General features: G+C 42.2%; 9 protein-coding genes across 10 annotated transcripts in view; 7 read left to right on the top strand and 2 right to left on the bottom strand.

Annotated features, from left to right (window-relative positions):
• The window catches only part of LOC130490729 (olfactory receptor 6N1-like), a 12,338-nt gene extending 11,635 nt beyond the window's left edge, over positions 1 to 703 (top strand). Inside the window, exon 4 of the mRNA XM_056864538.1 lies at positions 1 to 703. This exon is cut by the window's left edge and continues 205 nt beyond it. Coding sequence (XP_056720516.1) covers positions 1 to 703 — 703 coding nt within the window.
• Positions 704 to 13,812: 13,109 nt separating this feature from the next.
• On the bottom strand, positions 13,813 to 14,805 carry LOC130490728 (olfactory receptor 10C1-like). The gene has a single exon (XM_056864537.1). The coding sequence runs from the start codon at positions 14,803 to 14,805 to the stop codon at positions 13,813 to 13,815; it is 993 nt and encodes a 330-aa protein (XP_056720515.1).
• Positions 14,806 to 19,563: 4,758 nt separating this feature from the next.
• Positions 19,564 to 20,556, bottom strand: LOC130490727 (olfactory receptor 10A2-like). Its single transcript, XM_056864536.1, has one exon. It carries the CDS (start codon positions 20,554 to 20,556, stop codon positions 19,564 to 19,566), a length of 993 nt encoding a protein of 330 aa, XP_056720514.1.
• A 7,304-nt stretch (positions 20,557 to 27,860) lies between these two features.
• On the top strand, positions 27,861 to 28,820 carry LOC130490726 (olfactory receptor 6B1-like). Its single transcript, XM_056864535.1, has one exon. The coding sequence runs from the start codon at positions 27,864 to 27,866 to the stop codon at positions 28,818 to 28,820; it is 957 nt and encodes a 318-aa protein (XP_056720513.1). The 5' UTR covers positions 27,861 to 27,863.
• A 4,577-nt stretch (positions 28,821 to 33,397) lies between these two features.
• On the top strand, positions 33,398 to 34,180 carry LOC130489650 (olfactory receptor 6B1-like). Its single transcript, XM_056863422.1, has one exon. It carries the CDS (start codon positions 33,398 to 33,400, stop codon positions 34,178 to 34,180), a length of 783 nt encoding a protein of 260 aa, XP_056719400.1.
• A 5,252-nt stretch (positions 34,181 to 39,432) lies between these two features.
• LOC130490725 (olfactory receptor 6B1-like) lies at positions 39,433 to 46,319 on the top strand. The gene is made up of 2 exons (XM_056864534.1): positions 39,433 to 40,021; positions 45,349 to 46,319. Exons 1-2 carry the CDS (start codon positions 39,433 to 39,435, stop codon positions 46,317 to 46,319), a joined length of 1,560 nt encoding a protein of 519 aa, XP_056720512.1.
• Positions 46,320 to 53,351: 7,032 nt separating this feature from the next.
• On the top strand, positions 53,352 to 54,323 carry LOC130490724 (olfactory receptor 226-like). The gene has a single exon (XM_056864533.1). The coding sequence runs from the start codon at positions 53,352 to 53,354 to the stop codon at positions 54,321 to 54,323; it is 972 nt and encodes a 323-aa protein (XP_056720511.1).
• Positions 54,324 to 59,293: 4,970 nt separating this feature from the next.
• Positions 59,294 to 60,226, top strand: LOC130490723 (olfactory receptor 12-like). The gene has a single exon (XM_056864531.1). The coding sequence runs from the start codon at positions 59,294 to 59,296 to the stop codon at positions 60,224 to 60,226; it is 933 nt and encodes a 310-aa protein (XP_056720509.1).
• A 5,145-nt stretch (positions 60,227 to 65,371) lies between these two features.
• On the top strand, positions 65,372 to 68,676 carry LOC130489968 (olfactory receptor 12-like). 2 transcript variants are annotated; one of them, XM_056863752.1, is made up of 2 exons: positions 65,378 to 66,271; positions 68,650 to 68,676. In XM_056863752.1, exons 1-2 carry the CDS (start codon positions 65,378 to 65,380, stop codon positions 68,674 to 68,676), a joined length of 921 nt encoding a protein of 306 aa, XP_056719730.1. The 2 variants fall into 2 exon arrangements, with proteins under 2 accessions (XP_056719731.1, XP_056719730.1); XM_056863753.1 differs by lacking the exon at positions 68,650 to 68,676 and having other exon boundaries at positions 65,372 to 66,310.
• Positions 68,677 to 70,860: the final 2,184 nt, after the last annotated feature.

Here is a 70,860-nt window from a genome sequence, read left to right as displayed (position 1 = left end):
CTTGGGGAACCTCTCCTTCATGGATGTCTGTTATAGCACCACTATATTTCCGAAGATGCTTTCAGCTCTCCTGACTGGGGACAAACTGATTTCCTTCAGCAGCTGCCTCACTCAGTGGTATCTCTGTGATTCTTTGATAGCAACAGAATGTTGCTTGCTCTGCATGATGTATTATGACAGGTATCTCGCAGTCTGCAAACCATTACATTATGAAACTGTCATGAAGACCCAGACTTGCATCCAATTAGCAGTTGCATCCTGGATCAATGGATTTTTAGCTTTTTTTATATTATTCCTTTTGCTGTTGCGGTTATCATTTTGTGGCCCCAATGAAATGGATCATTATTTTTGTGACTACTACCCACTCCTAAAACTCACTTGCAGCGACACAACCTTGACAGAAATCATGGGCTTTGTTGTGGCTGTCCTGTTTACACTTTGTCCTTTTCTTCTAACCTTGACATCCTACATATATATTTTAGTGGCGGTGTTGAAAATTCCTTCTGTGTGTGGCAGACAAAAGGCCTTTTTGACCTGCTCATCTCACTTGCTAGTGGTTTGTATTTTCTATGGGTCTCTAGTGATGGTATATATGTTGCCAAAGACTGAAGGAAAGCGAGATCTGCAGAAATTTTCCTCTCTCCTCTATGTAGTGTTGCCTCCTCTGATCAACCCATTCATATACAGCCTGAGAAACAAATAAGTCAAAGAAGCTTTAAGAAATATGATTGGGAAGATTGTGCCATAAAGTTAATCAATGTGATCCATTTATAACCAAAGTGGGTAGAAAAGAAGAGCTGGTTTTTATACCTTGATTTTCTCTACCTTTCAGGAGTCTCAAACCAGCTTACAATTGCCTTCCCTTCCTCTCCCCACATCAGACAACTTGTGAGGTAGGTGGGGCTGAGAGAGTTCAGAGAAAAGTGTGACTAGCACAAAATCACCCAGCAGGCTTCATGTGGAGGAGTGGGGAAACTAATCCAGTTCACCAGATTAGAGTCTGCCACTCATGTGGAGGAGTGGGGAATCCATCCCGGTTCTCCAGATTGGAGTCCACTGCTCTTAACCACTATACCACACTGGCTCTGGTTATTGTTATTTATACCCAGAAATTTAATCTTAGGGGGAGGGTTTTTTTTTTTTTAAAAAAAGGGGAAAAAATAGACATAGGGTAGGATTCAACCAGCTATTCTCCTTGAGAAAAGAGGAGAAGGGATCCCTTTTGACTACCAAAAGCTCTATGCTTGAGCTCATGGGTCCTGCAAAATAGCTGTGTGGGATAGCAACTATAATAAACAAGGGAATTGGACTCTCTGAATTCAATCCACAGTTGTCCTGAATGACATATCAAAGATATTTAATTGACTGTGATTTTCACTCAAATCTCTTTTTTCCAACTATGGTCAAAAACGCATGGTCACTTTATTCAGTTTCAGCCATGATTCAGCCAGGATCGAACGCACGTTCGGCAAAGACGCATGTGTTCGATCCTGGCTGAATCCTGGCTGAAACAGGAAATAAACAAGGCTAAAGCGCTATACGTTTTCGCCCTATGTTTCTTTATAGTTACTCTTGTTAAGAAGGAAGGCACCTCTAAATAAGCAAAGCTATTTGCAAAAGCAAGATTCAATAGTTAAATGGCATATTATGCTTATAGAATCACAGATTCACAATGAGCCAATGTTCCATAAAATTAAGGGTCTGTCACAGAAAGTGCTAAATCAGTCCCTTTTCCCCCTTTTATTCACCATTCCCCTTTTACCTGTATTGGAGAAGACAGAAGTGATCAATCAGGTCCCTTGGAATCCAGAGAGGAATATGGGAGGGAAAGTGTGTAGTGTAAAAATGAATAGTTTAACTGCCCCTTCTTCAGATAGGGTTTAGAAGTCCTACAGGCAGGTTGGGAATAACTCTGTCTCATAGTCTCTTCTTTCAGAAGCCGATTGGTTTATGGTATTGGCAGAAGAGGCACACGTTTGTGGTTAAGCTCTAAAACGATGTCTTCTTAGCCATAGGCAGACTGAGATCTGTGTGGTATAAACTCCAGTATAAACTAAGATTTAGAAAAAAATTTTTTGGATGGGGGACTTGTTTATTCCACTTTCATAAGCTGGTGTTTCTCTCTCTCTCTCTCTCTCTCTCTCTCTCTCTCTCTCTCTCTCTCTCTCTCTCTCTCTCTCTCTCTCTCTCTCTCTCTCTCTCTCTTTTTCTGGGCGAAAACGCATGGTCCCTTTAACCTCCTTTATGCCCTGTTTCAGCCAGGATTCAGCCAGGATCGAATGCATGTGTTTTGCTGAACGTGTGTTCGATCCTGGCTGAATCCTGGCTGAAACAGGGAATAAAGGAGGCTAAAGTGATCATGCGTTTTCACCCCCCTCTCTCTCTGTGAAACATTATATTGCATAGTGAAACTGTATATCCAAGATAAGTCTCTCATATGGACCCAAATGTATGTAGTTTAATCTTGAACACCAAAAGCATTCTTTGCCATTCCAGGAAAATAAAGTACTTGTATTTTGTTACTTTTGGTCTCCTGCAGAGAATATGCAAAGCATTTCTAGGCCACTTCCTAAATAATTATCTGGCCACTTGGTTACTCCTGTATTTGCTAAAGGGGGAGTAACTTGCCACTACGGATGACTCTTTAAACAGAGTACCTCATAGACTTCCAACTAGGGGCTATATTTCCAATAATTTATACAGTTGGAAAATGTCTAGGCTATTTTAAATTTAAAAAAATCTCAAGGCATATTTACGAGGTAAACAAAAACATCTCAGACAACGCAACATTTTTTTAAAAAAAGATACTAAAAACAACAAGTGAAATCCTAGGGAACATCAATTTTACTCACAGATTTTCCAAAAGAGGTTAAGTTTTGACTGACACCAGGTTCACAGAATGAACATATCATTTATAACTTCTGGGTGAGTTTAGGGTTGCCTCTAAGACATTTAACACTTCAAAAAGCCTACACTAGGGTTCAAAAAGCCTACACTAGGGTTGCCAGCTCAGACTTGGGAAATACCTGGAGATTGAGGGGGGGGAGGTGTAGCGCCTGGAGAGGGTGAGGTTTGGGAAGGGGAAGGATTTCAGTGGGCTATAATGTCATAGAGTCCACCTTCCAAGGCAGCCATTTTCTCCAGGTGAGATGTTCTCTATCTCCTGGAGATCAGTTGTAATCCCAGGAGATCTCCAGATGCCACCTGGAGCTACCATCCTAGGCTACGTACATCCTAGGCTGCATATGCCTATGTTCTCTTTGTGCAATTGGCCATCCTAACAGATTGCACATACAGGATCTACATTCATTGCCCTTTTGCATACAACAAGCATGTTCTTGCTTCTCCTCATCTGCTTAGTATACTTGACTTATGAAAATGTGAAAGGACAAGAGAGCCAGAGTGGTACAATGGCTAGAATGTTGCATTATCATTCAAATCCCCAACTCAGCCCAAAAATTCACTGGGTGACCTTTGGCCAGTGTCATACTATCTCTGTCTCAACGTAGTTTACATCACTGGTATTGCTGTGAGGTAAAATGGAGGAAAAGAGAGTCATTTAAGCCACTCCAAACTCCTTGGATACATACAAGAGATGGATTGACTCTATAAAGGAAGCCATGGCCTTCAATTTGCAAGAGCTGAGCAAGGCAGTTAAGGATAGGACACTTTGGAGGACATTGATTCATAGGGTCACCATGAGTTGGAAACAACTTGACAGCACTTAACACACACACACACACACAATCTCCTTGGAGGAAAACGTGAGAGAAGAATGTAATGGCTATGATAAAACACCTTTGGCACTGTTATCGAGACACAATCCTCTACAGCGGAGGTGCTTAACACTTCCAGGTACTAGCTGGAGATCTCCTGCTATTACAATCCAGCCAATAGAAATCAGTTCACGTGAAGAAAATGGCCGCTTTGACAACTGGAATCTATGGCGTTGAAATCCCTCCCCTTCCAAAACCCCACCCTCCTCAGGCTCTGCCCCAAAATCTCCAGGTAATTCCCAACCCGGAGCTGGCTACCCTATCAACACTGGCCACAAAGCCATTCTATTGGGATCATGGTGCCGCGACCAAATTCTTATTGGGGCATAATGATCACATTTTGTTTCCATCTTATGTCCTAAGCAAATTATAAAATAAAACAAAACAAAATACTTCAGTGTGTGTGAAAGAGAGGAAATGATTTATCGTTAGATTTATTGTTGAGTTTTCTTTTGCATATAATACCTTCGCTATGCCCATGCTCACATGTGCTACAACTTTAATGTATCCAATATTATACAGAGTTGCCGACCTCCAGGTAATGGAAAGAAAAATAGACACCACTGTACTAATATCAAGGAGATTAGGAAGTCAGTACAGGAGCGAAAGAGGGTAACAAGGTGCAACAATTTAATATTAAGGCTACCAACTATTCACATCACAACTATGTACAAAACTAACACATACACACAAACAACAGCAAGTGGAACCTACAAATGACATGAAAAAGTCCTCATTCATAGAGAGAAAGTTCAAGGGAAAATGTGTTGGAAAATCTCCAGTAGTGTATATAGGTCGTTGTTAAGTTGTTATGCTGATATTCTTGTTTAGAAGAGGTGAAGGTTCCAATGAGGATATGGCTGTTTCATATTCTTATATATACATTCTTCATCAGTCCTGCATTGGGTACTCTTCTTACATTTTCACAAAGTGTAGGTTACATACTGCTTCCCACGGAGGGTTGGAGATTTTCCAAGAAATTTCCCCTTGAACTTTCTCTCCATGAATGATGACTTTTTTCATATCATTTGTAGGTTCCACTTGCTGTTGTTTGTGTGTATGTGTTAGTTCTGTACACAGTTGTGATGTAGATAGTTGGTAGCCTTAATATTAAATAGTTGCACCTTGTTACCCTCTTTCGCTCCTGTACTGACTTCCTAACCTCCAGGTAATAGCAGAAGATCTCCTGCTATTACAACTGATCTCCAGCCCATAAAGATCAGTTCACCCAAAGAAAATGGCCGCTTTGGCAATTGGACTCTATAGCATTGAAGTCCCTCCTTTCCCCAAATCCTGCCATCCTTAGCCTCCACCCCCAAAATCTCCCGCCGGTGACAAAGAGGGACCTGGCAACCCTAAATATTTAACTCCCCCCCTTTTTTTTAAGAGCCTGAGAGTGTTTGGCTGTGTGGCAAAATACAGTAGTAGAAATGGGCAAGAGTCCAGTAGCACCTTAAAGACTAACACAAATATTTTCTGGTAGGGTATGAGCTTTCGTGAGCCACAGCTCACTTCTTCAGATACAGCTAGAATGTGAATCCATCTGTCTTTAAGTAGAGGAGAGTGAATTCAGACAAGCATTAGTATGTAAAGGTTAACAGTATGTCAATGTGAATAGCAGGCGTGATGGGATGAGGTGTGGTATGCAGAAGAGTCTGTGATGTCCAGGGGAGAGATGGGTGTGGAGAAATCAGCATTGGTAATGAGCCATGAATACCCTACCAGGAAATATTTGTGTTAGTCTTTAAGGTGCTACTGGACTCTTGCCCTTTTCTACTACTGCAGACAGACTAACATGGCTACCCGCTGTGAATTATCTTCATGGCAAAATACAGTCGGCCATCCTAGCTTTACAGTGAGGTACTTGTGCACTGTGCGTTTGTTTAATAGTTTAACAGTTGCTGTAAATTGGAAATGCATTCTGACTCAGTAACAATGTGTGGAACAAGAGTAGGCCTCCGCCTTGGTTTGCTGGGTGAAGAAGCCACCCACATCAACGATGTCTCCCGCTGTTTCCTGCTCACCTGTCTGTCACTGGTCCCCTTAGGGACTCCCATGCACAGTTCAGCTCCCGAGTTTGTTGCCGAGTTACTTTCTCCGCTCATCAGCAAAGCTAATTAGCAAAGCTAATTGGCAAAGCTAATTAGGCCTTTTGTGTTTGCCTGGGGACCTTGGAGAAGACATCATAACGCTCCCGCCCCGAGGGAGACAGTTATAGATGTTCTTCCCTACAATTACTTCAGGTAACATTTTTTTTAATCATCTGCTCTGCTAACTGCTATGCACAAGGTATCTTGTTAATTAGGATGTGTGTTAATTGCATATGGCTGCTCAGAGAAACCAGAGCAATTTTTTTTTTAAATAGATGTTGCTGATTAAAAAAAATAACATTCTGATTCAGGAAAGGCCCTAATGATTATGTACTAAACAGAGTTTGAAAATAGATTTACTTTTCAGCGAAGAATAAACAGGCTGTTAATGCCAGTACATCTGTTTTTCTAATACACTGAAAATGGGCAAAGTGCATTTTAAGTTCATTTTGAATTACAATACATTTATTGTCGAAGGCTTTCACGGGCAGAGTTCATTAGTTCTTGTAGGTTATCCGGGCTGTGTGACCGTGGTCTTGGTATTTTCTTTCCTGATGTTTCGCCAGCAGCTGTGGCAGGCATCTTCAGAGGAGTAACCCTGAAGGACAGCGTCTTTCAGTGTCAAGTGTGTAGGAAGAGTAATATATAGTCAGAAAGGGGTTGGGTTTGAGCTGAATCATTGTCCTGCAAAAAGTATCAAAGCTAATGTGCTAATCATTGTCCTGTAAGTATTAGCACATTATCTTGATACTTACAGGACAATGATTAGCACATTACCGTTGTTACTTTTTGCAGGACAATGATTCAGCTCAAACCCAACCCCTTTCTGACTATATATTACTCTTCCTACACACTTGACACTGAGAGACACTGTCCTTCAGTTGCCTGCCACAGTTGCTGGCAAAACGTCAGGAAAGAAAATACCAAGACCACGGTTACACAGCCCGGATAACAATACATTTACTTCAACTGCTACATATCAGCCTCTGTTTTTTTGATACCTGTCACTAGAAAAATCACTGTACCTATTGTTTCCTTATTTGAGGGACATGTTAAAAATAAATGTGCATACATACAATTAGAGGGGTTTTTTTTTTTTAGGTTGTATCCCCCTACTCAACAGCTCTATGTGTCAAATATTTAGTATGTGGGTGATGGCTGCATCTTGACATGCATATGTACATAAATTGAGAGCCACAGATGTACATAAATTGGCAGCCACAGATCAACTCTGGTGACCTTTTGATGCCAGCCAGCCCAGTAACATCTACTGAAGAGGCTGGTAGCTGTTTTGTGTTAGAACATCGATGCCTGGTCAGTTGTTTTGCTTGCCTTATGGCATTCCAGACAGACATGCAGCAGGAAGTGCCACCTTGAGAAGGACCACATAAGGGCCCTAGGTAGACTATGGCCACATAGTAAACAGCACACAAGGATGATGAGCTAAGGTTGTCCCTTGGTTGGGTTGCCAGGTCCCCCCTCTCCCAGGAGGTGCAGATCTATTTAAATCCCCCCCCAGCCTTGCTGGGACTCCCGGCAGGGCTGGTGGGGGGCTGGCAAGCCCAGACTCCCCCACACCCCCTTCCAGCCCTGCTGGGACTCCCGGCAGGGCTGGGGGGGGGGGGGCTTCAAACAGATCTGCGCCTCCCGGCCGGGAGGTGCAGATCTGTTTAAAGACCCGCCGCGCGCCTCCAGGGAGCTTCCGGCCAGGAGGCGCAGATCTGTTTGAAGCCCCCCCCCAGCCCTTCCGGGAGTCCCGGCAGGGCTGGAAGGGTGTGTGTGGGGGGGTCTGGTCTTGCCAGCCCCCCGCCAGCCCTGCCAGGAGTCCCGGCAGGGCTGGGGGGGCTTTAAATAGATCTGCGCCTAAATAGATCTGTTTAAAGGGCCCCCGCGCGCCTTCAGGGAATCCCCCTGAAGGCGCGCGGGGGCCGAATTTCCCTCCGAACTCCGGATCCCCCTGAATATCCGGGGATCCGAAGCGAGGGAGTTCGGACTTCGGCACGGTCCGAATTAAAACGGGCCGAATTCAGCCGAATCCGAACTATACCGAATTTTTTTTCCCAACAGCCCTAGGTTCCTCTTTGCCACCGATGGGCAGTTTTTTGGAGTAGAGCCCGAGGAGGGAAGAAGAAGAGTTGGTTTTTATATGCCGACTTTCTCTACCACTTAATCAAACTGGCTAACAATCACTTTCCCTTCCCCTCCCCACAATGGACACCCTTTGAGGTAGGTGGGGCTGAAGGAGCTGTGACTAGCCCAAGGTCACCCAGCTGGATTCATGTGTAGGAGAACCAACCTGATTCTCCAGATTAGCATCTGCCGCTCAAACCCAGTTCTCCAGATCAGAGTCCATCGCTCCAAACCACCGTTCTTAACCACTCCACCATGCTGGTGGGTGTAGGAGGATGGGGTTTGGGGAGGTGGGTGTAGGAGGGTGGGGTTTGGGGGTTCAATGCTATAGAGTCCAACTGCAAAAGCAGCCATTTTCTCCTGGTGAACTGATCTTTATTGGCTGGAGATCGGTTGTAATAGCAGGAGATCTCCAGCTAGTACTTGGAGGTTGACAACCCTATCTCTTCCTCCTAACCAATGTTTTATATTTTATATGTATTTAACTGTCTCATAAGTATTTTAACTCTCTTTTTAAACTCTTTTTCAAGTTGTTGTAATGAGGTATTTTTGTGAGAGAGGTTTATTTTAATGGTTTCATCATGTATTTTTATCATGTATATTTTTAATTGTTAGCTGCTTTGGCGGATAAATTTTGTAAGCAAGCAAGCAAGCAAACAAACAAACCAATAACCCCTTCATAGATCATTTAATTATCATTCGGCAGCTTTAGCAAGTTGTTTCATGCCATAGCATTTCATGCAAGTTGTTTCATGCCATAGCATTTCATGCAAGTTGTTTCATGCGATAGCACTAAACAGCGATCAGGATATATGTTTTATATACAATATGAGTGGGATTTCAGGCATCTATGGTAATTTTTCTCTCTCTTCCAGGTTGTATTAAATCTGGTAAATGAACTACATGGACAAAATTGCCTCTCAAATTAACAGATCTAGATTTCTGCAAAATTCTGAATGTCTCACCAATTTTTGCTTCAAAAGCTGAGTATCTTGCACTATTCCAGGCCTTCCATAGCAGATAAGGATACGATCCATTCCATGCAGTAAGATAGCAGGAGGTAGAGTATATGGCTGTAGTAGGGCTGTTGAATTAAAAAAAATTCGATATAGTTCGGATTCGGCCGAATTCGGCCCGTTTAGATTCGGGATGTGCCGAAGTCTGAACTCCCCCACTTCGGATCCGTTCAATTCGGCGGGAATTCAAAGTTCAGAAAAAAAAAAATTTGGCCGAATAAAGCCATTAAAAACACAATGGCGCCTTTCCGTGGCTCTGGGGGGGGGGCATTTTTGGGGTTAGAGGTTCCAAACTTTCAGCAGAGCTTCAAAGGACGTTTATTGAAAGACTCCCCAAGTTTTGTAAAGATTGGGTCAGGGGGGCTGAGATATGTGCCCTGAAAGGGGTCCCCCCCACCCTTAATGTGCATCTCTCAGCAGAGCTTGCCGCCCACGCACAAAGCTCCCAGCCCCGACAACAATTTGCAAAGCAACTCAACCTTGTAAAACAACACCTTTGCAACAGGGAAAAACCAGAAGACACACAACTGAAACCTCCCCCCTCAAACCAGGGAGCGAGAGACTCGAGGGGGAACACACACCCCAGGCAGAACCGACGACAGCCCCCTTTGGCTTCCCCCCCACCCACAGAAAGTGCTCCCTCCCCACACACACACAGACTCTGCTTCCCCCCCACACACACACACACATACACAGGAGAAAAGTTATAGATTAAAGCCCCCAAAGGGGTCTTACTGTGGCTGTCTTCTGTTCCATCAGGAGGGGCTGGGGAGGACTTGTAATCCAAGATGATTCCAATTAGGCATGGGACGTTTTGCTCTGGAGAAGATGCACACAGGATCAGCTCGCTGATCCATTCATCCCAATAGGGAAAAGGGGAAAGGGGAAAGGGGAAAGGGGAAAGCCCATATCTCGGGACCCCCTGACCCAATGTTCACAAAACTTGGGTGGTCTCTTAAGAACACTGGTCTGAAACTCCGCTCAAAGTTTGGGATCTGCACCCCCAAAAATGCACCCCCTGCAGCCATGGAAAGAGAAAAGGGGGGGAGGCGATATTTCTGCCCCCACTGAACCCATCTTTACAAAACTTGGGTGGTATCTTAAGAATAACTGTCTGAAGCTATGCTAAATGTTTGGGGGCTATATCCCCAAAAAAGCGCCCCCTGCAGCCACATAGATGGAAAAAGGGGGGAGAGAAAAGGGGGAGAGCCCATATCTCGAGACCCCCTGACCCAATGTTTACAAAACTTGGGGGGTATCTTAAGAAGCTTCATCTGAAGCTCCACTAAAAGTTTGGGGTTTGTACCCCCCAAAATGCACCCCCTGCAGCCATGGAAAGAAAAAGGGGGGAGCCCATATCTCGGGACCCCCTGACCCAATGTTTACAAAACTTGGGGGGTATCTTAAGAAGCTTCATCTGAAGCTCCACTAAAGGTTTTGTGTCTGTACCCCCAAAAATACGCCCCCTGCAGCCACAGAAAGGAGCAAATGTGCACAAGCACCCCCCCACACACACACGAGGATTTCGCTCTCTCTCTCTCTCTCCCTGGCCGGGCCGCACATCAGCCGATTCCTCCAGTACTCAATCCTGACTGATTGGCCAGAAGAAGACCCAGCTTGCCCACCGATTGGCCGGGGGAGGAGAATGCTGCTTACTGACGGTTATGCTGCTTACTGATGGCCGAATTTGCTGAATTTATTCGCGAACTCCCGAACTCGCTGAATTCGGCCCCCCCCGGTTGCCCGCCAGTTTTGAGTTCGGTTCCTCCCGAACTAAAAACCACTGAATCAGGGGAAATTCGGCTGATTTTCAGTTCGGGCCGAGGCTGTAGTAAGGTTGCCAGGTCCAGGTTGGGAAATACCTGGATGTTTTGGGGATGGAGCATGAGAAGGGCAGGGTTTGGAGAGAGGGATTTCAATGCCATATTGTCCAGTTGCCAAAGCAGCCATTTTCTCCAGGTGAACTGATCTCTATCAGCTGGAGATCAGTTGCAATAGCAAAAGATCTCCAGCCACCACCTGGAGGTTGGCAATCCTAGGCTGCAGGTATCTTGAGCTCTTAGAGGAGGATATTGGTGAATCATCATTGCAGGTTGTCAGAGTAGGAAGGTTCTGGCCAGCTCTCTTTAAGCGCCTACAGTGAAAACAGCCAGATGGTTTTTAGATCCCATCAGCTCTATAATGGTAGTTCCTAAGTCCTGCCTGTAACCTTTCAAGCACATACTGAATTGTTTTCAGATGGCCTGTGCCCACCTACCTGCTTCCTGGCACATCTAACTGCCAATTTACATGTAGGGAATATGTTTCATTTTCATCTTAATTATGACAATTATGGAACACAGTTTTGTAATTATTGCAATTCATAATGAAAGAAATGCATGAGTCTAATACCAAGCATGATCCTTATCCCTTGCACGTATCTGTCTGTACCCAAATGAGTACCTTAAAAGGGTTAATAGGTTCAAAGGCCATCAGCTGACTGGATGCTTGGAGATTTGCTAAATAACTTCTCAATTCAGGATCCTAATGATATGATATGTAATCTATCTCTCTGTTTTTCCTACTGCAGCTTTTCTCTAAATCCCCAGTCTACTCTTTCATGCATGTTCATGTTGCACAAGAGTGTAGGCATGTGGAATATTTACATTTGCTGTTGATATTCTAGTATCCAGTGCTATTTCATGCTCTTGCTCTATAATGTTCTATTTGAGTGTATTTTATGCCTCACTCAATAAACCCTCTCTCTCTGCATCAATATATCCTGGAGCTTAGTATTCTGTTATTTACTTGTCTACGTGTTTCATCCATTTGTTTAAATAATTCTTCAGAATCTTTATGTGTGTCACCTCCTTCAAACTGGTATGTTTAAACCTAAATAAGCAGCTCCTTCTAGAACAGGAGCAAGAGATTGAAAAAAAAGGTTTATTTCCTACACTCAGGTTTCCCACATATGTGATTGTAGACCAAATGAGAAGATGACCACTTTCTCACAGACACACATTTCTTTTTAAGCACACATTTCTTTTTAACCTCTAAGGGTCCTGGGTTATGCACATGACCTCAATGGAATGGTACAACCTCAGCTTCCATTGCAAATAGAGTGATGGAGGAGGATGGGATTTGCGGATCAGCCAGGCCAGGATGTTCTGGTTCCCTCCATTTTTGGCACCGCAACTCCCATGATCATCCTGACGCTATTGGGAAATTTTAAGGCTCCTAACCTTATTTTCTGATGACCTCTGCTTGCCGCAGACAACCTTTGCTTCCATTGTACATAGCATCAGGGGGCTATTGGAGATAACCTGGGCCAGAATGTCCCCATTCCCTTTATTTTTGGCACTGCAGCTCCCATCATCATTCTGAACTTGGTCTATTTTCAAACATGTACCTTTCTTTTTGGGTGAGTTATGGCTTCCACGAAAAACGTTTGCTTCAATTGACATGGGGGGGGGAGGGTCTGTTGATATTCTGGACAATGAGTTTCATTTGGGGCATTGCTACTTCCACCATCATTCTGAAGCCAGTGACCCATTTTGAGGTTCCTAGCATTAGTTTTGGATGAGTTATGCCTCCCAAAGTAAACCATGCTGAGGGTTTCTGGGGACTTCAGGGTCCAGGATGTTCCATTTCAATTCATGTTTGGCACTGCAACTCCCATGATCATCCTGAAGCTGATTGCCAATGTCGAGACTCCTAGCTTCATTTTCTGATGAGTTAGGCATACCCCAGATGGACAGATCCTTTTATTTATATAGATTGCATACCTCAAAGCCATTTACAACTGAATATAAGTATACAAACATCAGACTATAAAAGCACTTATTGTCCGGAAAATCTATAGAAAGCCATTTAAAACATGAAGGGAGAAAGCCTAAGCAGGTCTACTCAGAAGTAAGTTCCATTTTATTCAATGAGGTTTACTCCCAGAAAAGTGTTTTTAGGATTACAGCCATAATCCACTAAAGGAATACCACCAGCAGTATAAAAATGTCAAACATCAAATGAAATAGTTCCCATATCTAGTTCAGCAGTAGAATACTCATGTTTCAGCAAGTAGTACTTAAAACGATAAAAAGTTAAAGGAAGAAACAGTTCATATACTCTGACTATATATATCTCCATCTACTCAAATACAGTAATTTCTTTTTTCTTTCTTTTAGGGAACAAACGAGGTACCCACAAGGACTTGCAGCAAAGAGGAAATTCCATGTTTCCCATTACTTGTTCCTTCCTGCCACTGGTGCTGCTTCTCCTTCCTTCTGTTTTCTGTTGTTGCCCCTCTCATCAGCATCCTTACCCCCACCTGCTCATGCCTCTCCCACTCAATACTGTCACTATTGTATCCACCTCCTTGTCATCCTGGCTGCCACATCACAAGCTGGGCATTTCCACATGCATTGTGGTGGCTATGGAAACCCAAAATGATGGTTGAGATCAGAATGGCCTTAATTTCTTTGTCATTTGCACAGTCCCAAAATAATGCTTTATTTAGGTTGTTCAGAAGACCCTTGGGGCTACCCAGGTTTTGCAGAATCCTCATAGATAGCTATGGATGGCTCAGTTACATGGATTTAGCTATTCACACAGGAGAGCAACATTTTAGAATCAGATACAGTGATTGCAAAACATCACATTTTCCCTAATCATAGAAAATCCATATATTATATATACATTTCCAGGAATTCATGTATGGGAAGGGAGAAATATCCATGGAAGTAAAATGGTTGTCATAGAGGTAGGCTTTCAGCACGGCCCATGCACATAACGAAACAGTGGACATGGCAATTGTTATATCAGAGCTTACTGAGCAGGAATATGACCAAGTGTTCTATTATTCCCATTCTTTCTGTGTTTATTTGTTTCTTGTAGGTGAAGAAGGAAAAGTACTTTCCCAAGTGCCTCTTTGACCTCCTTGTTCCTCAAAGTGTAAATAAGAGGGTTTATCAATGGTGGCAGGATGCTATAGAAGAGTGACAGGAATTTGTCCATCTCCAGAGAGTGACTTGACTTTGGCTTCAAATACACTGCCATTCCAGAGCCATACAAAAGCACCACCACCATCAGATGTGAGGAGCATGTCGAGAAGGCTTTGTGCCTCCCTTCTACAGATGGTATCTTCAGAATAGTAGAGGCAATGCATATATATGACATGAGGATCAAAGCAAAAGGGATCACGCCAAGTAGTGCAACCTCCACTTGGGCAACCAGTTCATTGATAGAGGTTTCTCCGCAGATAAGGTTGACCATCGCAGGGATGTCACAGAAAAAGTGGTTGATTTCATTGGAGTCACAAAAATCAGAGGTGAAAACCAAGAAAGTTTGGCCAAGTTGCACTGGAACACCAGCCAACCAGGAGGCTGCAACCAGCACATAACATACTCTACTGCTCATAATAAAAGGGTAATGCAGAGGTTGACAAATAGCCACATAGCGGTCATATGCCATGGCAACTAAAATATAACACTCAGCTGCCCCTGTGATGAGGAAGCTGCTCATTTGAAAGGCACAGCCAAGGAATGAAATATTTTTGTCCTCTGACAGGAGATTTTCAAGCATTTGGGGAATAGTAACTGAGGTGTAACCGATCTCCAGAAAGCTCAGATTCCTAAGAAAGAAATACATAGGGCTGTGGAGTGTCTGATCAGTCAGCGTGACAATGAATATTAGACTGTTCCCAGTCAGAGTCAGTAGATAGATGGTGAGGAAAACAGTAAAGAATAAGGCCTCTAGACCTGGCATGTTAGAGAATCCCAGCAACAGGAAGTTATTCACCATGCTCTGGTTTTTTCTCATGTTGGGTTAATCTGTTAGGAGGGAATACACAGAAAAGTCAACAGATCTTTATGCAAGCTCAAAATGAGGGAACCCAGAATTTCTAATAGGACAACCTTTATCCCCACCTAGAGATGGCAACCGTACCTACAAAAACAATTCTCAGCATCAGTATGCTTCAGTTTTATCATGGAGCAGGTGGTTCGGGTGTAAGGCTTTTGGCCTCCATTTGGGGCCTGGAGATCTCCTAGAATCACAACTGCTCTCTAAACTACAAAAATCAGTTCCCCTGGAGAAAATGGCTGCTTTGGAGGGTTGACTGTATGGCATTATGCACTGCTGAGATCATCATCATCATCACCATTATACATCTTAGGGTCCTCTAGCAGGAGGGTAGGAAGGCTGGGAAATACAGTGCCTGTCTCTGAGCATCTGTGGAACGAAAGTCTGACATTTTGTAGAATATCCATGCTGGTCCCTCATTTCTTTGAATTTCTTTGCTGATCAAAACAATTTATTTGAAACAGACTCCAAATTGTGTCTGTGTGTAGGGGGGAGATCTCACCCTTTAGACTCTTATTGAAGCCAGGCCCTTTAGACTCTTTAGACCCTTTAGACTCTTATTGAAGCCGATATACGATTTAGGAAAGCAGCTCTTCAGAAGGAGCACAGTGCTGAAGAAACATGTTCTTAAATCTTCATACATTTTTCCCCTGTCTAAAAAACTACCCCAAGTGGTGACAATCTACGAAGGACTGAAAGCTTACCTGATTATTTGACCAGTATCCACTGAATCTTGCAGCGTTGTTAGTTTGCTCAGGTCCCCCCCTCCCGTTGTTCCTTTTCTTTTGTCCTGTTTTTCCCTGGCATTGAAAAAAAACATGTCATTCGTGACCTCAGGAAGATTAGAGCACCTTCTAGTTCAGAGGTCCATTGTGGAGTGGTTACAGGAGCAGACTAGGATCTGGACTAAAATTCCCCCTCAGACATCAGGTTCTTTGGGCAAGTCACAATCAACTTAATATACCTCAAGCATTTTTGTGATGACCAATTGTGTGGGGGGTGGGGGTGTAGAGTAGTCAGGTATGCAGCCCTGAGCTCCTGGCCAGAATGGTGAGTTTAAAGTTAGACAGACAGACAGACAGTCAGATGAATAGTTATTTCTCCTCAAAAAAAGGTTTGAGGTATATTCAACATGAGGAAAGTGCCTTTGTGCTCACCTTTGTAAAGTTACTTATAGTTAGTGCATTTTATGGTTGATTTCAGTTTAGTGGGATAGAGATAGGGATGCACCATACAAACAACTGAACAGGGGCATGTTTTTGCCCCCCTTTGTTCCTTGCATTGTTTAAGAGAATCATCTTGGGGCTTATATAATACAACAGCCTCACTGTCACAGCAGTTCTCCAGTCAGAAAGCCTGATCCATCATTCTACAGCTCCCCAATGCAAGTAAGAAAGGGAGTGTGAAGAAAGTATCTGTGGTGATCTCAACCCACGTTGCTCTAATCAAGGAAGGCTTTGGAGGGATTGAAAGAGAACTTGCAGTAAGCAGAAGCACTGTGTGGACATTAGAGTACTCATGTCCCAAACAGACACTAGAGCAAGGCTTCTATGTGCATACAAGTATTGTTGTAATGACGGAATAGTTCATTTCTGACCTTGCACAATGGTGGTCTCTTCATAATCCTGTGGCTATATCTCCTCTAATTCTGTGCCTCAAAACACATTTTCTCAATGTTATAGTCTTAGAAAGCAGTCTTAGAAACTGGAACCCCAGTGACCATACAATGTTCAAAGTACTTCATGGCATTAATTGGATTGTAATCCAGGTATCTTAGAAAATGAATTATAACAGCCCAAAGATAATGTGTGAGAAACTGAAAAGAAACTCAGTGATGGACACCATTACAGATGTATCCTGAATTGACCCTAGAAAATGAATCCTCTTACCAACTTTCCCTTGCTTGATTTGCTTGTGAAGCTCTAGTGTTTTCTTCATCCAATTTAACTCCAGTAAATTTCAGGTCACAATAAGAAACAGTGTTTCAGTTGAATTGGTAGAACCACTGTTGTGTGCTCTCCTTTCGTACCCTCCAAATGACAATTCTGATGCTTTTGCATGTTTATTTGAAAGCTGACTCCTGATTCAGTGGATATTATTCCTCAAGGATGCACCATTTTCCAGAAACAACAATCTAACAACGTACATTTGCCCACTGGAAGTATGAAACCATTTCTACATCAGTCTCTAGTGATGTATCTGTTGCATCTTCAAAATGCCTTACCTGCCAACACTGCAATCCTAACGAGAGTTATTCCCATCCAAGCCTATTCATTACAATGGGCTTAGAATGGAGTAGCTCTGTTTAGGATTGCACTGTAAATTCGTCAGCAGAGGTGCATTAGCTCTGTGTGGCTGACATATTTAAGCAAAGGTTTAGAATAACAGAGCCAACTGAGATTCTCTCACCCTTCTTTTTTTTTTTAAAAGTTTTTTGTTCCACAGAGATATTTTTTATAAATTTTAAATGTGACTCCAGAAGTTTAGAGGAATGTCATAACCAGGGTAGCAGATGGTCAATAGTGTTATTTTAATTGTAAGGCTTGACTAGGCTAGGAGAGACCTGGATTCAAACCCCTACTCTGTAATAAGGCTTATTGCGTGATTTGGGGCCAGTCATTTTCAGCCTAGAGTTGAAGAATAAGGGGGATAAAAATCTTAAAAATAGTTGCCTTCAGTGGTTGGCAAGAAGGTTGTAACTCTGCATTAAAGTAGTACCAATAGAAGGGGAGTCTCGTCACCTAATGCAGGGAACTATTATGTTCAATGTAAAAATAATAATAACGTTAAGTCATTATATGTCTGAGAACCTGGGAAAGTAGCCCTTCTCTCAAGCTGAGGAATACAAGAGATTGGTGAGAGATTTTCAAACCTAAATAAGCAGTTCCTTTTAGCATAGGAGAAAGAGATCGAAAAAGAGAGGTTTATTTTCTACACTCAGGTTTCCCACATATGTGATTGTAGACCAAATGAGAAGATGGCCACTTTCTCACAGACACACATTTCTTTTTAACCACACATTTATTTTTAATCACTAAGGGTCCTGGGTTATTACCATGACATCAATGGAATGGTACAACCTCAGCTTCCATTGCAAATAGAGTGATGAAGGGGGGTGGGATTTGGGGATCAGCCAGGCCAGGATGTTCTGGTTCCCTCTATTTTTGGCACTGCAACTCCCATCATCATCCTGAAGCTATTGGGAAATTTTAAGGCTCCTAACCTTATTATCTGATGACCTCTATCTGCCAAGGACACCTTTGCTTCCATTGTACATACCATCAGAGAGATATTGGAGATTACCTGGGCCAGAATGTTCCCAGTCCCTTTATTTTTGGCACTGCAACTCCCATCATCCTCCTGAACTTGGGGGTCTATTTTCAAATGCATAGCTTTGGGGGTGATTTACTGATTCCACAGACAACTTTTGCATCAATTGATGTGGGGGATGGTCTGTTGATAATGTGGACAATGAGATTCATTTGGGGCATTGCTACTCCCACCATCTTTCTAAAGCCAGTGACTAATTTTGAGGTTCCTAGCATTATTTTCAGATGAGTTATGCCTCCCAAAGTAAACCATGCTGAGGGTTTCTGGGGACGTCAGGGTCCAGGATGTTCCATTTCACTACATGTTTGGCACTGCAACTCCCATGATCATCCTGAAGCTGGTTGCCAATGTTGAGACTCCTAGCTTCATTTTCTGATGCCCCAGATGGACAGATCCTTTTATTTATGTAGATTTCATTCCTCAAAGCTGTTTACAATAGAATATACAAATATCAGATTATAAAAGCACTCATTGCCTGGAAAATCAATGGAAAGCCATATAAAACGTGGAGGGAGCAAGCCTAAGTGAATGTACTCAGAAGTTCCATTTTATTCAATGAGGTTTACTCCCAGAAAAGTGTTTTTTAGGATTACAACCATAATCCACTAAAGGAATACAACCACCAGCATAAAACTGTCAACCATCAAATGAGATAGTTCCCATAAGTAGTTCAGCAGTAGAACAAACATGTTTCAGCAAAAAGTACTTAAAATAATAAAAGGTTAATGCAAGAAATAGTGTGTATACTCTGATATTATATATACATATATCCATCCACTCAAATACAGTATTTCTAATGGAACAAATGAGGGACCCACAAGGACTCGCAGCAGAGAGGAAATTCCATGTTTCACGTTACTCGTTCCTTCCTGCTACTGGTGCAGCTTCTCCTTCCTGCTGCTTGCTGTTGCTGCCCCTCTCATCAGCATCCTTACCCACACCTGCTGTTGCCTCTCCCTCTCACCACTTCCACTATTGCATCCTCCTTCTTGTCATCCTGGCTGCCCTATCACAAGGTGGGTGTTTCAACATGTATTATGGTGGCTGTGGGAATTCAGAACAATGGCTCAGATCAGAATAGGCATAATTTTTTGATCCATTTTTGCATTGAAAGATTTAGGTTGTTCAGAAGACCCTTGGGGCTCCCCAGGCCATAGATAGCTATGGATGGCCCAGTTGCATAGATTTAGCTATCCACACAAGCCAGCAACATTTTAGAATTAGATAGAATGACACTAAAACATCACATTACCCCTAATCATCATAAATCCATATATTATATACACATTTCCAAAAATTCATGTTTGGGAAGGGAGAAAGTAAAATGGTTGTCATAGAGCTAGGCACATAATAAAATAGTGGACATGGCAATTGTTATATCAGAGCTTACTGAGCAGGAATATGACCAAGTGTTCTATTATTCCCATTCTTTCTGTGTTTATTTGTTTCTTGTAGGTGAAGAAGGAGAAGTACTTTCCCAAGTGCCTCTTTGACCTCCTTGTTCCTCAGAGTGTAAATAAGAGGGTTTATCAATGGTGGCAGGATGGTATAGAAGAGAGATAGGAATTTGTCCATCTCCAGAGAGTGACTTGACTTTGGTTTCAAATACACTGCCATTCCAGAGCCATAGAAAACCACCACCACCATAAGATGTGAGGAGCATGTCGAGAAGGCTTTGTGCCTCCCTTCTACAGATGGTATCTTCAGAATAGTGCAGGCAATGCATACATATGACATGAGGATCAAAGCAAAAGGGATTACAGCAAGTAGTGCAACCTCCACTTGGGCAAGCAACTCATTTATAGAGGTATCTCCACAGATAAGGTTGACCATTGCAGGGATGTCACAGAAAAAGTGGTTGATTTCCTTGGAGTCACAAAAATCAGAGGTGAAAACCAGGACCGTTTGGCCAAGTTGCACTGGAACACCAGCCAACCAGGAGGCGGCAACAAGCTCATAACACACTTGACTGCTCATAATAAGAGGGTAATGGAGAGGTTGGCAAATAGCCACATAGCGGTCATATGCCATGGCAGCCAAAATGTAACACTCAGCTGCCCCTGTGACAAGGAAGATGCCCATTTGAAAGGCACAGCCAAGGAATGAAATGGTTTTGTTCTCTGACAGGAGATTTTCAAGCATTTGGGGGATAATAACTGAGGTGTAACCGATCTCCAGATAGCTCAGATTCCTAAGAAAGAAATACATGGGGCTGTGGAGTGTCTGATCAGTCAGCGTGACAATGATTATTAGACTGTTCCCAGTCAGAGTCAGTAGATAGATGGTGAGGAAAACAGTAAAGAATAAGGCCTCTAGACCTGGCATGTTAGAGAATCCCAGCAACAGGAAGTTATTCACCATGCTGTGGTTTTTCCTCATGTTGGGTTAATCTGTTAGGAGGGGAAACACAGAAAAGGGGCAACAGATCTTTATGCAAGCTCAAAATGAGGGATCCCAGAATTTCTAATAGGACAACCTTTATCCCCAGCCAGAGTTGGCAACCCTACCTACAAAACAATTCTCAGCATCAGTATTCTACAGATTTATCATGGAGCAGGTGGTTGGGGTGTAGGGTTTTTGGCTTCCAGATGGAGCCTGGAGATCTTCTAAACTTACAACTGCTCTCTAAACTACAATGCTCAGTTCCCCTGGAGAAAATGGCTGCTTTGGAGGGTTGACTGTATGGCATTATGCGCTACTGAGGTCATCATCATCATCACCATTATACATCTTAGGGTCCTCTAGCAGGAGGGTAGGAAGGCTGGGAAAGATAGTGCCTGTCTCTGAGCATCTGTGGAATGAAATTCTGACATTCTGTAGAATATCTGTGCCGGTCCCTCATCTCTTTGAATTTCTTTGCTGATCAAAACAATTCATTTGAAACAGACTCCAAATTGTGTCTGTGTGTAGGGGGGGAATCTCACCCTTTAGACTCTTATTGAAGCCAGGTCCTTGAAGCAGATATACGATTTAGGAAAGCAGCTCTTCAGAAGGAGCACAGTGCTCAAGAAACATGTTTTTAAATCTTCATACGTTTTTTTCCCAGTCCAAAAAGCTGCCCAAATGGTGATACTCTATGAAGGACTGAAAGCTTACCTGATGATTTGACCAGTATCCACTGAATCTTGCAGCGGTGTTAGTTTGCTTGGGTCCTTTTTTTCCTGTTTTCCTTTTTCTTTTTTTCCTGTTTTTCCCTGGCATTGAAAACAAACATGTGATTTATGACCTCAGGAAGATTAGAGTGCCTTCTAGTTCAGAGGTCCATTGTGGGTTGGTTAGAGGAGCAGACTAGGATCTCGACTAAAATTCCCCCTCAGCCATCAGGCTCTTTGTGCCAGTCACACTCAGCTTAACATACGTCATGGGTTTTTGTGATGACAGACAGACAGACAGACAGACAGACAGACAGATAGATAGATAGACGATAGATAGATAGATTTGAGGTATATTCAATTTTGTTCTGTAACATAAGGAAAGTGCCTCTGTTCTCACCTTTATAAAGTTACTTGTAGTTAGTGCACATTATAGATGATTTCAGATTAGTGTGATAGAGATTGGGATACACTGTATAAGCAACTGAACTGGAGCATTCCCCACCACCCCTTTGTTCTTTGCATTGTCTAAGAAAATCCTCTTGTGGCTTATATAATACAACAGCCTCACTGTAACAGTGGATTCTCCAGTCAGAAAGCCTGATCCATCATTCCACAGCTCCCCAATGCAAATAAGAAAGGGAGCACAAAGAAAGTATCTGTGGTGATCTCAACCCACATTGCTCTAATCAAGGAAGGCCTTGGAGGGATTGAAAGAGAACTTGCAGTAAGCAGAAGCACTTTGTGGACATTAGAGCACCCATGTCCCAAACAGACACGGGAGCAAGGCTTCTATGTACATACAAGTATTGTTGTAATGACTAAATAGTTTCTGACCATGCAAAATGGAAGCCCCTTCATAATCCTGTGGAGATATTTCCTCAGATTCTATGCCCCAAAGCACATCTCAACATTGTATGGGTCTTGTAAAAGTATTCTTAAAAACTGAAACCCCAGTTACCATAAAATGTTTAAAGTACTTCATGGCATCCATTGTATGTAATCCAGTTATCTTAGAAAATGAATTATAACATCCCGAAGCTAATGAGTGAGAAACTGGAAAGAAACTCAGCAATGGAAACCATTACCGAAATATTTCAAATCGATCCTAGAAAATGAATCCACTTACCAACTTTCCCTTGCTTGATTTGCTTGTGAAGCACTGGTGTTTTCTTCATCCAATTTAACTCCAGTAAATTTCTGCTCACAATAAGAAATTTCAGCTGAATTGTCAGAGCCACTGTTGCTGTCCTTTTGTACCCTCCAAATTACATTTCTGATGCTTTTGCACGTGTATTTGAAAGCTGACTCTTAATTCAGTGATTATTATTCCTTAAGGATATGCCATTTTCCCAAAACAACAATCTAACAAGGTACGTTTGCCCCCTGGAAGTATGAAACCATTTCTTCATCAGTCTCCTCTCCAGTGATGTATCTGTTGAGTCTTAAAAATAACAGACCCCTACCTGCCTAACAGTGCAATCCTTAGGAGAGTTACTCCAATGGGCTTAGGTAAAGGTAAAGGTCCCCTGTGCAAGCACCGGGTCATTCCTGACCCATGGGGTGACGTCACATCCCGACGTTTCCAAGGCAGACTTTGTTTGCGGGGTGGTTTTGCCAGTGCCTTCCCCAGTCATCTTCCCTTTACCCCCAGCAAGCTGGGTACTCATTTCACCGACCTCGGAAGGATGGAAGGCTGAGTCAACCTTGAGCCGGCTACCTGAAACCAACTTCCGTTGGGATCGACTGGAATAATTCTGCATAGGATTGCACTGAAAGTCCATCAGCATAGGTATATTAACTCTGTGTGACTTTCCTGACATATTTAAGCAAAGTATTTGAATAATAGAACCAACTGGGATTCTCTCACACCACTTTAAAAACAAACAAACAAACATTTATTCCATATGGAATCTGTTAAATGTGACTCCAGAAGTTTAGAGAAATTTCATAACCATGGTAGCAGATGGTCAATAGTGTTATTTTAAATGGAAATCCTGACTAGGCTTGAAGAGACCTGGGTTCAAATCCCTATTGTATAATAAAGCTTATTGTGTGATTTGGGGCCAGTCATTTTCAGCCTAATTAGAGTTGAAGAATAAGGAAGATAAAAATCTTGCCAATACTTGCTTTCAGAGGTTGGTAAGATGGTCATAACTAGGGCTATTGAAAAAAAAACCCAGCAAAAATTTGGATTTGAGGTTATTGGCCTCCCCCATCCCCCGGCAAAACCCAAATTTCCTATACAGGTAAAGGTAGGAATTCGGCTTTAAATTCGGGATTCCTGAAAAATTCGGCCATTTGAACCCATTAAACTCATTTCATGACTTTTTGTGGCTCCTGGGGGGCATTATTGCAGGAAGAAGTCCCATCATTTCAGGGTAGCATGAAGGGACTCTCCTTGCAAGAACCACCAAGTTTGGTAAAGATTGGGTCAGGGGGTCCAGAGTTATGGGGTCTGGAAGGGGTCGCCCCCATCCTCCTCCATTGAAATGCATTGGCAAAGTGGCTGTGTTCAGATACTTTAATGTGATCTTTGCAATGTAACTCAATGGAGAAGCTGGGCTTTAATTGGTGGGAAAGTTTGTCCCATGCCTTCGTAGAGATATAATGTATCTGGATACATTGTATCTCTATGGAGATGCGGGCGAACTTTCCCAGCTTCTCCATTGAGATACATTGCAAATATCATGCTAATGATTCTGAACACTGCCACTTGGCGCAAAAAGGGACATTCCTGGCCCAAAAGGGCTTTGGAAGCTGCCTAAAGGCAGCTCCGCCCCTGGGAATGCCCTCTACGGTGCTGGCATGAGCCTTGTGACAGAAATATGCTGCCTGTGAAGTTGCACTGGTGGCCCTGGCTCATGCTGCTGCACAGTTCTCCTACAGCAGCATAAGTGCCCCTGTGCTGCCATCCATGGGATAGCATAAGTGGCATTTGCACTGCCTTACAGGTCACACTGCCTCCTGACTGTTTTGCCCCCCCCCCTTTTGGATTGCACAGTTAGAGGATATTCTAAGCAACACTTTTATAATACAGTTTTGGCCCAACAGAGATTGCATTGTTTTATTTATGCCTGCCTATCCACTATAAATTACTAGGGGCATGCAAAAAAAAAATCAAAATCAGAAAAAGTCAGATTAAGCTATATTGAGCCCCTCTTATCGAGAATGGGTCCTGACAGGGCAGGAGAAAGGATTGAGATGCTCCTACATGGGGATAATCCTTCAATCACTCTTCAGGTTGTGAAATTTTGCATGGCGGCAATGAAAATTCGACGCCATAAAACAGCCTCTTAGCGCAATTGACAGATGTGTCCCAGCTGTAATTTTCTTTTTAAGTGTTATAAGACTCGGACTGTAATTCTTTGTTTGTAAGAATTTATTAGCCCATATTTTCTGTTTTATCTTGTTTTATCTGGCTAAGGACCATAAATAAATTGTCTGTCTGTCTGTCTGTCTGTCTGTCTGTCTGTCTGTCTGTCCGACCGTCTGTCTGTCTGTCTGTCTGTCTATCTGTCTGTCTGTCTGTCTATCTATCAGCTAAAAAAATCCAGGTTTCCTGAAAATTCCTAATTCCCATACTGGTATAGGCTTTTTTTCCAGTTTTTCTTCTTCTTTTATTTGTTGTTTTTATTGTTTTGCTATGGCTTTGAGCTAATGCAATAAATGATCAAAGGACTACTAAGGATAAGGCTCCTGTTCATTTTGGATGAAAAAAAAGTATATAAAACACAGATACCCCCTTTAATTGTGATTGTTAGTGAGATGAAAGGGAAAAAAGTTAGCTGTAGACAGGTGTTCCATAAAGTGTTCTATAACAGGTGTTTAATAAAGGAGGCTCTAAGGATCATGTCTCTGAAGAGCTTTCAGAGGTTGTCTAGTGAAATTTCTTGAGCTACAACAGGTCAGTTAATTTCTGTGATTTTTTTAAGAATATAAAAGGTGGGTCAGAGAATTATTTACAAGATCCAATCTAGTGGAAAGCTGAAGATAGTTATGTCCTTGTTACAATTTGATCTTCTGCTTTTGCACTCTGAATTTATTTCAGAGACACCTCCAGAAAGAAAAGGAAAAAATGTTTGTAAGTTCTTCGAATTTAAAGTGTCATAAGTTGTTGATATTTGTACAATGTGTTCCTAATTTTTCCTTTACTGTACAGTATTGTATTGGTGTCACTTCCCACACTCAGGCAAACATGATTGTGGGGGCTACATTCAAAAATACCAAGCGAACTTCAGTGGTTCAGATCTTGAATCCTCGGCACATTGTGAGTATCAACTTTTCTTTCGTTAATATGGGGCATTTCATTCATTAGGTTCACTTAAATGTAATGGTTTGTCTGATAGATCTTTTTCTTTATTTGTACTTTAAAATTCTGTTTAAGCCTGGTTATGTAGCAAAATTGGCGAGGCTTACACAAACCACACACATGAGAGAAAGCCAAACATTTTCTATACAATGCTGAGTGCTTTTGGATGCAAGGGCATAATTCAAGCAAACAAGCTTGATTTACATTTATTCTGAACATTCTTTTATATTTAATCATTTTGGGGTTGCATTGCTAGGTTTTATTTGTCAGGTTAGTAGACTTTATTTAATTTTTTTTTTTAAAAAACCACTTATTGGGTTGGTTCCAGCTATTTTTACTTCTGGTGAAAAATAAAGAAGAGATCCTGTAGTAAAGAAAGGAACTGGACACCACTGAATGAAAAAGCTGGCTGGATCCAGCCCATTTTTGGGGGGAAATCAAAATATCAAATGATGGAGCAAAAGGATTTACCTTATTTTCAAGCACATAAATGTGAAGGCCTGGTCCAGACAATGATAAGTGCTCTTACTGGGTTGAATTTCCATTCCAGTAATACTGGAGCCTTCCACCAATACAAGAAGCCATCAATAGTGGGAGGTTTTTGTTTCAGAGAAATCCTCTACCCTTAATGGAATGGAAACTCTGTATTTGATTCCAGTTTGATATTTCAGCATACAATCAAATATTTTTCACAGAAATTCAATGAACGTTTAAAACTATGCTAACAGTTGTATCCAGTCAGCATTTTCTGCTGCTGAAAAAGTGAGGAGGGAGTCCCCTTTAGCTGAAGATCATGGGACATGTAAGGGCAAATGTCATGCATAAAGAAATGTAATTGGTCAAGACTGACCAATCAAGACTGACCAAACCCTACTTTTGGTTTGGTTGTGACCAGAATGATGAATAATCAGTGAAATCCTACTAGCTATTGTACATGTAAAAGAGAGAGCTTGACCACCAAAAAGGCTAAGCTAAGGATCATAAGACCAATCTGGAGGGGGAACTCTGAGCAAAAGCAGTGCTGCAGTGGGGAGGGAATCAAGCAAAACTGAGCAGAAAATGTGGAAGGATCCAATAAAATGGTTTTCAAACCATGCTTGATACACCAGTTTTTATTTATTTTATTGTAAGGTTGCTTGGAACAATCCTGGATTCCAATGAGATCCAAGTGTTGCATAAAGTATAAGCACAGACTCCAAAGGAAAGTAATGTGAGATAATATGGGGTGGCATGAAAATTCTGTCTGTGGTGTTTGATCTGAAATGGGTTATTCATACATGCCAATCATTGGCTGGTCTTACTTGAGGACCATAAATGTGTGAATGTTCCTAGTGACAGTGGCCATCCCAGTGAACAGTTCCAGAACAGATTTTTTTCCCCAGTGTGGGCTGTCTGACAAATGGTAGTCCATTACTTGATTTCTCTACTCAGGCTAAGTGTGTAAACTGACTTCACTACAAGTCAGTGCATAAACAGATTAGCATCTGATGCCTGATGTTTAAGGCAAGTCATCTTTTGGTGCTGCAGTTATCAAGTGGTAGCCATGGTTGTGCGTACCAGCCTTAAAGTGTTGAGATAATTTCTTGGATGTCTTGGAGTAGTAATTCTCATGTGCTGTATGTACTGTTATACCTAGTGTTTCCAGGTCCCTCTTTGCCACCAGAAGGAGGTTTTGTGGGTGGAGACTGAGGAGGGTGGGGTTTGGGGAGGGGAGGGACTTCAATGCCATAGAGTCCAATGGCCAAAGAGGCCATTTTCTCTAGGTGAACTGATCTTCATCGGCAGAGGATCAGTTGTAATATCAGGAGATCTCCAGCCATTACCAGCTATTACCTGGAGGTTGGTAACCCTTGTTATAAATCTAACAACTGCAGAGTGGTGTAGACATGTGAGGTAGTTATCTTGTTTGTTACTTGGAAGAAGTGTTGCACACAACAAAAAATGATATTTTAAACCTACAACAACCTAGTCCAATAGGTTAGGCTGGCTCGCCCAGGGCTGCCTAGTCAAAGAAAGTCACTCAGCTCTGATGTTTGCTAGATGGCCTTGGACTAGTCACCAACTCTTGGCCTAATAACCTGCACACAGTTTATTGTCAGGACACACTGGCCGAGGGAAGAGCCATTATTTGTTTTATTTATTTGGAAAATGTATATTAAGTAAGTACACTTCTATATCATATCATCTTCCAGTATGCACAATATTGGTTTGCTTTGCCAACACCTCCAAATCCTTTCAAATGATTTGATTTTCTCTTGTTCCTTCAGGTCTTTGTGCCAGAAATGGAACTAGGAAACCAGACGAGAATCCAAGAGTTTATCCTCCTGGGATTCCCCACCAACATGGAACTTCAGATATTGCTGTTTGTCCTATTCCTTTTGATCTACATCCTGACGCTCCTGGAAAATATTGTAATCATCATCCTCATTAGGACAAACAGCAAGCTCCACAAACCGATGTACTATTTCCTTAGTCACCTGTCTTTCCTGGAAACTTGGTACATCTCTGTAACTGTCCCAAAACTTCTAGTTAACTTCTTATCAGAGAACAAAAGTATCTCCTTCAATGGCTGTATGGCTCAGCTGTACTTCTTCATAGCTGTGGTCAGTACCGAGTGCGCCCTCTTGGCTGTCATGGCCTATGACCGCTATGTTGCTATTTGCTGCCCATTGCGCTACCCGGTCATTATGACGGCTCGTCTGTGCTTCCAGCTGGCTGTAGGATCTTGGCTGGCTGGCTTCCTCATCTCTATGTTCAAAGTGTCTTTCCTTTCCCGTTTGACCTTCTGTGGACCCAACGTCATCAACCACTTCTTCTGTGACATTTCACCCTTGCTTAATCTTGCTTGCTCAGACCGGACAATAGCTGAGATGGTGGATTTTGTATTTGCTCTTATCATCTTTGTAATTACACTGTCAGTAACAATTGTCTCCTACATGTGCATAATGAAGACCATTTTATGTATCCCCACTGCCCAGGGAAAGAGAAAAGCTTTCTCCACCTGTGCCTCACACTTGTCTGTGGTTGTCATTTATTACTCAGCTACCCTCTTCATGTATGCCCGACCAAGGAGAATCCATTCGTTTAATCTGAATAAGTTTGTGTCGGTTGTGTACGCGATTGTTACTCCTTTGCTGAATCCCTTCATTTACTGTCTACGGAATCAGGAGGTAAAGGAAGCCCTGAAAAAGATTTTTTGTTCCAGCTTGAGTGCTAACTCTATGATGAGTGACCACTAAATCCGTACAAGCTGGATTTATGAGGAGCTCACAATGAATTATGCTGAGATGCGGGGGGATGATCATGGACTTACTCCACACACACCCATACTATATACCTAAATTTCTTTCCCCTTTTTGGCTCAGCTCTCAGCAGCTTGACCAGGCCAATTTAACCTTCATTCACCCCCTTTAACTGACTCTCAACATGCCATGACGCTTACTGCATGCTTAGCATCAGGAAGCCCTGTCCTCTTTTGGTTCATTTGCAAAATACTCAGGGTAGGCAGAAAAATGCAATTTTGAAAATGAACCCAAAGAAGGCAGGACATCCTAATGGTCTCGTGGCTGTCATGATCCACCCAATTTACTACTAGATGGAGGGATGATAACAATGACAAAGGTAAAAGATTGGATACAACCAGCTGTTGGATGAAGAGGAAGTGCCCTCTTTGATTGTACCAGAGGGCTATGCTGCTGATCATGAGACTGGCATATGCAAAAATCCTGTGGGAGGGGGGCTGCAGTAAGGAGAAGAATGGGACAAGATTGACTGGAAAAACGGCTGGATCCAACCCATAGTCCTCGGATTTAATTGTTCACTCATAAGGCTGTTTTCACACAAGCTGAGTAATGCACTCTCAAAGAGTTATGTTAGTTGCTTGCTACTGGATTTTCCCATTTCATACAGGAAAATCCAGTTGCAAATGATTCCTTGAGTGCATTGAGAACACATTGTCCAACATGAGTGAAAAGACTTAGAAACAACCTACAAAGTAGAATTAAACATCTGGCCAAACAATTTGGGGTTAAATGTTATATTCCTTTTTTTTTCCCTCTCGTGGACAACTACTCATACTAAAGCAAGATTCTTTGAAATGCTGCTGTCCATCATAACCACCTTCTCTTTCGTGAGTTTACATGTCTACTCTGCTCAGGTGGCACACACGCTGGTGCCTGGGGGCTACGGAGCTGTGGACTGTACCCAAAACGAACCAAAAACATTGCTGAGATCTACTTCTTGCCAGGGGATTAAGCATCTGATAGAAAAAAGTGGGCAGAGCAATCCTTAAAGTGGGGAGCAAAATGCCTCTGGAGTCAGCGTGACCCCTGTGGTGGCACAGATGCTACTTACACCATCTAAAATTGCACCTATGTTGCAACGGGGTCACTTATAATGGCGGGAGGGAGAAGCATGGTAGTATCTTGTCTGGCTGCTATCGCTGCCACCACAGGAGCATAGCTCCAGCATAATCAACAAACCTCTAATGGTCATGTCTCTGATGAGATTTCAGAGGTTGTCTAGTTAAATGTGCTGAGCTACAACTGAGACAGGTCAATTCCAGGTTGGAAGAATGTGATACAGATGCACTGGAATGATCAGAGTTAATTTTTGTGATTTTTAAAAAGAAAATAAAGGATGGGTCAGAGAACTGTTTACAAGATTTAATCTAGTGGAAAGCCAAAGATATTCATGTCCTTGTAATAATTTGATCTTCTGTCTTTGCACTTTCTGATTTTATTTCAGAGACATATCCAAGAAGAAAAAAAGCAATTGGTTCCTATGTCCTTAGATTTTAAAGTCATAAGTTGTTGGCATTGTTTGTACATTGAGTTCCTGGTGTCTCCCTTTCTGTTCAGCACTGTATTGTTGTCACTTTCCATGCTCAAGCAAACATGATTGTGGAGGCTTCATTCAAAAATACCGTGGAAATTTCAGTAGTTGACATCTCGAAACCCTGGCACGCTGTGAGTATCAACTTTCCTTTCATTAATATGGGGCATTTCATTCATTAGGTTCACTTAAATGTAATGGTTTGTGTGATAGATCTTTTTCTTTATTTGTACTTTAAAATTCTTTTTAAACTTGGTTATGTAGCAAAATTGGTGAGGTTTAGATAAACCACACACATGAGAGAAAGGCAAATAATTCTATACAGTGCTGAGTGCTTTTGGATACAAAGACATAATTCAATCAAGCAAGCTGTTGTAAAGATACTTGGACCAATCCTGGATTCCAATGAGATCCTGTAACAATACCCTTCTATACCCCCTGTAATATGGACATCCTTGGACTCTCATGTCTGTACATTGGGACTGTTGCTGAATGGCAGGGGAGGCATGGAGAGAGACAGCACCACACTCCAAGACACAGGAGCATCCCAGGCACCTCACCGGACTTCGCTGTACGGAGCCAGCAGGGACCTGCGAATGGCACACAGCACCTGGACCCGGAGAAGGGAAGGGGACCTGCACTCCATCTTGGATCTGAATGCAGAGCAGAACAAAGAACTCCAAAATCTGCTCCTGAGCCTCTCTGCCAGAGACTCGCCCCTGGAACAGCTGCCTTCCTGGACACCTTTTGCATAACCAAAGAAACGGCCAGCATATCAAGATCTGCCTGACGACTTCAGACTCAGAACAATAGCGTTTTCCCCTTCCACACCTTACATTCCTTCTCTGGGCAAGCTAATCCCATCTTCTCCTTCCCCTCTCTGCCCCCAGTTCCTGCCGGCTGTCAATAACACAATCACCGAGTGATTGACAGTCATCAATAATCCCCTCATATTCTGATCATCCTGGCTCCCACCTTTTCACCACTCAATCTTTCTCCAATTTTGAAGCAATCTTACCTTTGTGCCCCACTGCTCACATGCCCTGTAAGTCAGTCTGCCCCAGTCTGCCTATAAAACAGAGAGACCTGGCACATGTCAGTGGCTTCTCATTTTGGATCCAGAACACAAGATGTGAGTCCTACACCTGGCATGTAGTCATTTTCCCCCTTCCCTCATGCAGTTGCTATTCTGGAACCTCGCTCTGCAGGAAAGGTGACTATGAACTGCTTGGGAATCTCAGAATCTCTACTTTCTTAGCTCTCTCTGTGTTGTTTGTTTGTGTGTGTGTGTTGTTACCCTGTTTGATTACTTTTAATAAAACCCTTAAAATTCATAAAGGTCTCCTCGTTATTGGGTTGCTCTCCATTTTGGCTTGCTCACCTAGGGGCAGAATTGGTTTAGAAAGATCCCCACGCCAGCCTCTTGCAAAGCTCTATTTAGTCTCCAGCTAATTTCCCCAAATAAAAGGAGACCCCCTCTGTGCTTGGCATAACAATCCAACTGTTGCATAAAGTATAAGCAGAGACCAAAAAAGGGGGCAAACACAAGAATTGCTTATAGCCCAAAGGATGAGCTGTTTATGCAGCTTGACTTGTTTTCTTGAGATAGTTTGAAATATTGACTTTTAATAAATCATTGAAATAAGTTTCATTAGTGATCAGTAGGTTGGATCCAGACAGCTTTTTCACTCAGCCTTGCCCTATACTCTACTTACTATACCTCCCGCCCCACATGGTTTATGTTTAGTAGCCCTAAGCAAAGCCTTTGGGATGATGAAAGGGGATTCCTCTTTCCTTTTTCACCAGCAGAACAGGTGGCTGGATCCAACCCACAATCTGTGACAGTAGTGTATATTCATATGCAATACAGCTGTGTGAACCCTTGAATGCATTATAGCACATAACTCATACATACATTTGTCATGCCCCACAAAAGTGTGGAGTTGTATTTATGTATATATCATGTCATTACTCAGCCCTGACTCCACAGGGAAGTGAGATAATATGTGGCGAGATAATATGTGGTGGCAAGGAAATTCTGTCTGTGGTGTTTGATCTGAAATGGGTTCTTCATACCTGCAAATCATTGGCTGGTCCTGCTTGAGGACCATAAATGTGTGAATATTCCCAGTGGCAGTGGCCATCCCAGTGAGCAGTACCAAAATATACTTTTTCCTTGATGTGGGCTGCCTTATATATGCTAATCCATTACTTTATTTCTCTAAATCTAGATGGGTAGCAATGTTTGTCTGTAGCAAAATTTATGGGCAGGGTATGAGCTGAAGAAGTGAGCTGTGACTCATGAAAGCTCCATAACCTGCCAGAAATTTTGTTAGTCTTTAAGGGGCTATTGGATTCTTGCTCTTTTCTCCCTGGATCTAACAACTGCAGAGTGATACCAACATGTGATGTTAGGGTTGCCAGGTCCCTCTTGGCCACAGGCAGGAGATTTGTGGGGTGGAGCCCAAGGAGGGTGGGGTTTGGGTAGGGTTGCCAGGTCCCTCTTTGCCACCAGTGGGAGGTTTTGGAGGTGGAGCCTGAGGTGCGAAGGGTTTGGGGAGGGGAGGGAATTCAATGCCATAGAGTCCAATTGTCAAAGCGGCATATTTTCCAGGTGAACTGACCTCTATCAGCTGGAGATCAGTTGTAATAGCAGGAGATCTCCAGCTACTACATGGAGGTTGGCAACCCTATGTGATGTAGAGCTCTTATTTGTTACTTGGAAGAAGTGTTGCTTTCAACACAGGATGGTATTTTAATCCTACAACAACCCTGTAAAATAGGTTTGACTGACTTGTCCAGGGCCACCCAGTCAGAGAAAGTCAGACTTGGGCTGAAGGGATCTTTACTGATAAGTAAGTATACCTTTACTCCATGTCATATCATCTCTCAGCATAGACAATATTGCTTTGCTTTGCAAACACCCCCAAATCCTTTCAAATGATTTGATTTTCTCTTGTTCCTTCAGGTCTTTGTGCCAGACATGGAACTAGGAAACCAGACTAGAATCCAGGAGTTTATCCTCCTGGGATTCCCCACCATCATGGAACTTCAGATACTGCTGTTTGTCCTATTCCTTGTGATCTACACCCTGACACTCATGGAGAATATTGTAATCATCACCCTCATCAGGACAAACAGCAATCTCCACAAACCAATGTACTATTTCCTTAGTCACCTGTCTTTCCTGGAAACCTGGTACATCTCTGTAACTGTCCCAAAACTTCTAGTTAACCTCCTGTCAGATAACAAAAGTATCTCCTTCGAAGGCTGTATGGCCCAGCTGTACTTCTTCATAGCTCTGGTCTGTACTGAGTGTGTCCTCCTGGCTGTCATGGCCTATGACCGCTATGTTGCTATTTGTGACCCGTTGCGCTACCCAGTCATTATGACTGCTCGGCTGTGCTTCCAGCTGGCTGTAGGATCTTGGCTGGCTGGCTTCCTCATCTCTATGTTCAAAGTGTCTTTCCTTTCCCGTTTGACCTTCTGTGGACCCAACGTCATCAACCACTTCTTCTGTGACATTTCACCCTTGCTTAATCTTGCTTGCTCAGACCGGACAATAGCTGAGATGGTGGATTTTGTATTTGCTCTTATCATCTTTGTAATTACACTGTCAGTAACAATTGTCTCCTACATGTGCATAATGAAGACCATTTTATGTATCCCCACTGCCCAGGGAAAGAGAAAAGCTTTCTCCACCTGTGCCTCACACTTGTCTGTGGTTGTCATTTATTACTCAGCTACCCTCTTCATGTATGCCTGACCAAGGAGAATCCATTCGTTTAATCTGAATAAGTTTGTGTCGGTTGTGTACGCGATTGTTACTCCTTTGCTGAATCCCTTCATTTACTGTCTACGGAATCAGGAGGTAAAGGAAGCCCTGAAAAAGATTTTTTGTTCCAGCTTGAGTGCTAACTCTATGATGAGTGACCACTAAATCCGTACAAGCTGGATTTATGAGGAGCTCACAATGAATTATGCTGAGATGCGGGGGGATGATCATGGACTTACTCCACACACACCCATACTATATACCTAAATTTCTTTCCCCTTTTTGGCTCAGCTCTCAGCAGCTTGACCAGGCCAATTTAACCTTCATTCACCCCCTTTAACTGACTCTCAACATGCCATGACGCTTACTGCATGCTTAGCATCAGGAAGCCCTGTCCTCTTTTGGTTCATTTGCAAAATACTCAGGGTAGGCAGAAAAATGCAATTTTGAAAATGAACCCAAAGAAGGCAGGACATCCTAATGGTCTCGTGGCTGTCATGATCCACCCAATTTACTACTAGATGGAGGGATGATAACAATGACAAAGGTAAAAGATTGGATACAACCAGCTGTTGGATGAAGAGGAAGTGCCCTCTTTGATTGTACCAGAGGGCTATGCTGCTGATCATGAGACTGGCATATGCAAAAATCCTGTGGGAGGGGGGCTGCAGTAAGGAGAAGAATGGGACAAGATTGACTGGAAAAACGGCTGGATCCAACCCATAGTCCTCGGATTTAATTGTTCACTCATAAGGCTGTTTTCACACAAGCTGAGTAATGCACTCTCAAAGAGTTATGTTAGTTGCTTGCTACTGGATTTTCCCATTTCATACAGGAAAATCCAGTTGCAAATGATTCCTTGAGTGCATTGAGAACACATTGTCCAACATGAGTGAAAAGACTTAGAAACAACCTACAAAGTAGAATTAAACATCTGGCCAAACAATTTGGGGTTAAATGTTATATTCCTTTTTTTTCCCCTCTCGTGGACAACTACTCATACTAAAGCAAGATTCTTTGAAATGCTGCTGTCCATCATAACCACCTTCTCTTTCGTGAGTTTACATGTCTACTCTGCTCAGGTGGCACACACGCTGGTGCCTGGGGGCTACGGAGCTGTGCCCTCCTCCACCGCCAGTGCAGCCACACTGGGAGGGAAACCTGGAAGAGGCAGCAGGTGCCAGTATTGTGGAGGCATTCCCAGGGCATTCCCAGGGGCAGAGCTGAAATCAGTCAGCTTCCAAACCCCTTTAACCCTGGGAACGCCCCCTCAAACTGTGGCGTGGCTGTGCCACCTTTTTTAGTGATATCTAAGTTAAGCACTTTTTTGCTGTTATATAATTTAAGAAGATATTTGGGTATGATAATTAGTTAGCCAAGAAAGTGAGCCCTTATCAGATGGGAGAGCTAGCTGTTGCTGGAAGATGGTTTTGAAGACCTATAAATATGGAAACTAAATTGATCTGTGTTGAACTCCTTATCTGTAACCTGTTTATTTGGGGTGGGGGTAAAATAAATAATAATGGGTATAAGTAATCACTCTCATTAAATATCTATAAATAAAATGTAAATAATTATGTTTTAATAAAAAGATAAAATGGAAGCAAACATTCTGTAATATTGCTTGTGGACTGTACCCAAAACGAACCAAAAACATTGCTGAGATCTACTTCTTGCCAGGGGATTAAGCATCTGATAGAAAAAAGTGGGCAGAGCAATCCTTAAAGTGGGGAGCAAAATGCCTCTGGAGTCAGCGTGACCCCTGTGGTGGCACAGATGCTACTTACACCATCTAAAATTGCACCTATGTTGCAACGGGGTCACTTATAATGGCGGGAGGGAGAAGCATGGTAGTATCTTGTCTGGCTGCTACCGCTGCCACCACAGGAGCATAGCTCCAGCATAATCAACAAACCTCTAATGGTCATGTCTCTGATGAGATTTCAGAGGTTGTCTAGTTAAATGTGCTGAGCTACAACTGAGACAGGTCAATTCCAGGTTGGAAGAATGTGATACAGATGTACTGGAATGATCAGAGTTAATTTTTGTGATTTTTAAAAAGAAAATAAAGGATGGGTCAGAGAACTGTTTACAAGATTTAATCTAGTGGAAAGCCAAAGATATTCATGTCCTTGTAATAATTTGATCTTCTGTCTTTGCACTTTCTGATTTTATTTCAGAGACATATCCAAGAAGAAAAAAAGCAATTGGTTCCTATGTCCTTAGATTTTAAAGTCATAAGTTGTTGGCATTGTTTGTACATTGAGTTCCTGGTGTCTCCCTTTCTGTTCAGCACTGTATTGTTGTCACTTTCCATGCTCAAGCAAACATGATTGTGGAGGCTTCATTCAAAAATACCGTGGAAATTTCAGTAGTTGACATCTCGAAACCCTGGCACGCTGTGAGTATCAACTTTCCTTTCATTAATATGGGGCATTTCATTCATTAGGTTCACTTAAATGTAATGGTTTGTGTGATAGATCTTTTTCTTTATTTGTACTTTAAAATTCTTTTTAAACTTGGTTATGTAGCAAAATTGGTGAGGTTTAGATAAACCACACACATGAGAGAAAGGCAAATAATTCTATACAGTGCTGAGTGCTTTTGGATACAAAGACATAATTCAATCAAGCAAGCTGTTGTAAAGATACTTGGACCAATCCTGGATTCCAATGAGATCCTGTAACAATACCCTTCTATACCCCCTGTAATATGGACATCCTTGGACTCTCATGTCTGTACATTGGGACTGTTGCTGAATGGCAGGGGAGGCATGGAGAGAGACAGCACCACACTCCAAGACACAGGAGCATCCCAGGCACCTCACCGGACTTCGCTGTACGGAGCCAGCAGGGACCTGCGAATGGCACACAGCACCTGGACCCGGAGAAGGGAAGGGGACCTGCACTCCATCTTGGATCTGAATGCAGAGCAGAACAAAGAACTCCAAAATCTGCTCCTGAGCCTCTCTGCCAGAGACTCGCCCCTGGAACAGCTGCCTTCCTGGACACCTTTTGCATAACCAAAGAAACGGCCAGCATATCAAGATCTGCCTGACGACTTCAGACTCAGAACAATAGCGTTTTCCCCTTCCACACCTTACATTCCTTCTCTGGGCAAGCTAATCCCATCTTCTCCTTCCCCTCTCTGCCCCCAGTTCCTGCCGGCTGTCAATAACACAATCACCGAGTGATTGACAGTCATCAATAATCCCCTCATATTCTGATCATCCTGGCTCCCACCTTTTCACCACTCAATCTTTCTCCAATTTTGAAGCAATCTTACCTTTGTGCCCCACTGCTCACATGCCCTGTAAGTCAGTCTGCCCCAGTCTGCCTATAAAACAGAGAGACCTGGCACATGTCAGTGGCTTCTCATTTTGGATCCAGAACACAAGATGTGAGTCCTACACCTGGCATGTAGTCATTTTCCCCCTTCCCTCATGCAGTTGCTATTCTGGAACCTCGCTCTGCAGGAAAGGTGACTATGAACTGCTTGGGAATCTCAGAATCTCTACTTTCTTAGCTCTCTCTGTGTTGTTTGTTTGTGTGTGTGTGTTGTTACCCTGTTTGATTACTTTTAATAAAACCCTTAAAATTCATAAAGGTCTCCTCGTTATTGGGTTGCTCTCCATTTTGGCTTGCTCACCTAGGGGCAGAATTGGTTTAGAAAGATCCCCACGCCAGCCTCTTGCAAAGCTCTATTTAGTCTCCAGCTAATTTCCCCAAATAAAAGGAGACCCCCTCTGTGCTTGGCATAACAATCCAACTGTTGCATAAAGTATAAGCAGAGACCAAAAAAGGGGGCAAACACAAGAATTGCTTATAGCCCAAAGGATGAGCTGTTTATGCAGCTTGACTTGTTTTCTTGAGATAGTTTGAAATATTGACTTTTAATAAATCATTGAAATAAGTTTCATTAGTGATCAGTAGGTTGGATCCAGACAGCTTTTTCACTCAGCCTTGCCCTATACTCTACTTACTATACCTCCCGCCCCACATGGTTTATGTTTAGTAGCCCTAAGCAAAGCCTTTGGGATGATGAAAGGGGATTCCTCTTTCCTTTTTCACCAGCAGAACAGGTGGCTGGATCCAACCCACAATCTGTGACAGTAGTGTATATTCATATGCAATACAGCTGTGTGAACCCTTGAATGCATTATAGCACATAACTCATACATACATTTCTCATGCCCCACAAAAGTGTGGAGTTGTATTTATGTATATATCATGTCATTACTCAGCCCTGACTCCACAGGGAAGTGAGATAATATGTGGCGAGATAATATGTGGTGGCAAGGAAATTCTGTCTGTGGTGTTTGATCTGAAATGGGTTCTTCATACCTGCAAATCATTGGCTGGTCCTGCTTGAGGACCATAAATGTGTGAACATTCCCAGTGGCAGTGGCCATCCCAGTGAGCAGTACCAAAATATACTTTTTCCCTGATGTGGGCTGCCTTATATATGCTAATCCATTACTTTATTTCTCTAAATCTAGATGGGTAGCAATGTTTGTCTGTAGCAAAATTTATGGGAAGGGTATGAGCTGAAGAAGTGAGCTGTGACTCATGAAAGCTCCATAACCTGCCAGAAATTTTGTTAGTCGTTAAGGGGCTTCTTGCTCTTTTCTCCCTGGATCTAACAACTGCAGAGTGATACCAACATGTGATGTTAGGGTTGCCAGGTCCCTCTTGGCCACAGGCGGGAGATTTGTGGGGTGGAGCCCAAGGAGGGTGGGGTTTGGGTAGGGTTGCCAGGTCCCTCTTTGCCACCAGTGGGAGGTTTTGGAGGTGGAGCCTGAGGTGCGAAGGGTTTGGGGAGGGGAGGGAATTCAATGCCATAGAGTCCAATTGTCAAAGCGGCATATTTTCCAGGTGAACTGACCTCTATCAGCTGGAGATCAGTTGTAATAGCAGGAGATCTCCAGCTACTACATGGAGGTTGGCAACCCTATGTGATGTAGAGCTCTTATTTGTTACTTGGAAGAAGTGTTGCTTTCAACACAGGATGGTATTTTAATCCTACAACCACCCTGTAAAATAGGTTTGACTGACTTGTCCAGGGCCACCCAGTCAGAGAAAGTCAGACTTGGGCTGAAGGGATCTTTACTGATAAGTAAGTATACCTTTACTCCATGTCATATCATCTCTCAGCATAGACAATATTGCTTTGCTTTGCAAACACCCCCAAATCCTTTCAAATGATTTGATTTTCTCTTGTTCCTTCAGGTCTTTGTGCCAGACATGGAACTAGGAAACCAGACTAGAATCCAGGAGTTTATCCTCCTGGGATTCCCCACCATCATGGAACTTCAGATACTGCTGTTTGTCCTATTCCTTGTGATCTACACCCTGACACTCATGGAGAATATTGTAATCATCACCCTCATCAGGACAAACAGCAATCTCCACAAACCAATGTACTATTTCCTTAGTCACCTGTCTTTCCTGGAAACCTGGTACATCTCTGTAACTGTCCCAAAACTTCTAGTTAACTTCCTGTCAGATAACAAAAGTATCTCCTTCGAAGGCTGTATGGCCCAGCTGTACTTCTTCATAGCTCTGGTCTGTACTGAGTGTGTCCTCCTGGCTGTCATGGCCTATGACCGCTATGTTGCTATTTGTGACCCGTTGCGCTACCCAGTCATTATGACTGCTCGGCTGTGCTTCCAGCTGGCTGTAGGATCTTGGCTGGCTGGCTTCCTCATCTCCATGCTCAAAGTGTTTTTCATTTCCCGTTTGACCTTCTGTGGACCCAACGTCATCAACCACTTCTTCTGTGACATTTCACCTTTGCTCAACCTCTCTTGCACAGACCGGACAGTGGCTGAGATGGTGGATTTTGTATTTGCTCTCATCATCCTTCTAATTCCCCTGTTGGTCACAATTGTCTCCTACGTGTGCATAATAAAGACCGTTTTATGTATCCCCACTGCCGAAGGAAAGAGAAAAGCTTTTTCCACCTGTGCCTCACACCTGACTGTGGTTGTCATTTTCTACTCAGCTACCCTCTTCATGTATGCCCGACCAAGGAGAATCCATTCGTTTAATCTGAACAAGTTTGTGTCGGTTGTGTACACTATTGTTACCCCTATGCTGAACCCCTTCATTTACTGTCTACGGAACCAGGAAGTAAAGGAAGCTCTGAAAAAGATTTTTTCCAGCTTGCGTGGTAACTCCATGATGAGTGACAACTAAGTTCATACAAGCCCGGCTCACAAGGAGCTCACAATGATTTATGCTGAGTTGGGGTGAATGATCATGGACAAATTCCACACCCTCCCCCTCACACTACATACCTAAATTTGTCCCCTATTGGGCTCAGTTCTCAACAACTTATCCAACATAAGTGAAAGTAGAAACAACCTACAAATTACCCGAATTAAAGCTCTGGCCAAACTATTTGGAATTAAATGTTATCTTCCTTTTTCTCTTGTGAACAACTACTCATACTAAAGCAAGGTTCTCCAAGGTCTAGATCAATGTTTTCTGATCCAGATGTTATTAAAATTGAGGGAAAGGAGCATAGAGAAATGAAGTGACCTTATCTTACAAATTGCAAAATCCAAATTAAGCTAACCATGTGAGCTGAAATTACACTTGAAACTAGATTCACCTCCCCTGTCCCATAACTAAAAATTCCTAAGAATCTTTCTTTCTTTCTTTCTTTCTTTCTTTCTTTCTTTCTTTCTTTCTTTCTTTCTTTCTTTCTTTCTTTCTTTCTTTCTTTCTTTCTTTCTTTCTTTCATCTCTCTGTTATTGGAAAACCTAAAAAAATCCAAGTAATGTCATATTGGAAGTTTAAAGGTATTAGTTTTAAATGTTTTAAATAAAATGGAACATTAAGTTACTGTGCTCTTTCATGACATAACAGTACACTCTATTTACTTCATTGCATTTCAGTTATGTTTGATGTAAGACCTATGCTTGTATTGGGCAACAGCCATTGAAATGATAAATGTTCTGTAACTATGTTGGATAAAAGCATTCATTTCCCATTATGTCAATGTTGCTCATTATATTATTGAAACACCTATATGGTCCTTTATTTTCCAAATGTGACTCGTTTATTTGTTTATTTACACCCCACCTTTGTTCCCAGTGGAGTCCCATCCTCACAATAACCCTGCTTGATAGGTTAACGTAAGCAATTAGTTTGCTGCCTGACTCAATGAGTTTTTTGGATTAGTGAGTTTGGCCCTCTACTATGGTACACTTGATTTAATATTTATAGTATTTATTACCCTGTGAATGTAACTACATTTTAATTGTAGGGGATTATATGCATGGACAGTGGCATGGACATGTGTACAGACATAGATAGTTGATCTTCTATGGCACTCTTCCTCTAAGGAGATTAGGTGGTATATACTGCATTCTTTTTATCTTCACAATGGCCTTATGAGGTAGGCTAGGAGAGAGACTAGGAGAGAGACTGCAAGTTGTCCATGGTCACTCAGTGCGCTTGGCAGCTAATCAGGAATTTGGATGTGGGTTGTGCCTCATTTAAACACCAGGTTGGTGTGGCCAGAATAGTCCTGATCAGAATCCTTCTCCAAGATTCCTGTGGACCAAATTGTATCAATATAGGGAATAAAGATGCAAAGTGGGAATATTTTAGGTTTCTGTATAAACAGAAATCAGTAGATTTAAAATAAGAAATCTGAATCACTTCTCTACAACCATGTTAAATAGGCACTGGTAAGAATGGTTAATTGCATTTGAGATTTCGGAGGCTGTAAATTAGAATCATAACAGCTAACAGAGTTAGGAAAAAGGAAAAAGGCAAAAAAAAAATGAATAAAGATCTAGACAACTACATTTGTCAGCCCCTGGGCATGGAAAGAAACTTTTTAATTCCCCTGATAATTTTAAAGGGGGAGAGAATATCTGCTGAATTCTTATGCAACATCTAGATAGTTCTGGCAGGCATATTCCACTTCCTAACAACTTGGTTATTTCTGTTCAGGTAGTTGTAGTGATTTCTCCTTATAGAGTTCTTCCTGAAGCAGCTCATTTTCTGTCAGAAGCAAAGCCTGCTAAGGGAAAGTCAAACGGAATTGTCTTTCAAGCAGCTGTAAATCTTACTGCACAGTATCCAACTCAAACTGGAATGAAAAACTACTAGCCAGCAGATTATGTGAAAAAGCCTGTCGAGGTTCACCTTCAACTCAGGTAAACATTCAGTGGATTGTAATTTGTTTTTGTGGATTCAGTTTTTGAAAAGGTAAATTGTGATCTTTCATTTCTTCTGGCACTAAACGGGATGCTCTCGAAGAGATGAAAGGTGTCAGGAAAGCAGGGATTCAATGAGAGATGCATTGGCCCTAATTCACCAGCACATCATAGACATGCACAAGTTTTTTTCTCTCTTTCTTTGCATGCAGAGTGAAGATTTAATTTCTTTCCCCAAGCACCTGCTATCCAACTCAGTCTTGCAAGCCTCCTTTTGAAATGCAACAGAGTTTTTTTTAAAAAAAATTATTGTTTTCCTTTAATATCTCAATCCAGCTTTTCAACAATATATAAAGTTTCTATTAACATTAATAAAAAAGGAATAAGTGATATTGTTGATAATACATTATAACTTTAAATTGAACAATTGACTTCCCCTCACCCCTTCCATCTGTTTATAAATTTAACACTCTTTTGCATATGAATACTAATCCCCATTTCATATTAATAGTAAAATACTATCAATTCATAAACACCTTATACAATCAAGTAGGATCACTTGGGTTAAATGCAACAGAGTTTAAACAGCTGCAAAGGTGGTTTTGACAGTGGGTGCTGTTTGGGGGAAATGGATGCTGATTTTTCCATTGTACTTCTCCAAATGAGGCTCAATATTTATGCTCTGGAAAAACTGTATCAACACATGTGCAGACTCTTAACTTGTAAAGCACTGCAAACAATTCATTCCTCCTGTTTTGTAGTTATGAGAATACTTTTTCTACCTACACTTGTCAGTCAGTGTGATTCAGTAACTAGCAGTGCAAGCATAAGAACAGTTTCCTGAGAGCAAGTTCCATTAAATAGGCTTGAGTAGGATTCTAAGTACACCTGTTTAGGATTGCTCTCTAGAATATGGGATTAGGGTGGGAGAGATCTACCTTAAAGTCCCCACATAGCCACAAAGTTCACAAGCAGAGCAAATTTACAAATTAACTCCATGGAAGATGGTGTCATCATCATCATTCCTTTATTGGCATACAAACACACTTCAAAAGGTTACAAAAGGAATGGAAAGGTTAAAAGGTGCCCTTTATAAAATGGTTAAAAGGCGGTTACATTGAGAAATACATTTTGTTGGTACTGCCATCTAATTAGCTGTTTGGCGGGCTTTTAAAACAAACTTTAAAAAGTGAGCCACTGTCTCCAATATTTGGGGCGAACAATTGTTCAATAAATAGAAAACGTTAAAAGAATCTGAGACATTCGATCTATTTACCAACAGGGGGCTTATTAGCGCATTACGAGATTCTGTGTAGAAACTACAATAAAATAACAGTAATTGTATAGGTAATGTAAGTGACCTTGAATATTTGCTTAAGCTGTGTGTGTATTAAGTGCTGTCAAGTTGCTTCCGACTCATGGCAACCCTGTGAATCAATGTCCTCCCAAACATCCTATTGTTAACAGCTTTGCTCACGTCTTGCAAAATGAGGGTCATGGCTTCCTTAATAGAGTCAATCCATCTCATGTTGACCTTATAGAGTCAATCCATCTCATGAAGGGAGCATCTCTTGTCCTGCTCCCTTCAACTTTTCCTAGAATTATTGTCTTTTCCAGTGACTCTTGACTTCCAATAATGTGACCAAAGTACAATAGTCTAAGTTTCGTCATTTTAGCTTCTAGAGTCAGTTCAAGCTTGATTTGATCTAGAATCGGGCTTGATTTGATCTTGATTTGCTCAAGCTACTTCACATGATAAAAAAGAAGTTGAGAGAAGTGCTTATGCTGAACTGAGCTGCTTGGATAAATCTTGAGATGGAATGATAATGAACAAATCTGCTTCTTCTCTATAACACTACATGGTGAAAATATTGAAATACACCATGGTTAGTTAAACTCCAAAAATAGTAATAGGGAAGCTTCATGGGGGGAAGTAGTCACAAATTTCAATTGAAATTTTTTTAACATTCAAGTTACTTTCATTAAGTTTCCTCATGTGTATTTCCATTTTTCTAAATGAGAATCTGACAGATCTTCCTGAATTTGAGGTATGCCTCTAGTTTTTAAGGAATGATTATTTGCATTAATCTGGGCAATGGCAAAGCCAAAGTCTGGCAATGGAAAAGGTTTAAAATTCAAAGAATTTCATTCTGCGGGGGAGGGGGAAATTTTATATTTTCCAAAATCTTGTCACATGGCTTATCCCATGTAGGGTATTTAAAACAAACAAAAAAACAAACAAAGTGTTCTCATAAACAGTGCAATTCTATGCACTTGGGGAGGGGCTGTGGCTCAGTGGTAGAGCATCTGCTTGGCATGCAGAAGGTCCCAGGTTCAACCCAGGCATCTCCAGTTAAAGGGACTAGGCAAGTAGGTGATGTGAAAGACCTCTGCCTGAGACCCTGGAGAGCCGCTGGCAGTCTGAGTAAACAATACTGACTTTGATGGACCAAGGGTGTGATTCAGTATAAGGCAGCTTCGTGTATGTTCATGTGTATGCATAGTTACTCCAGTCTAAGCCCACTGAAATGAATAAAAGACATTTGGAGGTGGTTTACCATTCCCTGCCTCTGCATGGGCTGAGAGAGTTCTGAGAGAACTGTGACTATCCCAAGGTCACCCAGATGGCTTCATGTGGAGAAGCGAAGAATCAAGCCCAGTTCTTCAGATTAGAGTCTGCTGCCCTTAACCACTACACCACGCTGGTTCTCTTAACATTTGAGATAGGATTATGAAAACTACAAAATTCAGAGCAAACCTTATGAATATGGAGTGTGTTCCAACCATTGTCACTGAGCTTTGTCAATCTGAAAATAAACAATATGCATGCTGTGTAAGATAGGAAATAAATATTTTTGTGACCTCTGTATGATTCAAGTTTCCTTTTCATTCTTTAAACTTCCTTATTTTTCATGTTTCCTATTTGAATTGACAACTTTTTCTTTATCACCACTTTCTCACTTTTGTACCCCCAATACTACAGACCTATGGATCACAAAAATAAGACTATGGTTCAGGAATTCATTTTACTTGGGTTTCCAACCAGCATGGATCTGCAAGTGCTTCTGTTTGTGACATTCCTGGTGATGTATGTCCTGACGCTCCTGGAGAACATCATTATCATTGCTGTGATCAAAACCAACCCTCAGCTTAACAAGCCCATGTACTTCTTCCTCAGCAATCTCTCCTTCCTGGAGACATGGTACGTCTGTGTGATTGTCCCCAAACTATTGGTCAACTTCCTGGCGAAAGACAAGAGCATCTCCTTTGAAGGTTGCATGACTCAGCTCTACTTTTTCAGCTCCCTCATATGTACCGAGTGTGTCCTGCTGTCCGTCATGGCCTATGATCGCTATGTGGCAATTTGCAACCCATTACGTTATCCAACAATCATGACCCAGCGCCTCTGCCTGCAGCTAGCAGTGGGGTCATGGCTGACTGGCTTCTTGGCCTCTATGCTGAAGGTTCTCTTCATATCTCGCCTGCCATTTTGTGGCCCTAATATTATTAACCACTTTTTCTGTGACATTTCCCCCTTGCTAAACATGTCATGTGAGGATATGACAGTGGCTGAAGTTGTGGATTTTGTCTTGGCCTTGATCATTCTGTTGGTCCCACTCTCGGTCACCATAGTTTCTTATCTCTGCATTATTGGTACCATCTTGCGCATCCCCACAGTTCAAGGTCGGAAGAAGGCTTTCTCCACATGTGCTGCTCACCTCACTGTGGTTGTCATCTTCTTCTCAGCCACTCTCTTCATGTATGCAAGGCCAAAGAGGATTTACCCTTTTGATCTCAACAAACTGGTGTCTGTTGTATACACCATTGTCACTCCTATGTTGAACCCTTTCATTTACTGTTTGAGGAACCAAGAGGTCAAAGGAGCTCTAAAGAAAGTTTTCAGAAGTACTAGGTCTCTCTCCAAAGTTTTAATTCCAGTGACTTATATTGAGTGAGACAGATAGTACTTAACATTCCTGGAATGTCCTTATTTTTATTTATTTATTTATTTATTGAATTTGCTCAGTAAGGACATGTATTTCAAGGGGAGGGATTGGCGCCTGCAGAAAAATATGGGGGGGAGGGACCCCCGCCATTATGGTGGTGAAAATGAAATAATTAACAAAATCATTGGTAGTTTGCTGCCCTTTAACGGTAAGCTGAAATCTACCACCTGAGGTGATCAGCCTCATGTTGACTAATGGTAGAACTAGCATGGAGAATTTTAATACTGCATATATTATCTTGTAAGACACTTTTTAGCCAAACTTGTTTCCAAACAGATGCATGCTTTTTTGAGGTGATTTAAAATCAGGGGGGATAACAATGTGTTAGTTGCGTAAATGGATAGGGCTGCCAACCTCCAGGTACTTAGTACAAGAATATGCTTAGATATCTGCAAAAAAAAAAAAAAAATTGTATTGGAAAACCAAACAAACAATAACAGCAAAGTTCTATATACCGAAGTGACAAATCACATCAGTGAAGTGCTATGTACATAAATTGCCATAAGCATATACAGCAATCTAGGCATATATTTTTCGTATCCTAAATACAGGTAGATGTTCAATGGATGTTCATATTACTGAAGAACAGGCCGGATTGCTGGGATACGTTCGTCTCAGCATATTCTTGTACTAATTTCCTAACCTATGATAACAGTACAGAGATGTTTCTTTTTGTTGGTTATTAACCTCCACCTTAACGTGGTGAGGGGGTTTGTGTGTGTCAGGGAAGCTGAAAGCAATACCGTAAGGGGTCTAGACTCCATCAAGGGACTAAACTCCTAGCCGAGTCACTCAAGACAGAATGGTCACAGCTGAGACACCAGACGAAGATGCATCCACCCCCTTAAGGGATCAGTGGCCACATCCGCAGAAGAGAATAGGCAGTTCCAATGGGGATGGTGCCAGAGGAATCCCTGAAGGTTAGCAACTGGGCAGCAGCAGTAGTGGAAGGTGACACTGGCGGAAGATCTTTCGTAGGCAACGGCAGTGCCGCTACGGCTAACCCTGGTTAGTACTGCGCAGAAGAAGGCACTGGTAAACCACTTCTGACCAACCTTTACCTTGAAAACCCTATGATGAGACAATCCAAAAGGAAAAAAAGATATAGTGCTGGAAGATGGGATCTGAATAAGGCTGTCAAAGATAGGACATTTTGGAGGACTTTCATTCATAGGGTCGCCATGAGTCGGAAGCGACTTGATGGTACTTAACACACAAAACTTGCTGGAGATCTCCTGCAATTACAACTGAACTCTAGGTGGCAGAGATCAGTTCACCTGGAGATAATAGTCACTTTGTAAGGTGGACTCTATGGCATTATACCACATTGAAGTCTCTTCAGACTCCACCCCCAAAATCTCCAAAAGTGAAGACCCTTGAGCTGTGGTGGCAGCTGCTGCCAAACCAGTGTTTTTAAAAATCTGCACAGCCAAGCAAATATCCAATGGCCAATCAGAAGCCACACACACAACACAACACAAGCCTTTACTGGCATATAAAAAGGAAGAGCATACATTTGGATAAAACCGAGTACAAATAAATAGGGCTGTCAAAAAAAAAAATTCGGTACAGTTCGGATTCGGCCGAATTTGACCCTTGTGGATTCGGTACGTGCCGAAGTCCGAACTCCCCCGCTTCGGATCCCCAGTAATTCGGGGGGATCCGGAGTTCGGGGGAAAATTCGGCCCCAGCGCGCCTTCAGAGGGATTCCCTGAAGGCGCGCGGGGCCCCTTTAAACTGATCTGAGCCTCCCAGCTGGGAGGCGCAGATCAGTTTAAAGGGCAGCCCGCCCCCCTTCAGCGGGCTCCGCTGGAGAGGCTTGGGCTGCCCTTTAAACTGATCTGAGCCTCCCAGCTGGGAGGCGCAGGTCAGTTTAAAGGGCAGCCTGCGCCTCTCCAGCAGAGCCCGCTGAAGGGGGGCGGGCTGCCCTTTAAACTCATCTGAGCCTCCCGGCCGGGAGGCACAGATGAGTTTAAATGACAGTCCGCCCCCCTTCAGCGGGCTCCGCTGGAGAGGCGCGGGCTGTCATTTAAACTCCTCTGCGCCTCCCGGCCGGGAGGCTCAGATGAGTTTAAAGGGCAGCCCGCGCCTTTCAGCTGGCTCCACTGAAGGGGGGCCGAATTGGCCGAATTTATTCGCAAACTCCCGAACTCGCTGAATTCGGCCCCCCCGGTTGCCCGCCAGTTTTGAGTTCGGATCCATCTGAACAGAAAATCACCGAATCAGGGGAAATTCGGTTGATTTTCAGTTCGGACCGAACCGAATTGACAGCCCTACAAATAAATAAAATTGGATAAAACCATCCCAAATCAGCCATTAAGGAAAGCTACACGCCATTCACGATACGTGATTGCTAGCTGTAAGAATCTTGCCACTGATCCAATTATTTTTGGGTGTTGTGTGGTCATAAGATAGGATGTCCTGATTTCACCAGAGAGCCATTCTCTGTTTACGAACAGTGGGTCAATGAACTGGGATCGGCTACAAGCATAAAAGCGACAAGTGAAAAGGACATGCACAAAGGATTCATTTCACCATTCCCGCAGGGAAAAACTCTGTCCGCAAATAGGATTTTATTAAATCTTCCACATAGAAAGGCAGAGGGTAGTACATTTAGCCTCGCAAGCATATATGCTCTACGCTGTTGTGGTGCAGTTAGACACATAAAGTATATGTCAGGTTCTGACTAAAGTCACCCGAAGAAGGGCTCTTGGCAGGACCAGGCCAAGCTCTGGCTACAGGTCAAGTTCTTGGTTCACAAACTCTGTGTATAGTTTCTCATCCAGTTATCCTGTTATTCACTCAGCCTGCAATCCACAGCTGTTGTGTTGCCTATCATGCCCTGGGAACTGTTATGTCGGAACTGTTTCACTTTGTTTTGCTTTCTTTGCTTTCTCTGGCTTTTAACCATGTATTCTACCCGTGTCATGCCATTAGCAGCCTTCTTCGTTCTGTAGACAGTCAGTTCTTTTAATTTACCCTTTTGCTCCTAATAAAGTATTATTGCTTCAGGACCACCTGCCTGGATGAATTTGCTTTTAAGGGATGCTAGGGGTAAATGCCTGATCCTGACAGTAGAGTGCTCTATGTTGTCTATTTGGCCAAGGCTCCCAACTCAGAAGCTTTACTGGGCAAAAGCCTCAAGTGGCCCAACCCACTTTCTAAAAACACTAGGTGGGCACCAGGAAAGGTATTCACTAGGGTTGTCAACCTCCAGATGGTAGCTGGAGATCTCCTGCTATTACAACTGATCTCCAGCTGATAGAAGATCAGTTCCCATGGGAAAAAATGGCGGCTTTGACAATTGGACTATACGGCATTGAAGTCCCTGCCCTCCCCAAACTCTGCCCTCCTCAGGCTCCACCCCAAGCACCTCCCACTAGTGTTTCACGCAGAGAGGAGTCTTCCCCTGTGCTTGCTAGCTGGGAGCCTTTCATTGGTGATGCTAGGGAATGAAGACTCTCCGGATAGAAAATAATCTATTCAACTGCTGAGACACAGCCTCTTCCAGATTGCTCTATTTCTGATTAGATCACAGGGACAATGTCTTGTATACAATTACTGGAACAATACATTCACTAATATCATCCTGGGGAAATGGAGTGGAACTGTCTTCAGAGCAGCTGTCAAGTTCTCTGAACAGGATTCTCACTTGCTCAGCACTGACACAAAAGAAAACGTCCCAGCAGACAAGGTAAAAAGCTCATTGAAGCTCACCTGCAGCTCATGTAACAGGTAACATGGTATTGGTTTGGGTTTTTTTAATACAAGAAGTGAACGGTAACTCATGAAAGCTCATATTGAAATAACTGTTAGTCTTTAAGGTGTCACTGAACCTATTATTATTATTGCTGTTGTTGTTATCATTGTTATTATTATTATTATTATTATTTGCTACAACAGACTAACATGGCTACCGCTTCACATTCTATATCCAGGCAAGGCTTGCTTTTGTTATTTGATGCAGAATGAGGTTTTTAGACCCAGCCCACCAGTCCAATTGCTGCTACCCAGAACATTATTATCAGATTCATTCTGAAAATTAGCAGACTTGAAACAGCTGCAAATGTGATTTTAAAAAAATCCTTTATTAAATGTATGTATTTGTTCACCTTTCTCGCTGAGACTCAAGGTGGATCACACGATATCAAACAGTGTAATCAGACAATATCCAATAGACATTGCAATTGGTTGGGGTCTAATGACTAGGATTAAAAATAATAGAAGAAGAAGAGTTGGCTTTGTAAATGCCAACTTTCTCTAAGACTTAAGGCAGAACCAAACCGGCTTACAATCACCTTCCCCTCCCCTCACACAACAGACACCCTGTGAGATATGTGGGGCTGAGAGAGCTCTTAATTGAACTGTGAACAGCCCAGGTGGCATAATGTGGAGAAGTGTATTTTAAAAACAATTAGGATTACTATGATAGAGATGACAATGTAGACTTAGATGTTGATGCCTGGTTCAAATCCCCTTTCAGCTATAAATCTAAATGATTGATCATACTCTTTTTGGGAGGAGGGGAGTAACTAGACCACCTTATGAAACATCATCTTATAAAACAGATATCTACACCTAGGTCAGCCCAGATAATACAGTGTGGTGTAACCAGAGAAAGTTTAATACTTTGCAATAGCATTAAAGGCAGATTTATATGAGGCTGGACACAAAACCTGAGACTTCTTCAAACCAATACTATCACTTTCAAGCCAGATTGCCTGTCTAGAATTTCTTTCATTTTAGTTGTGGCATATTTATTTAGACTCAAACCGGCTTACAATCACCTTTCCTTCCCCTCCCCACAACAGACACCCTGTGAGGTAGGGGAAGCTGAGAGAGTGTGACTTGCCCAAGGTCACCCAGCTGGCTTCATGTGTAGGAGTGGGGAAACAAATCCAGTTCACCAGATCAGCCTCCTCCGCTCATGTGGAGGTCTGGGGAATCAAACCTGGTTCTCCAGATCAGAGCCCACTGCTCCAAACCACCGCTCTTAACACTGGCTCTCGAAAAAAACGATACAGTAAGGGAAATGTATCAGACATGCTATAGCATAAGCAAGGCAGAAAACTGAATTATCAAAGCAGAAGGCAATGCAGTAAAAGCAGAGTGATACATCCAATAAACAATGGAATAAATTACAATGCTTTTTAAAACTGTCTTAGGAAGTTGATGAGAAGAATGTAAGGACACTAAATTTAAAAATACCGCTACCCAAAGTCACTAGGAAAAAAATGGAAACGCACTTAAAACTGGTCAATCGCTTTTAGCTCCAAGCGACCGCAGCTATTATTATAGAGACCCAGAAGAGCCATTTTTAAAATTTTAAGTGAAACATTTCTGTATACTGTAAAAGTTATAATAACTGAAAACTGTTTGGTCCAGTCTTTGTGTGTTATATCCCAAGGGGAAAAAATGAAAGTATTCAAAAATTAAAATATTATTTGATATCTGAAAAAAATATTAAAAAAATGAAAAATAAAAGTGTCCTCTCATACCCATTTAGGGAAAATTAGCTTTCAGCTACAGCGCTCTGGCTCATGCTCAATGTATTACTGCCCCTGAATCATTTGTAGAACATTGCAGAACCTTGATTCCTCACACTGCCACCATAGTGTTTACACACTGCTGTGTAATGTTAAATGGTGATAGTGGTAAGGAGTGAAGTTCAATTATTTCATCCTTAAATAGTAACAGGAAAGCTAGATTTGGGGGGGTGTTGGGGGGGGGATTGGCCTCACATTTCAACAACTGCTTCTTCTTCAATTGAATATTTATCTCTGCGTTTCAGTCCCAGTAGATGAGAATCTGAAAGACAATGTTTGCTTTTCTTAAACTGCTGATATGTTTCTATGTTTAAAATGTAGGAAGTGAACATGGTTGGGGGCTAATGGCAGAGATTTAAAATACAAGGATTATGAATTCAATCTGGAGTTTCCCAAACAGTTATGGTATGGCTTATCAAAAACTAGCTGATTGTTTTCTAATGAACTGTCATTAAAAAGAAATCAGCACAGTGGGTGGAAATGTTGCTTAAAAAGTGAGTAGAGATGCACAATCATAAAATTAAGAGATGAGATAAACTATTTCAACAGATCCCCTAGCTCTTAGAAAATCATAGTCTTAAAATGGGGCAGTCATATCCACCTGATTCCGCATCGAATAATTTTGGGAAAACTAAGTTTCCCATGAATGCTCGCAATGGAGTGCTTGCAAGAATTCATGGGAAACTGAATTTTCCCATGACTCTTGGGTATGGATGCGACCATTACAGACTGTGAAAAGTAAGTACTTTTAAAATTATCCTGGGTGGGGGCATTTTTTGAGGTAGATCACCAAATTTGCAGCGTAGCTTCAAGGCACTCTCCTTGCATGTACCCCAAAGTCTGGTAAAGTTTGGGCAGAAGGTCCGATTTTATGGGGTCCTGAAGTGGTAAACCTCCTCCTCCATAGAGAAGCATTGTAAACTTTACCATCCATTTCTATGGAGGAGGGAGGCAACCCCTTCCGGTCCCCATAAAATTGGACCCCCTCACCCAATCTTCACCATACTTTGGGGTTCATGCAAGGAGAGTCCTTTGAAGCTACCCTGAAAATTTGGGAACTCTACCTCTAAAAATGTCTCCCCCAGAGCTCATTTAAAAATCCCCATAGGGAAAAGCAGAAGCCGAAAAAAGCCGAATATTTATTCAGCTATTTTGGCTATCAGCTATTCGGCTTCAGCTTTATTCCCAGGTTTTGGTATCCAGTGAAACCGAAACCCGACTATTGCCTAAACAGCTATTTTCGGTTGGTTCTTGTAGGTTATCTGGGATGTGTAACCGTGGTCTTGGTATTTTCTTTCCTGACGTTTCGCCAGCAGCTGGGGCAGGCATCTTCAGAGGAGTAACACTCAATTTCGGGTTTATTTTCAGTTTGGGTTTATCGATATGCACAACCCTAATTGTTACTACTGTTTCCATGTAGAACACACCTGCTACCATGGAGAGACAAAACCAGTCCAGAGTCAGAGAGTTCATTCTTCTGGGCTTTCCCACATCTGTAGAATTCCAAATCTTGCTCTTTGTGGTGTTCCTTATTGTCTACTTTTTGGTACTGACCGAGAACATCATAATAATGGTGACCATCTGGATGAACGTCAACCTCCATAAGCCCATGTACTTCTTCCTGTGCAACTTGTCCTTCCTAGAGATCTGGTATATCACTGTCACCATGCCTAAGACGATGGCGAACTTCCTACTAAAGAACAAACATATCTCCTTTGTGGGCTGCATGATGCAACTGTATTTCTTCCTGGCATTAGGCTGCACTGAGTGTGTGCTCCTTGCTGTCATGGCCTATGACCGCTACGTGGCCATATGCTTCCCTCTGCGCTACCCAGTGATCATGAGACACACTCTCTGTGTCCAGCTAGCAGCAGCATCCTGGATGAGTGGCTTCTTCATCTCCATGTGGAAGGTCCTCCTGATATCACAGCTGTCTTACTGTGGCCCCAATGTCATTAACCACTTTTTCTGCGATGTATCCCCACTTCTGAACTTGTCCTGCACTGACAATTCCTTGTCTGAGCTGACAGACTTCATCTTAGCCTTGTTTATTCTTCTGACTCCACTCTGTGTCACTATCCTATCCTACATTTACATCATCTCCACCATCTTGCGCATCCCTTCTGCCAAGGGCCGCCAGAAAGCCTTCTCCACTTGTGCTTCCCACCTCACAGTTGTTGTTATCTTCTATGCTGCAAGCATTTTCATCTATGCCCGCCCCAAAGCCATCTCTTCCCTCAATTCTAGCAAATTGGTCTCAATTCTTTATGCTGTTGTTGTCCCTCTTTGTAACCCGATTATTTACTGCCTCAGGAATCAAGAGGTGAAAGAAGCTCTGAAGAAAACTCTGCTCAGGAAACCAGGGCTTCTGACACAAACTATTGACACTGGAAAGGGGCAAAAATGAAGGGGAGAGATTAGGGTTACCAACCCTAGGAGGGTGCAGCCAGGTTAGCTAGGGTTGCCAGATCCCTCTTCACCACTGGCAGGAGGTTTTTAGGGTGGAGCCTGAGGAGGGTGCAGTTTTGTGTGGGGAGGGACTTCAATGCCATAGAGTCCAATTGCCAAAGCAGCCATTTTCTCCAGGTGAACTGATCTCTATCAGCTGGAGATCAGTTGTAATAGCAGGAGATCTCCAGCTAGTACCTGGAGGTTGGTAACGCTAAGGTTAGCCTCAGCAAGAGGACACAGGGAGGCTCAGATGGCATGGAAGTAGCAAAGAGGTTGCCAGCCTCCAGGTGGCGGCTGGAGATCTCCCACTGTTACAACTGATCTCCAGGCAACAGAGATCCATTCACCTGGAGAAAATGGCCACTTTGGAAGGTGAACTCTATGGCATTATAGCCCATTAAAGTCCCTCCCCTCCCCAAACCCTAGAATAATGGTATCTAAACCCCCATTAAACATTCTGCCTCACAGCAATTTAAAACCACCCCAAAGAGTAACCATTATCAAAGAATACTGCTAGCAAAAAGACGTTTTAAACAGATCTGCCTTGCACAGTTTTCTGTGGGGAAGGGGGCTTCTGAAGACACTCAGGGAAGCCATTCCACAAGCACTGGCAATTTTAACCATCCTGCAAAAGGGGATAGAAATAAAATATTGATGAAAACATCAAATTTCCTGCCTAGACTCATACTAGTCCTGCAAGTGTGCAGGTCCCAGTCCACAAAGGTTTTTAAAGGTCAGTCTGTATATCTGTAGGGTTGCCAGGTCCCTCCCCTTATCGGCGGGAGGTTTTTGGGGCAGAGCCTGAGGAGGGTGGGGTTTGGGGAGGGGAGGGACTTCAATGTCATAGACTGCTACCTCTTTTGGGTTATCCTGCTGTGGAACCAGTTAGCTATCCTGATGTAAGAAATAACTACTATGAAACAACTATGCTGGAAATGATTACATTGATATGGAACTGATTTGCTAAACATTGAATTGAAGGTGGACTGAAGAAGATTTCGAAACGGACGTATCCCCTTCTATTCTCTACGTGGTATTCTTCCCAGTGGTACCGGATGTGGACCATGGTGAAGGCTTTGAAGCAAGAATTATATGAAATGTATTAGGACACTCCATTCAGTGTGTACTACTTTATAGGATTCATTGAATTGTACATTTTAGCACTAGGATAGTATGTTGCTTATATGTTTCATTGTATGATTGATTGTATGTTGTGTAGCATTCATTATATATATATTTTGCACTTTGTTATATATATTCGCTTCTGTGCTGATTGTGGTACTAGTACAGAGGTGTCTTCTTTCACAATTACCTGGAGTTTGGCAACCCTAGTCTGTCTATTGGTGGTGCTTTCTTAATATCTTGAAATATGCTGTAAATGAAAGATTGGAATCTGGAAACAGAAACTCTCTTTGTGATTCATTCTGTGTATATGGCAGATATACATCCTAAGCAATGTATTCTTCCCTTTGCTATACACAGGCACAAGGGAAAATAAAAACTCTCTTCTGTGCATGCTCCTTTCACATTTGGGAAATATTGTATCAGTTCTATAGATTAGAATGTGCCAGCACTCTAGGGACTGGATCTGAATAGAGGAAATGTTATTTTAAAAGAGAACGCTTGCAAGCCACAAGAACATTTCAATGAACTCAGCTCTGTGTAGGAAGAGACTCCAGCTCAGTGGAAGACAACAATAGCTCTGACACAGCTATGAGATGTTTGATGCTTCGAAGGAATGAGACTTTTGAGACATGTAAGGAAGAAATGAGGGTCCCATCCCCACACTTTGGAAATCAAGGTGAGAGATCGTCTACTACCACGGTGTCATCACCATGACATATAACAGTAATATCCTTGAGGCAGATATTTAGACCGATTTTCTGAAACAACTACAGGTCTATCAGATTGAGCTAACTGCCAGCGTGGTGTGGAGCCAGCGTGGTGGTTAAGAGTGGTGGTTTGGAGTGGTAGACTCTGATCTGGAGAACTGGGTTTGATTCCCCACTCCTCCATATGAGCAGTGGGTGCTAATCTGGTGAACTGGATTTGTTTCCCCACTCCTCCACATGAAGCTAGTTGGATGACCTTGGGCTAGTCACACTCTCTCAGCCCCAGCTACTTCACAGGGTGTCTGTTGTGGGTAGGGAAAGGGAAGGTGATTGTAAGCCAGTTTGATTCTTCCTTAAGTGGTAGAGAAAGTTGGCATATAAAAACCAAGTCTTCTTCTTCTTCTTCTTCGTTCATAGGAATGGGAAGGTGAACAAAACCTTTAAGCCATACCTTCTGCCACTTTCTAACTTTTAGTGATTTAAATAAGAGACCCCTGCAGTGTTCATTTGGCTCTGAAGCTTTGGATGTTGTAGAATGAAAAAAAGTGATGCCTTTGGAGAAAGGCTAGGATTATCTTCTCGTGTCATTTCTGATCCATTTCTGCCTCTGTCGGAATGTGGAAGGGTGCCATGCTGATCGGGACTTTCATATTCTTGGAACCATTTGTTCAATGGTTAATGCAGAGGTTGGAACAAAGAAATAGAATCGGGGCAGGAGGGAGGAGTCCAGTGGCATCTTCAAAGCTAACAAATTCTATCCCAGCATAACAATCAGGGAATGCATATTGTAGATCTTTTTGGTGCCCTGTTTTATTCTTTTACTACACTCTAGCATGGTTACCCATCAGGAATTATCAGCAAATTAGATGTTACATATTCTAGGCTTGATCTGTGTACCTTAGCATATTTTACTTAGTCACATAGTTAACTCCTTAGTCACATAGTAGAACTCCTTGCCCCAGGGTGTGGTGATAGCTGCCAACTTGGAAGGCTTTAAGAGAGGAGTGGACTTGTTCATGGAGGAGAGGGGGTTTCATGGCTACTAGTAAAAATGGATACTAGTCATGATGCAGACCTATTCTCTCCATTATCACAGGAGCATGCCTATTTTATTAGGTTCTGTGGAACACAGGCAGGATAATGCTGCTACAGTCATCTTGCTTGTGAGCTTCCTAGAGATACCTGGTTGGCCACTGTGTGAATAGACTGCTGGACTTGATGGGCCTTGGTCTGATCCAGCATGGCTTTTCTTATGTTCTAGTCATATCATGTTTAGGCTTGTGGAAAGGTGGGTATGTAGCCATGAAAAAAAAATGATGTGGTTCAACTGAGTTGCATTTGGAAATCAGCTCATCATAGGTAGAACCTGCATCCAGTCAGAGCCAACTCAAAAACAAGTCTTTTCAGCGGACAAGTAATCTTTCTGATAACACATTCATGGAGATGCTACCACTAGAGATGTTTCCAAATTCCTGTCCTATGGGATGTTTTTCCAGAATATGCTTTTCTGAACCAGATTGTTTGCACTGTGAAACAGAACCGCATATTCTTTTTGCACATTTTCTGTTAGTGAGTTTATGTTGTGGTTTTTTAAAGGATTGGGGCATGGACTGAGCTCACTTAACATTATGCATGTACTATGGAATTCTGGATCACAGCACATATACAAATGAGAAGTATAAAATGTATATTCACCCAAGCAAAGCTCACAGAAATTTGCAGGAAACAGAACATTTTGACACAGCAAGATCACAACACTAGTATGGAGAGGAATTAATAATATTGTTCAAAAATGTTGTTGGATTTATTCCTCCTCTTCCTTCCCAATATTCAAGTGTTTTTCTTATTGTATGTATGTGCTGACCTCAGTACTTTATCTGGGACATGGCCACATCAACTAATATTTTGGACACATATATTTCCATATTCTGGGGGCCATATTTTGAAGTCACTAGTAACCCTATTTCATCTGACAACATGTACAAAGAAAGCAGACACATAAGATATACTAAAAGCTATATGACCCATCTTATCCGGTTCTGCTTTTGAAGCCATAGAGCTAAAACAATCAGAATGTACCACTCCAGAGTGAATGAAAGGGATTACATGGTTTGAATGTGTGTACAGGCCTATATGTACAGAGAGTCACACATGTGTATTTACAATGTACCCACACACATACACATAGACAGCTTGGAGAGGAGCTGTTGCTCAGTGGCATAGCATCTGCTTGATACGCAGCAGGTTCCAGGTTCAACTGGCAGCATCTCCAGTTAAAGGGATCAGATAACAGGTGATGGAAACAGGGCCGTAGCTGGGGAGAGAGTGAGGAGGGCAGCTGCCACTTCTACACGCGAAGCCAGCTGGGTGACCTTGGGCTAGTCACAGCTCTATTAGAGCTCTCTCAGCCCCACCGACCTCACAGGGTGTCTGTTGTGGGGAAGGGAAGGTGATTGTAAGCCAGTTTGATTCTTCCTTAAGTGGTAGAGAAAGTTGGCATATAAAAACCAACTCTTCTTCTCCTCCTCCTCCTCTTCCTTTTCCTCCTCCTCTCTCAGAACAATTTTGCTCACATCGCCTTTTCTCTTTCAGGTCTGAAATTCTTTCAAGCAAGATAACTGTTGCACCATGGGGCTGTTTGTCAAAAAGCGACCAGTAGGATATTCTGTTAAATGTAGAGGGCTTCTGCTGCGAATTACTGAAATCCAAAAATTTAGTGTGATCTCACAAGGGTAAAACTGGCACACTGTTAACCCAAACTCCCAATTTTCTCAATTTTAACCCAGTCAGTGTTAACAAGAACCAGCATGGTGTAGTGGTTAAGAGCGGTGAACTCTAATCTGGTGAAGTGAGCTTGTTTTCCTGCTTCTCCACATGAAGCCTACTGGGTGACCTTGGGCTAGTTACAGTTCTCTCAGAACTCTCTCAGCCCCAACAACCTCACAAGGTGTTGGTTGTTGGAAGGGAAAGGGAAGGTGATTGTAAGCTGCTTTGAGATTCCTTAAAGGTAGAGAAAAAAAGCAGGGTATAAAAACCAACTTCTTCTTCTCTCCCCCCTGCCCCCAATCTTTTATTCTCCATCCCACCAAACAATATGGAAAACTGCACCATGATCACACAGTTCATCTTAGTGGGATTCCAAGGTGACCGTGAACTGCAGCTTGGTCTGTGCTTCCTCTTCCTGCTGCTTTATATCATCACTTTGATGGGGAATATTGGCATGGTCACCATCATCACCATTGACGCACAACTCCACAGTCCTATGTACTACTTCCTGAAGAACTTGTCCTTCTTAGATATTTGCTATTCTTCCATAATCACTCCCAAAGCCATGTTGAACTTTGCAACTAGGAAGAAGGGCATTTCCTACAATGGATGTGCCATTCAAATGTTCTTCTTCTCTCTCTTTGGTACTACCGAGTGTTTCTTCTTGGCGGTCATGGCATACGACAGGTTCAGTGCCATCTGCAGCCCTTTGCTTTACCATATGACCATGTCCAAAAAGACCTGTGCACTTCTGGTGGCCGTTTCGTACTTCTTCGGCTTTCTAAATTGCTGCACACAGACGGGCCTCACTTTCAGCTTGCCTTATTGTGAGTCAGGTGAAGTCAACCAGTTCTTTTGTGATGTCCCAGCTGTTATTCAGGCCTCTTATACAAACACTTTTGTCAATGAAATTGTACTCCTAGCAATGTGTGGTTTTATCATAGTTGTAACAGCGACAATTGTCCTAATCTCCTATGGATACATTGTTGCTACAATCATGCGCATACCTTCTGTTCCAGGGAGATACAAAGCCTTCTCAACATGTACTTCTCATATCATGGCTGTAACCTTGTTCTATGGGACAGCATTTTTTATGTATGGCCAACCTGGGGCCATGGCTTCCCCTAACCAAGGCAAAGTAGTTTCTGTCTTTTACACCATAGTCATTCCAATGTTGAACCCACTAATATACAGCCTAAGGAACCAAGATGTCAAAGATGCCTTAGGGAGACAACTAAAAAGGATGTCGTCTTCCCAGTAAACACCAGCAGTACTGTTCAGCATGCAAAAGGAATGTCAGCTTTATTCCAGCCATAAGGTTAGATCCAGCCAGTTTTTCCACTCAATCTTGCCCAATTCTCCTCCATAATACAACCCCCCATCACACTTGCTTTTGTACATACAGGTCCTATGATTCACAGCATCACACCAACATGGTGTAGTGGTTAAGAGTGGTGGTTTGGAGTGATGGACTCTGATCTGGAGAACTGGGTTTGATTCCCCACTCCTCCACATGAGCGGCAGATGCTAATCTGGTGAACTGGATTTGTTTCCCCACTCCTACACATGAAGCCAGCTGGGTGACCTTGGGCTAGTCACTCTCAGTCCCACCTACCTCGCAGGGTGAAGGGAAGGTGATTGTAAGCTGGTTTGAGTCTCCCTTAAATGGTAGAGAAAGTTGGCATATAAAAAACCAACTCTTCTTCTCTTCTTTTTTTGGTGGTCAAATGGGACCTCTCCATCTTTGTATATCAGCAGAAAAGCTGGTTGGAGCCAGCCCATGGTATTTCAAATGATTTCATTTCTACTGTAGTACACTCAAAACACAGTTTGATAAGAATCATGATTTCATTGAATGTCTATCATCTATTTTCTTCTCTCTTTCCCCCCCTCTTACATTCTTTCCTTGTTTCTATGTCTTTTGTTTGTGACTTAAGATGCCATTACCATCTCCTGATGGTAATGTTCCTTCATGGTGTCTTTTGATTTAAATTAGATTAAACTAATTATTCTTGTATTGTTAAACGAGTTTCTGTATAGGTATGGCATTTCTATGTAACAGTGCTAAGCTTTCCATCTATTATATTCAAAAATCTTTAGAAATGAGAGAAACCAGACTAATGACACAAGACTTTATTTTTCTTAAACAGCTCTTATATGAATGTAAGTTGCAACCACTTCAGCAGTTAACATATGTCAAGAAAGAATATGTTTGGCTTAAAGTTCCTAGTTGTTCCTACTCATAACTGCTTATACAAATGATAATTAAAATAAATATTTTATCCAGGACAAACCTTAAAAATCCAATTGTTTGTTCTTATAGTGGTCTTCTCAATATTTCTAGAGCTAGAATTAAGTTCAATAGCAGACTAAGAAAAGAAACCATAGAAAGGGTGCTGAAATATGTGCATCTGTCCTCCATCCCCCTTGGAAGTCTGCGGATGGGTGTATGCATAAAGTGGATGTTGGTCCTTCTGCATAGCTTCACACACAGTTCCACATATGGTAACACTCTCTCACCCACACACAGAAGAGACTGCATCTTTTTAGGTCTCCCCCTCCACACCCCATAAAAAGGACTAATCTGTGCCTTTGCACAAAATAGAGGTGTTACCTAGAGTTCTCAGCTCCTGGTGGGGAAATACCTGGAGATTTTTGTGGCAGAGCCTGAGTAGGGCGGGGTTTGGGGAGGTGAGGGACTTCAATTGCCAAAGCAGCCATTTTATCCAGGTGAACTGATCTGTATTGGCTCAGATGAGGGAGATCTCCAACTAATACCTGGAGGCTGAGGAAACCACCAGGAAACCACCAGCATGAAGGCTCAATTAAACCTTAATAGCATATAACATATCAATCAAAGTTTACTACACATTTATTCTTTAAAAAAAATAACCTATATTTTATATACAATACCAATAGACCTAAACTCCCTACTGGGTTGGTCACTGCTGGGTTGATAACTGCTCAGCCAGCAGGCACGCAAAATAATATCAATGTAAGCACAACAGAAAAGTCTCAGCGCTGCTGCATAAAAGAATACTTTCCCGGGGCTGTGCTAGCCAAAGAATGTCTTGTTGCCACACTGTAAATTCAATGTTCGACAAACGCGCAAGCTCCCGGGTAGAAGATGGCAAGGAAGTGGAGCTTGTCTTTGATAGCGTCGGGAAGATTCCCAATACTGAGCAGATGTACATACTACATACTGTGTCCCAGAGGTGATTTGCAGCACAAGTGATGCTGTATCCTTACCTGTGTGGAAATAATTGATCGACAAGCTGAAGAAGGATTGAAAAGTGTGAAAGACCGGCTCCGCATCCTTGCCATCTTCCACCCAGGAGCTTGTGCGTTTGTCAAACATTGAATTTACAGTGTGGCAATGAGACATTCTTTGGCTAGCTCACTGATATTATTTTGCGCACCTGCTGGCTGAGCAGTTATCAACCCAGAAGTGACCAACCCAGTAGGGAGTTTAGGTCTATTGGTATTGTGTATAAAGTATAGGTAATTTTTTTGAAGAATAAATGTGCAGTAAACTTTGATATGGTATATGCTATTAAGGTTTAATTGAGCCTTCGTGCTGGTTGTTTCCTCAGTCTATACTAGAGCAGCATAGGTTTTTGTTTCCTTTAATACCTGGAGGTTGGCAACCCTAGTGTTACCATATGAAACATATGCCATGTTTCTGGCTGTAAAGTCAAGCCTGTATGGTTTGGTGAGGCTTTTCCCAACCTGGGTGTCTCCTGGGAGCTTTTCAACCACCATAATTAACACAGGGAGTAACCAAGTACAAAAAGAGACAATATGGAAGTGGAGAAAAATGTTCAATAAATCCAATGGACACCCACTAATTGTGTGCCTGAGGGAAAGGTGACTGGATTGGAAGGGGGCATTTCAGGCTGCTGAAGGAAGCAAAAGGAGAAAGCATTGTGCTTCATGAGTACAAAACCCTGTGCCCATGGAGAACCTCCAGGGAATCTAACCCTCTTCCTAGAACTTTCTCTGAATCATAATTTTCAATATACAAGGTGATGACAACTTATAAAGTTTGGTTGCATGGTGGGGGGATGTAATCAATTATGATGACCAAAAAGTCTGGTGCATATTTAATCTTGGAGGAGAAAAAGAAACACTGGTGGGGAAATTGTTCTCTTTAGGAGCTATTACATCTTATAAGTTGGTGTTTCTCCAGGGACTGCACAATTTCCTTTGAGGATGGCTAGCTTTTATAAATGCATAGACCAGGGAAAGAATACTTCCACAGAGCATGTGTATCCATGGTAAGGTGGTAAGAACCGATTAACCTTATTGGGGGTAACTGCACAACCTTACAATTTAAAATTCTTTTCTAGGGTCTACTGTTGTTGAGTTCTGGCAACAAGATAATGCAATATACACTGAATGGGGAGGAGGCATCCGAGAACATCATTATATTACACAATTGGAGTCTTCAATTTAACGGGGAGGGGGAACAGATTCAATTTAAGCTTAATATGAGTGAGGTCACTGTGTGAAAGGGCCAACTGGCTCAATTGCTCTAATATTCAGTAAATCAACTGAATTGAATCTTGTCTCCATTGTGTTGGCACGTGATTGGTCAGTTGACGGTATTAATAAACTTGACTTGACTTGAATCTTGTCTCCATAACAATCTCGCAAATTTTTTATGGAAGGCTGTAACTGTGAACCACACTGAGCTATTAATGTAATAGATGCAATTTGTTGTCAGGACTTCCTGCAAAACTGTGACCAACTATTGTAGAAATACGACAACTGAGAAGAAACTGGGGAAATTTGAAATGACATATTTTGTCTCTGTGGTTTCCTCCACTGGATCAACACACAAAAATACTAAGGTGACTAAGGTTACACACCTACAGAGTTGTTGTTGTTTTTATAAAAAAAAACATGCATGTTATTTGGGATCAATTGCCAAGCAGCTATTTTCTCCAGGTGAACTGATCTGTATTGGCTGGAGATGAGTTGTAACGCATTCAGTTTAAATTGTTGTGGTAAGTTATCATAGTAAAGATACTAGCAAGAGACCACCCAGTGTTCTCTGAGTTAAGTTTTTTTTTTAAGAGCAAATGACTAAATTGTTTTAATTGCATTTAAAATTTTGCATTTATTGTACATATATATCAATGATGTTAGCTGCCCTGAGCCCACTCTTGCCGAAGGAGGATGGGGTATAAATAAAATTTCTATTCTATTCTATTCTAGTCTAGTCTAGTCTAGTCTAGTCTAGTCTAGTCTAGTCTATTCTTCTTCCAGCACAAGTAGCTTTCCTCAAAAGGGTTAAGCTCTTCACCAGAGGCAGATTCTACACTTAGCTGAGCAAAGTGGTAGAAGAAAATGCCCTGGCTTTGATCCCACCAATTTTTACTGGTAAGCTCATTTACTTTTCCTTCTTCCAGCAGTCCCCAACATAGGTTTTGTCCATGCAGATTCCGTGTTTCCCAGCATAGCCTTTTTGGTTTCAAAGAGGACTCTTCCTCCATTTCTCACCAGGTTCAGGTCTGGATGTAAAGGTGGTTCTCTTGGTTGACGGTAGCTTCCAGTGCAGTTCTGTGTGAGCCATGGAGAGAGAACCACTGATATAAAGTGTCCTTTCCCTCTCACCTTTTCTGTAATTTTGTGTGTATATAAAGTGCCATCAATTCACAGCCAATTTATGGAAACCCCAGCAAGGGCCTTTCCGAGGCAAGTGAGAAGCAGAGGTGATTTTGCCATCACCTTCCTCAGCAGAGTCTTCCTTGGCAGCCTCCCTTCTAAGTACTGATCCTGCTTAGCTTCCAAGATCTGACAAGATTGAGCTATACCATGCCGCCTTCCCTCTTTCTGTAATCTTAGCAGGATTATAATTTCAATATATTTTTCCATCTGACTAGGTTTCCCCTTCCCCTTTCTCTCCTCTTTCTACCTCTGCTACATTCCTACAAATAGTATAAACATTATTGCTGCTTATGTCATTATGACTATAATTATGCTGCTATTATAGAGAAGGTGTCTGGTTTTATATTGTAAATTCTATGTAAATTATGGATTGGTTTTTAATCTTGTTTTAAAAGGTTGTGAGTGGTTGTGGTTTGTCCAGGAAAGAGTGGCCTATAAATCTAATTAACAATAACAATGCTATGCCATTAAAGGTTTATGGAATGGAATAGAATGGAACAATAACAATAAATTGAATTTCAACATTGCCTTTTTCACTTTTTCAGTTGCATCATATTTCTGACAACAGAATTTCGCTTGCACCTGTACTTCTGATCAAAGATAACATCAGACTGGTTATCATGGTTATCTCCTTTGCCTTTAAGATACAATGTTTTGTGGATAGCCTACTCAACCACTCACGGAATGTGTTTGCTAAGAAGAGAATAATAAAAACATGACTTTTTCTTTGTTCAATGAAATGGGAAACCACACTGTGGCCAGCGAATTCATCTTGGTAGGATTTAGGGGAAAGCCAGAGATGCAATCACTTCTATTTGTTCTGTTCTTGATAATGTACATTGTCACAATGATGGGTAACATTGGAATGATTCTTGTAATTAGTGCAGACTCCAAACTTCACACCCCTATGTATTTCTTCCTGAAGAACTTATCTTTCTTGGACATTTGCTATTCCTCAGTCATCACCCCCAAAGCAATGCTGAGCTTCGCAACTGGGAACAAGGCCATTTCTTACAACGGGTGTGCAACCCAGATGTTCTTCTTCTCTCTTTTTGGGACCACTGAGGCTTTCTTTCTGGCTGTGATGGCATACGATCGGTTCATTGCAGTCTGCAATCCCCTTCTCTACCAGGTCATTATGTCTAAGAAGACCCGTCATCTCCTAGTAGTCGTATCATATTTCTTTGGCTGTGTCAATTGCTGCACCCAGACTGGCTTTACATTCTCATTGACATTTTGTGCCCCGACTGAAATAAATCACTTCTTTTGTGATGTCCCTGCTGTCATGAAGGCCTCCTGTTCAGCCACTTTTATGAATGAAATTGTGCTGCTAGTGGTGTGTGGATTAATCATTGTGACCACAGGGATCATTGTGCTGATATCTTATGGTTACATTGTTGCCACCATCTTACGCATCCCTTCGGGCAAAGGAAGACACAAAGCTTTCTCAACTTGTACTTCCCATCTGATGGCAGTAAGCTTGTTCTTTGGGACAGTCTTTTTTATGTATGCCCAACCTGGAGCCATTTCCTCTCCTAATCGGGGGAAAGTAGTGTCAGTCTTTTACACGGTTGTCATCCCAATGTTGAATCCCATCATCTACAGCCTAAGAAATGCGGAGGTGAAAGAGGCAGTAATCAGACAATTCAGAAAGACAGTCTTTTCCTATTGAAATGCATGTGGTGTAGTGGTTAAGAGTGGTGGTATGGAGTGGTGGAGTCTAATCTGGAGAACCGGGTTTGACTCCCCATTCCTCCACATCAGTGGTGGACGCTAATCTGGTGAACTGGGTTGGTTTCCCCACTCCTCCGCATAAAGACAGCTGGATGACCTTGGGCTAGTCCCAATTCTCTTAGAGCTTTTTCAGCCCCATCTACCTCACAGGGTGTCTGTTGTAGGGAGGGGAAGGGAAGGTGATTGTAAGCCGGTTTGATTCTTCCTTATAGAATATATAGAAAGGTATAGAAAGTTGGCATATAAAAAGCAACTCTTCTTCTTCTTAATGATTTAATCAATTCTTACTTATTTGCTGGTTACCTTAGTGAAAATTAGATGCAGTCCATGTGGTTAGGCTGCTCAATCCCAATGAAGTTAATGGGATATTCTAAATGTGATCAGGATTGCAGCCATTGTGGCACAAGTGCTGAATTAGACAATGGATATATATAATCTGCCTATTTACCATTTGTTGTCATCAAAAATGTACTCATCATTGGGTTAATGCATTTCCAACCAAAACATCTGGTGTTGCATTCTAATGTTAGCTTCCATACTGCATGCAAAGTTCTGTTCATTTGTCCTGTATACTTCCATTGTGCTCAAGAAGGTCATGTATTTAATTCAATCCATGGGGTCAGAACTTGCTTGCATTGTCTTTCTTTGAATAAAAGGGAAACACATTGTGAATTCCAGGATGTAATGTCATTGATAATCAAATTTATGAGTCTGTCCTCTAGAAAGGACAAGTGGGGACTTGTGAAACCTGTGGGGGGAAAGATTCCCATACTTCCACTCCTGCAGTTCTACCACACACCCCTCCCTTGCCATGGATTTAGCATGTAGGACACCCATTGGGTGAGCCACTGGGGACCCGAGTGGTATGGTGGCAGGTGGCTTGCAGGCCAGTCTTGGCAGGCCTGCAGTTGCTTGGGCACATCACAGTAGCCCCTTCTTGCAAACTGGAGGAGCCCCAGAAGCTCTTGGTGGTTGGACTGTGGTCTGCAATGGCAAGAAGGCACAACAATGGTGCAGAGCTAGGCGCTCACTAGAGACAGGCTGTCAGTGTGGACATGCAGGAGCTGCATGCTGCTCCCAGGAGGGTGGCTGGCACCAGGACCAGCCAAGCCAACACAATGCACAGCTTCTGCACTTTCACATTGAGACCCCAAGGTTGCAGTCTGATCATAGCCCTTGTTGTGGTGGTAGCTGTTCCCTGGGGAGCCTTGGAGGTTGACCAGACTGAGCTCATCTCATCAAAAGGAGCCCCATCCATCCGCCCACCTCTCCACTGCTCCCTTGCCGATGATGTTCTGGCCACCCAGATGTCCTGCTGCCTGCTGCTTTGGGTAAAAAAATAGTCAATGTTCAGTAGGGTTACCAACCTCCAGGTACTAGCTGGAGATCTCCTGCTATTACAACTGATCTCAAGCCGATAGAAATCAGTTCACCTGGAGGAAATGGCTGCTTTGGCAATTGGACTTTATGGCATTGAAATCTCTCCCATCCCCAAACTCCACCCTCCTCAGGCTATGCCCCCAAAACCTCCTGCCGGTGGTGAAGAGAGACTTGGCAACCCTAATGTTACAGCTTCATTCAGCATTAGGGCCAATGCACCGAACTAGGACAGGCCAGAAGGCAAGTCATTTCTCCCCATCATGAGTAGGGATACACAACTAATAAAAATTCACATAATTGTTAATACATCCATCTCTAGATTATAACACATTTTCAGACATTTAACGAAAAAGCTGTCCGCTCAATGGGGATGCTTCCAAGTTATTTCAAGAGTTAAGTTTGATTTAAAAAATTCTAGCTAAATTATGATCAAGATACATTTTAGTAATTGAATCATTAATGTATGACAACTGCTGGATCCCAAAGGAAAGAGGACAAAGCAAGTTCAAAAAAAAAAAACCTCTTCTGTAACTTTATGATTAACTTGTCTTGGAAGTAACATTTATCACCAAGCACTCAGCATATATGCATCTCCAGAAAGCTCCAGGTTTTCTTCATGCGCAACAATCCAGACCTGGCAACACTATTCATCCATTTTGGAACAATGGGAGTATTCCTTGTTAAGATGTTACTTGACTCACTCTCCATTGTTTTTGTGAAATGATTTTTAGTGAAGTTTGTACGCTATTCTGTGGGCAATGTAAGTAAACTTTTGTGAATGTCTCATGTTGTCACAATGCAAGATGTGGGCTTATGTGTCTGTCTGCATTCTAAGAATAAACTTTGATTTAAGCCTTATGCAGTAGAAAAGAGCAATAGCCCAGTAGCACCTTAAAGACTAACAAAATTTCTGGCAGGGTATGATCTTTTGTGAGCAACAGCTCACTTCTTCAGATAAGAAGTGAGCTGTGGCTGATAATAGCCTTATAAACAGTGATTCACAATCACAATATTCCAACTGCCATAATTATTTTGTAATGACGTGTCTTTTAAAGCAAGGCTTCTTTTATTGTAGTCAAATATTTCTAAAGGTACACGTTGATTAAGTGACAGCAGTGAGTTATGATAAGATATATGGACAGTATTTTACAAAAATCTTTATCCGCCACAATAATATCTCTCCCTACAGGGACAAATTGGGTGCCAAAGTCAGAACTAGAGGAATGCAGCATTCTAGAATGTTTTCATTTTTGTAATTAAATGTCGATGTATATTAACTATGTTGGTAGCTGCCCTGAGCCTGGCCTGGCTGGGGGAGGGTGGGGTATAAATAAAAAAAAATTATTATTATATTATTATGATTAAAACTGAATTGGGCAGTTCTAAAAGTAGTGAACAAAAACATGAGGAAAAAGGCTGTGACCTATGTTTAACTGAGACTAAAGAAGCAAGCAAGCCAGCAAACACACAATCTCAGGCATACTATACAAAGGTCAGGTTGCTTTACACCACGGCAACAAGTTGGATGGGGATATAAAGTAATAGCTCAGTCTGCAGAAGAATTTTGGGTTGCTATACTCGTGTGTGTGTGTGTGTGTGTGTGTGTGTGTGTGTGTGTGTGTAAAGTGCCATCAAGTCGCAGCCGACTGATAGTGACCCCAGCAAGAGGTTTTCAAGGCAAGTGAGAAGCAGAGGTGGTTTGCCATTGCCTTTCTCTGCAGAGTCTTTCTTGAAGGTCTACCTTCCAAGTACCAACCCTGCTTAGTTTCTGAGATCTGATGAGATTGGGCTATACTACGCCACCTTCCCTCCCGCTACACTCATACATAAGTGATTATTACAGAAATTACGAATTGCCTTGTTATCACATGTGTCTTCACAGACTTTAGCAAAATACAGGTCTCAGACCTAGTTTCCTGTATAATTGCAATTCAAACTTCAGTTTAACAAAAATCTGAACTGGGAAGTCCAAGAAGAGTAAAGCTGTAACCCTAACAGCACTTTCCTGAGAATAAACCCCACATAATAAAATTGGGGCTTACATCTGAATTTACCTGCCTAGGTTTGCTGCCCAGGTAATTTAGGTATAATGGTCCAGAATATTTTTCCCAAGGCCTTTTTTCTGTTATTCCAATAAAAAATTGAAGTTTGTGGCAATGCTGGGGGGAAAAAATCCCAGGAAACATTTTATCTTTTTCAATGAGTGTTAAAAAACAACACAACAACGTCTTACTCAGAATATATAGTATGAAGTTTTTTTTATGTAAGACATACAGCATAATGACAAATGTCTGTGTGTATTGGTTCTTGTAGGTTATCCGGGCTGTGTAACCGTGGTCTTGGAATTTTATTTCCTGACGTTTCGCCAGCAACTGTGGCAGGCATCTTCAGAGTAGTAACACTGAAGGACAGTGTCTCTCAGTGTCAAGGGTGTAGGAAGAGTAATATATAGTCAGAAAGGGGTTGGGTTTGAGCTGAGTATTGTCCTGCAAAAGTATTGTCCGCTAAGTATCAAGATAATGTGCTAATGAGGGTATGGTATGTTAATATGGAACCATTGTATCCTGAAGTGATCTGTTAATGTGTGTAATCCAAAACTAATCTGTATGGCTATTGTTGAATGTTGTCTTTGTCTGGAGGTTTTTCAGGGCAGGAAGCCAAGCCTTATTCATTCTTAAACTCTCCTCTTTTCTGTTAAAGTTGTGCTGATGTTTATGAATTTCAATGGCTTCTCTGTGCAATCTGACAAAATAGTTGGTAGAATTGTCCAGTCTTTCAGTGTCTTGGAATAAGACCCTGTGTCCTGTTTGTGTCAGTCCATGTTCAGCCACTGCTGATTTCTCAGGTTGGCCAAGTCTGCAGTATCTTTCATGTTCTTTTATCCTTGTTTGTATGCTGCGTTTTGTGGTCCCGATGTAAACTTCTCCACAGCTGCAAGGTATACGATATACTCCTGCAGAGGTGAGGGGGTCTCTTTTGTCTTTTGCTGATCGTAGCATTTGTTGTATTTTCTTGGTGGGTTTAAACACTGTTTGTAGGTTATGTTTTTTCAAAAGTTTCTCCATCCTATCAGTGACTCCTTTAATAAATGGCAAGGATACCTTTCCT

This window comes from Euleptes europaea, chromosome 18 (genome assembly GCF_029931775.1).
Source record: "Euleptes europaea isolate rEulEur1 chromosome 18, rEulEur1.hap1, whole genome shotgun sequence".
Lineage (NCBI taxonomy): Eukaryota > Metazoa > Chordata > Lepidosauria > Squamata > Sphaerodactylidae > Euleptes > Euleptes europaea.
Note: the sequence above shows the minus strand (reverse complement) of the source record. Positions and strands in the feature narration are given on the sequence as shown.

Excerpts from the sequence above, each read along its gene's own strand:
- LOC130490728 (XM_056864537.1), bottom strand. The coding sequence starts at position 14,805 with ATGAGAAAAAACCAGAGCATGGTGAATAACTTCCTGTTGCTGGGATTC.
- LOC130490727 (XM_056864536.1), bottom strand. The coding sequence starts at position 20,556 with ATGAGGAAAAACCACAGCATGGTGAATAACTTCCTGTTGCTGGGATTC.
- LOC130490726 (XM_056864535.1), top strand. The coding sequence starts at position 27,864 with ATGGAACTAGGAAACCAGACGAGAATCCAAGAGTTTATCCTCCTGGGA.
- LOC130489650 (XM_056863422.1), top strand. The coding sequence starts at position 33,398 with ATGGAACTAGGAAACCAGACTAGAATCCAGGAGTTTATCCTCCTGGGA.
- LOC130490725 (XM_056864534.1), top strand. The coding sequence starts at position 39,433 with ATGGAACTAGGAAACCAGACTAGAATCCAGGAGTTTATCCTCCTGGGA. Across the intron at positions 40,022-45,348 it reads AGACCGGACAGTGGCTGAGA|CTATGGATCACAAAAATAAG; the intron begins TGGTGGATTTTG and ends AATACTACAGAC.
- LOC130490724 (XM_056864533.1), top strand. The coding sequence starts at position 53,352 with ATGGAGAGACAAAACCAGTCCAGAGTCAGAGAGTTCATTCTTCTGGGC.
- LOC130490723 (XM_056864531.1), top strand. The coding sequence starts at position 59,294 with ATGGAAAACTGCACCATGATCACACAGTTCATCTTAGTGGGATTCCAA.
- LOC130489968 (XM_056863753.1), top strand. The coding sequence starts at position 65,378 with ATGGGAAACCACACTGTGGCCAGCGAATTCATCTTGGTAGGATTTAGG.